The 72,089-nt window shown below is 45.0% G+C and overlaps 1 pseudogene; it reads left to right on the forward strand.

The window, feature by feature from the left end:
- Positions 1-20,049: 20,049 nt before the first annotated feature.
- Positions 20,050-47,189, forward strand: LOC141212586 (translation factor GUF1, mitochondrial-like; annotated as a pseudogene).
- Positions 47,190-72,089: the final 24,900 nt, after the last annotated feature.

The raw sequence follows: 72,089 nt of genomic DNA on the forward strand, positions 1-72,089 counted from the left end.
CATCTCAGCCCCGGGAAACTGAACCATGACTTCCATGGAGCTGCATCAGCTTATTGCTGACAACGAGACTTGGATGAGCCGACCAGAAAATCAGGGTAAGTGAGAGAATATTCCCACCTTATAGGATCTTTTCTGGGAGGAGGTTTCCCTGGGGTAAGCGGTTTCAGTACACTCAGTGCATCCTCCACCTTCCCATTCATAGTCCTTGGGGGCTGTGCTAGTTTCAGTCTGGTTCCACCCCTGCTCTGTGATGTCTGCAGAGAGGGGATCCATTGAGCAGGTTTATTTAGCCCAAACATTAATCAATTTTTTCTCCTCTCCCTAAACCCCAAAGCAACAGCAGGTTCACTCCGTTTGGCTCGAAAGTGTATTTTTATAAACATTTGCATATTTATAGTAAATTGTATTTCTTTATAGGTCAGGCTATGATTGTCCATCAATTGAGATCTTCTCAAAGGGATCAGAGAAGACCAATTACTACTGGTGGACACAGAACAGACGCCACTGCTGTCACTGCGAGAGGCAGAGAAGCCAGAACTCCTCTCCGGCAAAGAGTACAAGAGAGCAGGGAAAGAAGCCGCTCTCCGCTTAGACCAGTCCCTGCAGAGCCCTCCAGAGAAACATCAGAGAGCAGAAGGGATGACAGTGGATCCTCAGACACCGTCACTGAGTTTGAATTCAGACGGCCATTTCCCGTTCTGCCCAGCCGCAGACTCAGGGAGTCTCCAGCTGCAAGTGGATCTCCTGTACAAATACTGCAGGCAAACCGTCTGTTCAACATCATCTTTCAGCAGCAGGGAATGGGAGTGATGACGCCTCCGCCACAGATGCGGCCACCATCACCACCTGCACAATATAATCTGCAGGAAAGGCAGCAGACTTGGCGAGCTCAGCAAATTAGGAACCTCCCAACAAGAGCTGTAACATCTCAGGAGGAGTCGTGTGTCATCTGCATGACGGATTATGAGACCGGAGAGGAAGTCACAGTGCTACCATGCAATCATTGTTTCCATCAGGGTTGCATCTCTACCTGGCTCAACTCCAACCTTCGGTGCCCCCTGTGTCGCAAACACTGCTTCCTTCTAAAATTCAGTGGAACATCTTAAATGTTCAAGGAAGAAGTTAAGAGTTTGGCAGTGACACTAGAAGAGTCCATCTTGTACGTCAGCCCAGGTAAGAGAGAACATATAGATTACATCTGCATTCATTACAATTGGTAAAAAAAATAATTCACCTTTACTTCTGTTCTGTCTTTTCTTTAGTTTACCATCAGCTTTGGGAAACATCGTACCAGTACTGACTTCTCAGATGAGGATCAATGAAATAGCGGTCTTCTTTCTGTGATATTATTGAGACTCTGAAGAAGAAACCTGCTCCTGCACATGACGATTTTCGGATGAACCCCCTTCTCTCTTTTCTGTGAGGGGATTTTGAGGACGCTCTGGAAAGTAGAGATAGAGGAAACCAGGCTCTCCAATATAAGCCGAAAGTTAGAAGTTTATTACAACAATCATCAGCAAACGTCTGTGTGCAATGGGCCAACGTTTAGGTCACATGACCTTGTTCATAATATATATATATATATATATATATATATATATATATATGTATATACATTAAAAAATGTTATACCAATTATATTGATTCTGTGTCTTTCACCTTATTTGCATGGTATGCATACTGGGAACTCCATAACATTGTGCTCAGAGCAGGTGGATTGATGATAAATGTCTATTCTAAAAAAAAAAAGCTGTGCAAACGTCAAAAAGAATGAACATATGTACTGAAAAGTCAAAAGGACTTGCTGTGCATATGATCCGTTGTTGTCACTTCTTTTAACTTCTTCAGGCTTCAAAATCTATGAAGCGGCTAAAAGAAGCGATTGGTCTTTTCTTCTAGAAGCTTCTGCTTGGAAGTCGCCACTATTTTATATATAAACTGTTTTCGCAGTGAAAGCGCCGCAAAGAACGAACACAAAGACATCACAAAAGCCACTTCAGGTAAAACTCGATGGACACCATGATGAGGATATCTGGCTGAGTGTCTACTGATCACTGCTTGTAACCCCTTTTTCTCCATAGGGATAGTGTAGTGATAGACGGGTGGGATATAAGTATTAATGTAAGTATGTTTTTAGCTCAAGTGGGTGGGAAGTATAATTAGGTAATTGGGAATTAATCGTATATTAGTACTGTCTGCTATTGTTATTAGTGTGCACTGTGTTAGTGTCGTGATTAGTAGTATATGAACTGTAGACTTGTGTGTAATAAATATCCTTTATTCATACACGGTTTTGTCTCAGTTAGAATATAGCAATTAACACAAGTGTCCCAGGTAAGTCACTGCATACCACTTCAACAATAAATATAATCCCACAGCTGCAATATTAAAATCAAATTATAGACACAGAATAGAAATATGCGCAGAAATAAAACATCAGAAATTTATTTGATAATGCTTTGATTTGAGAGTCCTCAGTGGTTGATTCCTTTTAATGGCTAACTGAAAAGATAGTAACAAATTGCAAGCTTTTGAGACTACTCAGGTCTCTTCATCAGGCTAATATACCACAAAATCTGAAGAGTCACATATTTATTCACAATAAGACACAGAAATAATGCAATAGATGCAACAGGTGACGGAAAGCAGAGTTATTATGGGAGAGATAAACAGTTCTGGCTACAAATATTTTAGCAGTTAATAGATAAGGAGTGTGAAGGTTTTATTGTCCTGTGACTAGGTCCAGTGTTATGATGGCCTCACAAGTCTGAGGGGCACATTCCTTAGTTGATGTAGAATGACATAAATCCATGTGACACATTCATTCCTGCTCTGAAAGTGTTAAAGGTCACCATTAGTTTATATTCTGAGATTCTTCTTTCTCTTTGAGATTTGAAATGACCTTTTAATACCAGTAATTTCATGTCTTTTATGCTATGATCAGGGGAACAAAAATACTTGGCTACAGGTAGATCTATTCTTTTTTCTTTTATTGTGTGGCGATGATAATTCATTCTTGTCCTAAGTTTTTGCCCTGTCTCCCCTACATAAAGACCCCCAGCTGGACATTTGGTACATATAATTAAGTACACTACGTTAGATGTGATACAGCTGAACGTACCTGGGATCTTATAGTCCTGATGTGAGTTGGGTATCATCATCTTGTCTGTGGTCATTATAAACGGATAGGTTTTACATTTTTTCTGGTTGCAAGGAAAGGTACCTGTAGCTGGAGGAGATGACAGAAAGCTTCTGACAATGATGCTTCTTAGATTTGGGGGCTGTCTGAAACACAGAAGTGGGGGGTCTGGAAATATGGATTGTAATCGGGCATCTTTTTGTAGTAAGGGTTGTAGTTTCCGTGTAGCTCTCCTTAGCGCCTCCAGATTTGAATTGTAGATGACTACTAGAGGCACCCGGTTGCTTTCTTGTTTGGTTTTGTAATGTAGGAGGTGATTCCTTGGTATTCTGGTGGCTCTTGTAATCTGGTTCTCAACTGTTCTTGGATGGTAGCCCTGATTCAAAAAGGTCTGAGACCAAGAAGGTGTTTGTCTCTATCCATAGGGTTGGAACATATCCGATTGTATCTGACGGCTTGTCTGTAAATAATTTAAGGTATGTAGGACGGTCGATTGGTTTCCTGTACAAGGATGTCTCTATTTCATTGTTCTGTAGCTTGATGATGGTCTCCAAAAAGTTAATTTCAGTACAGGAGTAGTTGAGTGTTAGGTTGATGGTGGGATGAAATCGATTAAAGTGTTCATGGAATGTCTTCAGCTGTTGCTCAGACCCCGTCCAGATGATTAAAATATTGGCAATGAAACGATAGTAGGCCAGAGGCCTGATGGGGCATGAGGACAAAAAGTCACTTTCAAGCTTCGCCATGAAAAGATTTGCGTACTGTGGAGCCATTTTACATCCCATCGCTGTACCAGTTTCCTGTAGTTATATGTTGGTATCAAATTCAAAGTAATTGTGGGTGAGGATGAATTCTGTAAGTTTGACCACAGAATCAGCAACAATTCCTGTATTTTCTATGAAGATTTTGCAGGCATTTAATCCATCCTACATAGCTACATAGTTTATAAGGCCGAAAAAAGACAAGCGTCCATCCAGTTCAGCCTATTTCTTGTGCACTGCAGCTATTCCGCAGCGTTTATCCAGGGGAAGGCAAAAAAACAAACAAAAAAAAACAAAAACCATGCGGTATAGACCAATTTACATCATTGAGGAAAAATTCACTTCCCGACTCCAATCTGGCAGTCAGATTAAATCCCTGGATTAATTAACTATCACTAAGCATAAGATATAATTTTATTGTTCTCAAGAAAGGCGTCCAGGCCTCTCTTGAACTCATTAAGTGAGTTGCACATCACCACTTCCTCTCCCAGAGAGTTCCAGAGTCTCACGGCTCTGACCGTAAAGAATCCCCTTCTATGCTGGTGCAGGAACCTCCTTTCCTCCAGACGCATAGTGTGCCCCCTCGTCTTTGTCACCATCCTTGGTATAAACAGGTCATGGGAGAGATCTCTGTACTGCCCCCTGATGTATTTATACATGTTTATGAGGTCTCCCCTAAGCCTTCTCTTTTCCAACGTAAATAGGCCTTATTTTGACAACCTCTCTGTGTATTCTAGGCCCTCCATTCCCTTTATTACCTTAGTCGCCCTCTTTTGTACCCTCTCTAGCTCCAATATGTCTTTCCTGAGCACCGGAGCCCAGAACTGTGCACAATATTCTAAGTGCGGCCTTACCAGCGCTTTATACAGAGGAAGAACAATGTTCTCATCATATGCCCCTATTCCTCTTCTGATGCATGCCATGACTCTATTTGCCTTCGCAGCTGCTGCCTGACACTGGGCACTCCAATTTAATTTGCTGTTAACCAAGACGCCCAGGTCCTTCTCCATGTCAGATTTCCCCAACGGTTTCCCATTTAATATGTATGGGTGACTGCTGTTTTTCTTTCCCATGTGCATGACTTTACATTTATCGGCATTGAACCCCATCTGCCATTTTTTGGCCCAACTCCCCAATTTATCTAAATCTTCCTGTAGCTGTGCCCTATCCTCATCTGTATTAACTACTTTACAAAGTTTAGTATCATCTGCAAATATTGCTATTTTACTATGCAACCCTTCCACTAGATCATTAATAAATATATTAAATAATATAGGGCCCAAGACAGACCCTTGAGGCCCCCCGCTAGTAACCCTGACACACCCTGAGCTTACTCCATTGATAACCACCCTCTGCTTTCTATCACTCAGCCAGCTATTTACCCACTTGCACACATTATCCCTCAGACCAAGCATTCTCATTTTATATACCAACCTTTTGTGTGGCACGGTATCAAACGCTTTGGAGAAGTCAAGGTATACAACATCCACTGACTCTCCCCGGTCCAGCTGCGAGCTCACCTCCTCGTAGAAGGCGATCAGGTTTGTTTGGCAGGAGCGATCCCTCATGAATCCATGTTGATATGGAGTTAGACAGTTATTATCATTAAGATATTCTACAATAGCATCTCTAAGAAATCCTTCAAACAATTTACCCACAACAGACGTTAAGCTGACTGGTCTATAGTTCCCAGGGTCACTTTTAGACCCCTTTTTGAATATTGGTACCACATTTGCTTGGCGCCAGTCTAGTGGGACAGTCCCTGTCCATAAAGAGTGCTTGAATATAAGATACAGCGGCCTGTCTATCACATTACTTAATTCTTTTAGTACCCGGGGGTGTATGTCATCTGGGCCTGGTGACTTGTCTATTTTGATATTATTTAGGCGTTTCTGAACTTCCTCCTGGGTTAGGTGGGTGATATTTAGCGGAGGGTTTACTTTATCACTCTGCATTTCCTCCGATAAATTGTTTTCTTTTGTGAAAACAGTGGAGAAGAAGCTATTGAGTAGGTTTGCTTTACCCTCATCGCCCTCTATGATTTTACTCAGGTTATTTTTCAATGGGCCAACTCCATCAGTTTTAATCCTTTTACTGTTTATATAGTTAAAGAACAGTTTGGGATTCGTTTTACTTTCCTTGGCAATTAGTCTCTCTGTCTCCTCTTTTGCTATTCTTATTTGTTTCTTACAGATTTTGTTTTTTTCCCTATAAGATATTAGTGCTTCCTCGCTGCCTTCTTGTTTAAGTTTACCGAAAGCCCTTTTTTTGTTTTTCATTGCCCTCTTGACTTCCTTATTTAGCCACATTGGCTTCCTCCTATTCCTAGCCCTTTTATTCCCATAAGGTATGTACCTTCTACAGTGACTATGTAGGACTGTTTTGAAAATTTCCCATTTTCTATCTGTGCTCCTATTACTAAAGATACTATCCCAGTCTATAAGGTGAAGGGCATCTCTTAGCTGATCAAACTTTGCCCTCCTGAAGTTCAGTGTTTTTGTGACTCCCTTGCTGGGCACCCTACTGAAGCACATGTGGAATTGTATAATGTTGTGGTCACTATTTCCCAGGTGCCCCCCGACCTGCACCTCGGTTATTCTGTTTGGCCTGTTAGTTAATATTAAGTCTAAAAGGGCCGTCCCTCTAGTTGGTTCCTGCACAAGTTGTGACAAATAATTGTCTTTGATAATTGACAGAAACCTGTTTCCTTTCTGAGATCTACAGCTTTCGGTTTCCCAGTCTATATCGGGGTAGTTGAAGTCCCCCATAATAATCACCTCGTTATTTTTTGGTACTTCATCTATTTGTCTCATTAATAAACTTTCCGTGGCTTCTGCTATATTTGGTGGTTTATAACAGACTCCTATGATAATTTTATTATTGTTTTTTGCCCCATGTATCTCCACCCATAAGGACTCGACCTCCTCATTTCCCTCCCATACATCCTCCCGTATTGTAGGCTTTAGACACGTCTTTACATATAGACAGACTCCACCCCCTTTCCGACTTCTTCGATCCCTTCTAAACAGACTGTAACCCTGTAAGTTAACTGCCCAGTCATAGCTTTCATCTAACCATGTCTCGGTTATTCCCACTATGTCAGAGTTACCTGTAGATATTTCTGCTTCCAGTTCATCCATCTTGTTTGTCAGGCTTCTGGCATTTGCTAGCACGCAGTTTACACGATTTTGTTTTGTTCCAATCTTCTCCCTGTGGATTGCATTAGAAATTTTCTTACCTCCTTTCCAAGTATCTTGTCTTGGACCTTCTTTGTCGCACTTCATATCTTTCATTAGTATGTTCTCTGGTTTCATGTTCGTGTCCGGCGTTTTTCTTCCCATCCCCTCTTCTTCTAGTTTAACTCCCTCCTGATGAGTGTTGCGAGTCTCCTGGCGAATGTGTGTTTCCCGGGTTTGTTGAGGTGTAGTCCGTCTCTGGCAAGGAGTCCGTCATAGAGGTAATTCACACCGTGGTCCAGGAATCCAAATCCTTGTTGTCTGCACCATCGTCTCAGCCAATTGTTCACATCAAGGATCCTGTTCCATCTCCTGACGCCATGCCCGTCTACTGGAAGGATAGAAGAAAAAACTACCTGCGCATCCAGTTCTTTTACTTTCTTCCCCAATGCTTCAAAGTCCTTGCAGATTGTCGGTAGGTCCTTCTTTGCCGTGTCATTGGTGCCAACATGTATCAGAAGAAATGGGTGGACATCCTGGGAACTGATGAGCTTCGGTATCCTATCGGTAACATCCTTGATCTTAGCCCCTGGGAGGCAGCATACTTCTCTTGCGGTTATGTCCGGTCTGCAGATAGCTGCTTCTGTTCCTTTCAGTAGTGAGTCTCCCACCACCACCACTCTTCTTCCCTTCTTGGCTGTCCTTTTTCTTGTCGCTTCTGGGTGTTTCTGGGTGCTCTTTTCTTTTTTGCTTGCTGGTAGTTCCTCATCCTTAGGTGTGCCATCTTCATCTTCATCCTCCACAAGTCCTTAAGCTGCCAGGATCAAGGTTGGCTCCACTGTGGGGAGCTGAGGCAGGAGCAGGACTGTGTTATACAGCCACACTTCTGCCGCAGATCTTGTAAGAGCCCTGACAGGACCTGCCTGATGATAATGTGTCCTATAGAGCAGGTCTTGGTACTGGACTGCCCTGTACATATTTACCACTAGCTGGGAACCAGTTACTTATTGTTACGGGTCTGGGTGGTGGAACCTCTGTGCCGAGGTGCAAGGAGGGACCCAGAGGGGCGTGACTAAGTATCCACCCAAACCGACCCTGGTCGCACGGCAGCAAACGACACCGTGACCAGGGAGGATCCGGGCTGAGGGACCAGGTGCTACTCTGGGGACGACCTTGTAAGAGAGCAGGTGGCTCCCACGGGTCAGATGGCTGGGACTGACCGGTATGGCGGATGGACACGGCAAGCAGGCGGAAGTCTCTGGTAGCAGACAGGTGGTCACAGTTCGAGGAAGCAGGGCAAGTAGCAGTCTTTAGGTTTACCAGGAAGGTGGTCACAGCAAGTGACGGCCGGGTCTCCAGGCAGGCTGGCAGGAAACAGGCAGGTGCTCCCAGGTGAGCGGGCAGACAGACGAGGCGGGTACCTGGCGGGTAACTGGTGGGCGCTCCTAGGTGAGCCGGCAGACAGACGAGGCAGGTAGCTGGCAGGTAACAGGTGGCCACAGCAAGTGACGGCTGAGCGGGTAAGAGTCTCTTGGCTGGCAGGCAGGTGGTCACGGCAAGTGACGGCTGAGCGGGTAAGAGTCTCTTGGCTGGCAGGAAGGTGGTCACAGCAAGTGATGGCAGAGCAGGTAAGAGTCTCTTGGCTGACAGGCAGGTGGTCACGGCAAGTGACGGCGGAGCCTCCAGGTAGGCTAGCAGGCGGGTAGCAGGTGAGCGCTCCCAGGTGAGCGGGCTAGCAAATACGGCAGGTAGCAGGCAGGTAACTGGCAGGTGCTTCCTGGTCCGCAGGTGGACTTGCCCATAAACAGACTGGCGGATGCAGGAGACTGTTAGAACCTTGCTGTTAGGTTTTTTTTCCTTTGCTGGTCACATGACCTTGTTGGCCTATTTAATCCTGCTCCGCCCTTCTGGCTTTGCTGGACTTCATTGTATATCTACTTTCTAGCTAGCCTGTGCTCTGTATCTAACTCTGTTAGTTTGCTTGGTCTACGGACCTCTATGTTCTATCTATTTTGTTTGTTCGTCTGTCTGCTACTATTTCTGTTAGGAGGTGTCCCATATTCCTCCCAGTCCTTAGTACTTGTAGGGATTCCCTCCCCAAATCTATAGGTCTCCGTACAGACTAGATTAGGACTTTAGCAGGTCTGATCGCAGGATCAGGTTCCCTGTTACATCGTAGGGATTCAGCTGAGTCTTATAGTAGGGACAGATCTCCTCTCTTTCCTTAGCTTTGGTAGCAGAACATAACAGTAAGTCCAGCCTGTAAATTCTCTAAGGAAAGATTTTTTTTTTGTTCCATCATGGTGTCGGTTCAGGATTTGGCTAAACACCTGCAGGGACTCTCTCTGGAAGTGGCCGAGCTCCGTCAGCACGTGAGTAACTGTCCTGGAGCATATTTCTTGGAGCCTAAGGTATGTTTGCCGGATTTATTTTTTGGTGAACATCGAGAATTTTTTTCATTTAAAAATGCTTGCTTATTGTATTTTCGTTTGAGACCCAAGTCCTCTGGGGATGAATCCCAGCGCGTAGGGTTCATAATGTCACTTTTGCGCAAAGAGCCTCAGGAGTGGGCCTTTTCTTTGCAACCTAGTGATACATGCTTCAGATCAGTGGATAGTTTTTTTTCTGCTTTAGGACTATTATATGATGATCCTGACCGTGTGGCATCAGCTGAGACTGAGTTGAGACGTTTAAAACAAGGATCAGGTAATATGGAAAAATATTGTACACATTTTCGTCGTTGGTCCACTCAAACAGGGTGGAACGATTCTGCTCTGAAAAGTCTATTTCTTGCTGGGCTCAGTGAAAGGGTTAAAGACCTGCTAATTGCTTATCCTACACCTGAGGATTTGCAACAGGCTATGCAATTAGCTATACGGGTGGATAGAAGACTGCGTGCTAGGGTTAATGAGAGCAAATCCTCTGCTATGTCAGTTTCTGGTTATGATAATGTGTGTACTAACAGTGGTGAACCGATGGAGATTGGATCGGTGGCACCTCGCTCTCAAGAAAAACACCGTCGTTTTTCAGAAGGCTTGTGTTTCTATTGCGGGAAATCTGGTCATTTGATTAAAGGCTGTGAGCTTCGTATGAAGAAAGAAAAAAAAATGGTCAGTCACGCCCGTATTGCCTGTTTAAATTCCAAGGGTATATTTTTAGCTGCTTCCACGATTGCTCAGGAAAAATTAATGGAATTTCGGGTGTTTGTTGATTGCGGGTCTACACTGAATGTTATTGATGGGGGATTCGTGGAAAAACTCAATTTAAAACCTGAACCTTTATAATCCCCCATTGCTGTGGTTTCTGTGGATGGCTCCCCTTTGAAGAATATTACTCTCAAGGTCAGTGAATTTCCTCTCACTATTAATGGTGTTCACCATGAGAAATTGGATTTGGTAGTGTTGAATAACTTGCCTTCTCCAGTAATATTGGGTTTGCCCTGGTTAAAATTGCACAATCCTGTACTGGATTGGTCTACCAGTGAAATTAAATCCTGGAGCCATAAATGTTATGACAAGTGTTGTAACGGGCGTATTGCAGCTTTGGATAGGGGAGAATTGCCTGTTCCTATTCAGGATTTTTGGAGAGTTTTTTCTGAGAAAGAATCGCAGGTTTTGCCTCCCCATAGAGACTATGATTGTTCTATTGAATTTGTCCCTGGAGCGACTCTTCCTAAAAGTCGTTTATTTAACCTTACTATTCCTGAGAGGAAGGCTTTGGAGGAATACATACAGACAAGTTTGGCCGCCGGTCACATTAGGCCCTCTAAGTCTCCTGTGGCGGTTGGATTTTTTTTTGTAAAAAAAAAGGACGGCGGTTTACGTCCTTGTCTGGATTTTCGTGAGATTAACAAAATTACGGTACGCAATCCTTACCCACTGCCATTGATTCCTGATCTGTTTAACCAGTTATTGGGGGCCAAGTGGTTCTCTAAAATTGACCTTAAGGGGGCATACAATCTGTTGCGCATGAAGGAGGGTGATGAATGGAAGACTGCTTTTAACACTCCTGTGGGTCATTTTGAGAATCTGGTTATGCCTTTTGGTCTTACTAATGCTCCTGCATTTTTTCAGAATCTGATTAATGACATCCTTAGACCTTTGATCGGTAAAAATGTGGTTGTGTATTTGGATGACATTTTGATTTATTCGCCAGATCTGGAGTCTCATTGGCGGAGCGTGCGTGAGGTATTACAGTTATTAATGGACAATTCGCTTTTTGCTAAGCTGGAGAAATGTGAGTTCGCTGTACAGAGAATTAGTTTTTTGGGCTACATTATCTCCAGCAAAGGTTTTGAGATGGATCCGGTTAAGGTTCAGGCTGTGCAGGAATGGCCTAGGCCTATTGGTTTGAAATCGATACAGAGGTTTTTGGGTTTCGCCAATTACTATAGAAAATTCATAAAAAAATTTTCTAGTATTGTCAAACCTCTGACTGATCTCACCAGGAAAGGTGCTGATGCGGTTCAGTGGTCTTCTGAGGCCATTGAAGCTTTTGTGTATCTCAAGGAGAGGTTCACCTCTGCTCCCATCCTTATGCAGCCTGATGTTACTAGGCCGTTTTTGGTTGAGGTTGATGCTTCCTCTGTGGGGGTTGGCGCAGTATTGTCTCAGGATAACGGGGATAGATTACATCCCTGTGCATTTTTTTCAAAAAAATTTTCGGAGACTGAATTGAATTACGATATTGGTAATCGGGAATTATTGGCTATTAAACTCGCATTTGAACACTGGCGCCACTTCTTGGAAGGTGCGGAATTTCCCGTTCAGGTTCTTACGGATCATAAAAATCTGATATATCTTGACCCTGCCAAGCGCCTGAATGCCCGTCAGGCTAGGTGGGCACTGTTTTTCTCGCGGTTTAATTTCTCCGTTACTTACATCCCTGGTACTAAGAATGTTAAGGCGGATGCCTTGTCTCGCAGTTTTTCTCCCATAGTCGGTGCTGAGAAAGAGGAAAACATTTTACAAGAAGGTGTTGTGATAGCTGCTTTAGACTCCGTTTTGGAAGATGAGATTCTTAAAGCTCAGGAGAATGCCCCATCTAACACTCCTCATGGGAGGTTGTTTGTGCCTGGGACCTTTAGGAGAGATTTGTTTGTTGAGTGTCACGAATCTCGGTTGGCAGGTCATCCCGGAATCTCTGAGACCAAGAGACTGGTGGGTCGCAGTTTTTGGTGGCCTGGATGGCAGAAGGAAGTCATTAAGTGGGTGCGCCAATGTACTATATGTGCTAGATCTAAGTCCTCACATACTCCTGCTGCGGGGTTGCTTTGTCCTTTGGAGGTCCCCAGTGCTCCTTGGACACATTTGGCTATGGACTTTATAACTGACCTTCCCCCCTCTGAGGGTTTTACTGTCATCTGGGTGGTCGTGGACCGTTTTAGCAAGATGTGTCACTTGGTTCCCTTCGTCAAACTGCCCTGCGCTAAAACTCTCGCTAAGGCCTTTGTCAAGGAAATTGTCAGACTTCATGGCGTTCCTACTGACATTGTTTCTGATAGGGGTCCTCAGTTCGTGGCTCGTTTTTGGCGTGCCTTTTGTGACAGGTTGGGAATTCATTTGTCGTTTTCGTCCGGATATCATCCTGAATCTAATGGCCAGACAGAAAGGAAAAACCAGGATGTTGAGCAGTTCTTGCGTTGTTTTGTGGCAGACAATCAAGAGGGGTGGTCTGAGTTTCTGCCACTTGCCGAATTTGCTCTGAACAATCATACATCTTCTTCTGCTGGTTGTTCGCCTTTTTTTTGTTGTTCTGGGAGACATCCGTCGTTTGGGTCGTTCTCCAAGTTGGGATCTGCCGTGCCTGAGGAGGAGAATTTTTCCGGTGATTTGGAAAGAGTTTGGACGGATGTGCGTGGTAATCTTCAGGAGGCCAACAGAAAATCTAAAGACTACTTTGATAGGAAACGACAGGAGGTTTTGTTCGCTGTTGGTGACATGGTTTGGTTGTCCTCTAGGAATCTGCGGTTGAGGATTCCTTCTAAGAAATTGGGTCCCAAGTTTGTAGGGCCCTTTAAGGTGCTTCAGGTTGTCAACCAATCTGCTGTTAGGTTGGAGGTTCCTACCTCCTGGAGAATTAATCCGGTCTTTCATGTCTCTCTGTTAAAAAAAGCTGTTGTGTCGGATGGTGACGCCTCTGCCTCTGTTCCTCCGGTGGTGGAGGACGGGGAATATGAAATTTCTCGCATCCTTGACTCTAGACGGTATAGAGGTAGTTTGCAGTATCTTGTGGCCTGGAAAGGTTTCGGACCCGAGGATAACTCTTGGGTGAGGTCAGATGATGTTTCCGCGTCCAGACTTATCAGAGCGTTTCACAGGAGATTTCCTGATAAGCCTGGTCCTAGGGGATCCAGAGGATCCTCTTAGAAGGGGGGGTACTGTTAGAACCTTGCTGTTAGGTTTTTTTTCCTTTGCTGGTCACATGACCTTGTTGGCCTATTTAATCCTGCTCCGCCCTTCTGGCTTTGCTGGACTTCATTGTATATCTACTTTCTAGCTAGCCTGTGCTCTGTATCTAACTCTGTTAGTTTGCTTGGTCTACGGACCTCTATGTTCTATCTATTTTGTTTGTTCGTCTGTCTGCTACTATTTCTGTTAGGAGGTGTCCCATATTCCTCCCAGTCCTTAGTACTTGTAGGGATTCCCTCCCCAAATCTATAGGTCTCCGTACAGACTAGATTAGGACTTTAGCAGGTCTGATCGCAGGATCAGGTTCCCTGTTACATCGTAGGGATTCAGCTGAGTCTTATAGTAGGGACAGATCTCCTCTCTTTCCTTAGCTTTGGTAGCAGAACATAACAGAGACAGACTGTCGGGCTGAAGGGAAGACACGCAGGCAGACAGGACTGGTAGTCAGGCTGGAAACGGGACCTTAGGGCTGAAGCAGAGGTGAGTATGCTTTGCAAAAACTTTGCTCGGGCACCTCCATTTTGGAGAAGGTGCCTTATATATGGGAGGTCCTCCGCAAATTGGCCGGGGACTCCTTAGGACGGCGCGCGCGGTCCCTTTAAGAGAGGGGGAGCACGCGCGCGCGCCCTAAGCACACTGCCGGGGAAAGAGCGCACGCCGGCAGCAGTGGGGAGAGAAGCGCTGGAGGACGTCGCGCCAGGAGTGGGGAGGTGAGAGGGAAGGCGTCTCTGCCTAGCAAGGGGCAGAGACACCGATGCTACACTTACAAGGTCTAGTTTCGGATGTGTTTCCAGGATCTGTAGTTATCAGCATTTTATCCTTAAGGCCGAGTTATAATATCACTGTAACACTCTCGCACTGTACCTGTATACCTGCCCTGTGTGCTGCACAAAAGTATATAACAAAATGTGTGTACACAGATATCTATCTCTTGAATGGTATTACTGCTAGATCTCCTGTACATAGAAATATGAGGTTCTTAGCGCACATTTTGAGCAAATTGTGCGAGCCCATCTGCCAACGTCAAGGCGACCTCTTCAGATGGGTCCCTACACTAACATTACACTAACTTACTAACTGGGACTAGTTTTTTGTATTATTATTATTACCACCATTTTTACTATTTATTATTATTGCATTAATGCAATTAATTGTAACTGTTATAAAACTAATTAAAAAAATGTAATTCAAATTTTTTTTTATTATTCTTGTGATTCTAATAATGGTATTACTAAAATCCCTATGCCTAAAGCTGTTGATCCAGAAGAAGGCAAAAACCCCAGGACACCTTCAGCCAATTTGTGTCACAGGGGAAAAATTCCTTCTTGACCCCGGGAAAAGGCGATCAGTCCTAGGACCCTGGATCAAACCTAATAATGTTGTTACAAGTTATATAATATTACACTAATTATTGTACTACTGGAGTTATTTTAATTTGTATTTATAAATCTATTTGATATGGTTATTATTACATTGTGCTATCTTATTACAGTATTATTATTCTTTCCTATCACTACTAATACTGCCCTATACCTACAGTGTTGATCCAGAAGAAGGCAAAAACCCCAGGACACCTTCAGCCAATTTGTGTCACAGGGGAAAAATTCCTTCTTGACCCCGAGAAAAGGCGATCAGTCCTAGGACCCTGGATCACACTGCTATTCTACCTACTACTATTACTACTGTTATTTTATTACTTTCTTACTATTATCACTAGTATTATTACTCATATTACACTAATACGGATATACTACCACTATATTACTACCATCCCTTTCCCCCTAGGGATCTTAAGGTGCAGTTCTGTCCTCCTCTTCCTATTCTGTCCTCCTCCTCTTCCATCCTCCTCCACTTCCGTCCTCCTCCTCTTCCGTCCTCTTCCTCTTACGTCCTCCTCGTCTTCCGTCCTCCTCCTCTTCCGTCCTCCTTCTCTTCCGTCCTCCTCCTCCTCTTCTGTCCTCCGCCTCTTCCGTCCTCCGCCTCTTCCGTCCTCCGCCTTTTCTGTCCTCCGCCTCTTCCGTCCTCCTCCTCTTCCGTCCTCTTCCTCTTACGTCCTCCTCCTCTTCCGTCCTCCTCCTCTTCCATCCTTCCGTCCTCCGCCTCTTCTGTCCTCCGCCTCTTCCATCCTCCGCCTCTTCCGTCCTCCACCTCTTCTGTCCTCCTCCTCTTCCATCCTCCTCCTCTTCCGTCCTCCTCCTTTTCCGTCCTCCTCCTTTTCCGTCCTCCTCCTCTTCTGTCCTCCTCCTCTTCCGTCCTCCGCCTCTTCCGTCCTCCGTCTCTTACGTCCTCCGCCTCTTCCGTCCTCTTCCTCTTCCGTCCTCCTCCTGAGACGTAATAAATAGCATTAAAGCTGCAGTAATTGTTTATAATATATATATATACACTGCTCAAAAAAATAAAGGGAACACTCAAATAACACATCCTAGATCTGAATGAATGACATATTCTCATTGAATACTTTGTTCTGTACAAATGTGTTGACAACAAAATCACACAAAAATCATCAATGGAAATCAAATTTATTAATCAATGGAGGCCTGGATTCGGAGTCACCCCCAAAATTAAAGTGGAAAAACACACTACAGGCTGATCCAACTTTGATGTAATGTCCTTAAAACAAGTCAAAATGAGGCTCAGTATTGTGTGTGGCCTCCACGTGCCTGTATGACCTCCCTACAATGCCTGGACATGCTCCTGATGAGGTTGCGGATGGTCTCCTGTGGGATCTCCTCCCAGACCAGGACTAAAGCATCCGCCAACTCCTGCACAGTCTGTGGTGCAACATGACGTTGGTGGATGGAGTGAGACATGACGTCCCAGATGTGCTCAATGGGATTCAGGTCTGGGGAACGGATGGGCCAGTCCATAGCTTCAATGCCTTCATCTTGCAGGAACTGCTGACACACTCCAGCCACATGAGGTCTGGCATTTGGCACAATCCCCATCTGTGGACGTCTGGCCCTCATCCCACTCTCATGGAGTCGGTTTCTAACCGTTTGTGCTGACACATGCACATTTGTGGCCTGCTGGAGGTCATTTTGCATGGCTCTGGAAGTGCTCCTCCTGTTCCTCCTTGCACAAAGGCGGAGGTAGGGGTCCTGCTGCTGGGTTGTTGCCCTCCTATGGCCCCCTCCACGTCTCCTGGTGTACTGGCATGTCTCCTGGTAGCGCCTCCAGCCTCTGGACACTACGCTGACAGATGCAGCAAACCTTCTTGCCACAGCTCGCATTGATGTGCCATCCTGGATGAGCTGCACTACCTGAGCAACTTCTGTGGGTTGTAGAGTCCGTCTCATGCTACCACGAGTGTGAAAGCACAACCAACATTCAAAAGTGACCAAAACATCAGCCAGAAAGCATTGGTACTGAGATGTGGTCTGTGGTCCCCACCTGCAGAACCACTCCTTTATTGAGTGTGTCTTGATAATTGCCAATAATTTCCATCTATTGTCTTCCATTTGCACAACAGCATGTGAAATTGATTGTCAATCAGTGTTGCTTCCTAAGTGGACAGTTTGATTTCACAGAAGTTTGATTTACTTGGAGTTATATTCTGTTGTTTAAGTCTTCCCTTTATTTTTTTGAGCAGTGTATATTTTCTCATGTTCATGTATTTACTACTAAAAGTAATTTTTTACATTTAGGTTTCATTAAGTGTTTTTCACCGGCTATTACAGACTTATTGTTTCCCTGCACATTCAAGTTTTGTGTTTTCTTTGGGCATAGATCAGCTAAAAGGCACTCAGGAAAAAAAAAACAGATGAAAGATCTACAAACTCTCCCTTAAGACTAAGGAGCTCACTGATAGATTCTCAGTTAGCTAATTTTGCAGCCAGCAATAGACAGTGCAGCACAGATGCTACAGAAGGCAACATTTTTAATGAAACTCAATTACAGAAATCAATTTTAGCCCCAAATACTTGCATTAAAGTAAAAAAAAAGGCCCAAAAGCTGGACAACCGCTTTAACTCCTTACCAACATCTGCCGTACATGTATGGTATAAGTCAGTAGCGGGTGTATGGAGCAGAGTCAGCTCGCCCCGTACATGGCAGATAATGGCTGTGACAAACAACCAGGACCTGCCTCTAAGAGCTGCGAGTGGAGCGAAGATCTGCCCACCACTGTTAACCTGTTCAGTGCTGCTGTCAATCACTAACAGCAGCATTAACAGCGCGACGGCATTGGGACGCATCGTTCCATGCGCCCACCGGCGCTCCTGTGACGCGATCACAGGGCACGCACGGACTGCTATGACATCCGGGGGTCTGCTGAAGCCTCCGTGCCTGTCATCATAAAACTTCATTTGGGCTGTAAAGAAGACCGTGATTTTGCTATATGGAGCATTACTGTGGTATCGCTGTATATAGCACAAGCAATCAGATAATGTATACAAATACAGTGAAATATATATATATATATATATATATATATGTATATTTATTAAAACCCCACACGTTCAACTCACCTCCCACTAAAAATAAAGATAATAAAAATATACACATTTGTGGTATGGTCTCTTTCAGAGAAATACAATCTATCCAAATATAAAAAACAAACGATCAGTGAACACAGAGAAAAATTCAAAAAGACAAAATTGCATTTTTTTCGTTCGCCACAATACTGCAGAAAATCCTGTAAGAAGCGATGACCGTGTCATATGTGTCCCAAAATGTTATCAATAAAGTCCTCTTGCCCTTCAAAAAATAAGCCCCCACACAGCTCCATCAACCCGAAAACTGAATATGTTACGGGTCTCAGAAAAAAAGGTGACACCATCAAAAAAAGTTTTTTCTTTTGCCAAAACTATTGGAGAAGTTTGGTCTTGCTGTAATTACACTGAGGAGTAGGATCCTATTACCAGGTCATTTTTACCACACTATGTACGCCGTTAAAACCCTTCCCAGAAAAACAGGGTCAGGCTTTTTTTTTTCCTCGCACTTTTACTGCACTTGGAATGTTTTTCCCGTTTTCTAGTACTATGTGGTAAATGAATGGTGTGATTTATAAGTACCGCTCATCCTACAAAATAACAAGACCTCACACTATGTGGACAGACATGAAAAAGTTATAGCCCTTGGAAAAAGCCAAGGAAAAAACAGAAAAAAAACATCAATTGGTTCTGTTGGGAAGGGGTAAAGCTGAAGAAACGCATGTAACAGCAGAATATGGAGGAAGGTGAGATATCACAGGCTGGTGGATACTACCTGCTCCATCGCTGGCAGAGTAACCCATCCCCATGGTGGCCGCTGAGATCTTCTCTTGTAGAAACGTCTCCAAACTCTATAAAACATGGGGAACAGTCAGCAGAGGGTTTGGTGATTGGCTCATATTGGCGATATACCCAGGGGCATTACTGGGCACAGGGAAGATTGGGAATGAATAGGATTGGCTGTTAGATATGTGATCTCTTCAATTAAAGGGGATGTCTAGTTGGAACAAGTTATCACTGATCTCTGGATAGGTGATGACCTGTCCCAGTGGGAGCACCCCTTTATTATGTGGTATATATGGAGGATGTGATATCATGCAGAGTTCTAGCAGTATTACACTTCGGTCCGTTCTGCGTGCATCTGGACCATTCCCTATGGAGGAGCGGAGCTGGGGATAAATATCAGGATCTCGTCCCTGGATCCATCCAGATGGGAGATGTAATGAGTGCGGCGCCCCCCACTGGTGTCTCAGCGTATCATGTGTTGGGGAATAATGACTTCTCCTCTGATAAATGTGCTGATTCCGGTCAGTTGTGGTCGCTGAGTGCGTGTGATGGGATGTGGCTCCGTCCGTTATATTATATCACGTCTTATACCTATAATCTCTCGCTGATCGCAGGTGTCTGTCTTCACACTCAGATGAGATGGAACAAACTGACCATATAGGACTTTTTTTTTTTTCCAAATTCAAACCGAGCAATCCTATTGGCTGAGTTTGAATGCAGTTACCATGGTGACAGAAGTAGCTGCAGATTTAAAGGGGAAAAACACTAATATTGTACTAAAGTGTATTTTATTATATACTTCACATAACTGACTGGGTACACCTTGGCGCTGGTGGGATGGCTTTTTTTTTAATCAAACAACATGTTTACTAAGTACCCTATATTATATATATTTCCTATTGCTTTTTACTTACTTATAGCAGGGTATATGTTCATATTGTTTTTATCCTAAGTTTGTCTATTTTCTAATAGAGACATGACCAGTCCTCTTTAGAATTTTATAGTGACCCCATTGAGGTCATGGACTGATATTGGGGATTGCAGAGTTGGGGCAAGGTGACAGGTGACAGTAAGTGACATCAAATGAAGGCTATGGTGCATACATAGTAAATCAGTCGTGTTATTCCACAGAAATGCTGTTCTATAAAACACAAAATATCTTCATATGGTGAGGAGTTGTGTTGTGTTTTTCTCCATTTACATTCTAGCGTGGTGATCACATAAAATGTAAAATTCCTATTCAATAATTACTGAATGACAGTAGCCTGTATCCCTGGAGGACAAGTCATTTACCGCTTCACCAGGTTTGATGTTCTAATCCATTTATATGTTTCAGTATTTGTATATATGTATATATATATTTTTTCCCCCCTTAAGGGTATTCAAGCGCAGACGGTGGCAAACTTCTTCCTGGCCTTTGAAGCACAGCTTTCAATTATTCCTGTCGAAAACAAGGTAAAAAGTTTCGAGCCGAGCACGATCAGACTCCTTCAGTCCCGCAGCAGGTAAATCTGTGAACATCGCCGGCACTCCTGCTGTTCCTAGTACCGATCCCTCTGAGCGGCTGAGCAGTAATGAAGGCTGGATTCACCCCAAACTTGCTCTTCTTTTTTTTCGATTTCCAGTTCTGGTAATTAGTGATACACATGTGTATATCCAGTGGTCAACTCAAAACCTATGTATGGAAAATCAATTGTTTGCTGTATGCATCTCATTTGTAGGATGCACACTATTCATTTCAATATGGAGCGGAGTAGGAGGAGACTTTCATTACTGTTCCCTTTACTTCCTCCCTGCTGATAGGAAATGCCATGCTGTTTGCTTGTGTCCTGTGATTACAGAAGCCTGCAACAGTTTTCAGTGTGCACTCCCCGGCTCAGGCATCAAGCAGTAAATGATAACATTAAAACGCTGCTACCCCTTTGTTAGTCACTTTTTTATCTTCTTCCCCTTCTACGAATGCTATAGTCCGTTATTCTAGAACTGCTCTGAAAATGGTTCTCTCTGGAGTGTTGGGATTTGGGTTTAGGGTGGGTTATGGGAATTGAAGTTCAGATACTTTGTTCATATTTTTACTATGGAATTACTATGTCATGTATGTTATTTGAAACATGGAATATTTGTAGTTGGAGTTTTTCAATAAAAATGATTTGATTAAAAAAAAATATGAAATTAAAATTCCTCTGTTCTTGAGAAAGCGTAGGATTTTACTAAGAGGTAAATTGCACGTTCCTTGTTTTCCAGGCGCTTTACATTTTTGCTAGTTTTGTACGATTACACAATCCCTTTTATAGGCCAGTGCCAGTTGTACATCTCTCCCTAAACTCTTGTTCACACTATATTTTAAGCCAGTTTTCTTATATGGTTTCTAGATGTTGTCCAGCTTTGATAAATAATTAGTATTTATACTTTTGCTTTTAGATAGACTTGAAGAATGCAGATCCGGAAAGGGTGGAGAAACAAATTTAGAAGATGTTTGACGTTCCCGCTAGTGACTGTGACGCACCCCTGGACCTGTGTCGCACAGCGTTGCGCATGCAGGAGCTTACCCGGAGCCGGATCTGTTGAGGGTTGTAGTCTCGTGGCGGTGACCCGGTCCGTGCCCAGGGAGTCAGACTAAGTGGCGTTGTATTAGCAGTAGATGTTGGACGACTACGCCACCCGTTGAATGCAGCGAAGGGGCTGCCGCTGCAGGGCAGACCGCTGAGGCCGGTGGTAGGATTGTGCAGCGTGATAGTATCACCCCCAACGGGAGGGGTATGGCCTCAGGGCAGCCCACGTGGATGATGGGGGTAGCAGGAATCACTCAGAGACGATGCGGTGTAGTTCAGGGTCTTTACTGGTGATAAAGATAGACCCTCCCGGAGTACTGGCTAGCGATCGGAGCCTGGTCAGTCCTTGAGCAGATCAGATCTCCCCTGGCCAGGCGGAGTTGTAGGCCTCCCAAACTGACTGTACTCTTCTGGCTACCTTGCTAGAGGCGGGTATAAGTAGCCCACGTCCCTGAGTGTACCGTGTGGTGCTCACCCGTATGGCCGGTGACTCGGGGCCTTCTAGTGGCGTCCGCTCCACGACGGCGGTGCTGGTCCCATGCGTGTGACCGTGCCTTCGGGTTTCTTGGCCAGAGGACCTGAAATCCCCTGCCGGGCGGTTTCTGCTGTTGGGTAAAGATTAGTCCCCACAGCCTCGGACTCCGGGTCCGGTGATAGCTTCTCAGTCAGGGCGAGCTCTGCAGCTGCCAGCCCCTGACTCCTTATAGCACTGCTCCCACAGAGCTCCTGATGTTCTTTTTCCTATATCTGCTTCTCTTCTCTGTCTCTACTTCTTCTCTACACACTAACCCTGCCTCAGCCCTAGGTTTATATAGGGGAAGTTCTTCCCCTCCCAGGACTGGGCAGGAGGTGTGGCATGCATAGGATCCCTGACCAAGAGACCTCCCACCTGCTCTCAGACATAACATTGCTGTTACTGTGGAAACCAGACCCCTGGGGTGCCACAACTGTATCCGGGTACGATGCGCTCCAGATCAAAATCATTCCTGTAGGCAAATTTAACTCTGCTGTCTGTACCTTGTCTTTTTATTTTTTTCTACAAAATGTAGCTGGAAAAGGGGCAATGTAGCGAGGAATTTACATCAATTTTTGGTGTTAAAAAAAAAAAAAAAAAACTTTTGCGACGCATCATTTTTGCGCAAAAATGTGCAGCTTCCTATTTTACAACACTCTTGCAACTTTTAGAAATTGGGCTTGGTAAGCTACACAGGTCTAAGAACGACGGGTGACGTTAAAAGTGGATAAAGATACACGGTGGCTCAGTGGTTAGCATTGTTGTTTTGCGGCGCTGGGGTCCTGGGTTCAAATCCCACCAAGGACGACATCTGCAAGAAGTTTGTATGTTCTCCCTGTGTTTGCGTGGGTTTCCTCCGGGTTCTCCGGTTTTCTCCCACACTCCAAAGACATACTGATAGGGAATGTAGATTGTGAGCCCCGATGGGGGCAGTGATGATAATGTCTGTAAAGTGCTGTGAAATTAATGGCGCTATATAAGTGAGTAAAATAAATAAAGATAGATGGAAGTGCTACATAAACATTTATCAAACATCGTGCAACACTTTGATACATTTGGCACAAATAATGGTAACACAACCACAAGCAAAACTGACCTGAGAAAGTCGCTTTATGATACATTTTTCGGAAAGAATTTAAAAGATTTAAAGCGTTAGAAATTAACAAGATTATCCAATATCACCGAAAAAGGAAAAGTCTCCAGATGTCTTTATGCCGGATGCCGGTCTGTGCCCATACCTAAAGAAGAGCTGCCAGAAGAATGGGGAAGGAATCCTTTAGTAAACATAAATATCCATTGGGGTTTTAGGTGTTAAAAAAATGATCATATGGAAGATGGAAGATTTTGTGATCTGCGTTTACATGATTGTAATAACAACATTAAAGCCCCATTCAGATGTACAGGTTTTATCCATGAGAAACTGAGCAGAACGATATATAGGTTTGTGGGAGAAGATTCAGTATAAATTGTAATTTATTCATTAGATTTGAGAGTCCTCAGTGGTTGATACCTTTAATGGCTAACGGAAAAGATGGTAACAAATTGCAAGCTTTCCAGACTACTCCGGCTTCTTCATCAGGCAGACCTGAGACCTGAGTAGTCTGGAAAAGCCTGCAATTTGTTACCTTTTAATGGCTAACGGAAAAGATGGTATCAACCACTGAGGACTCTCAAATCTAAATACTCTTCTATCTACTGGCTAATACGGTACAAAGATAGATGTTTTTCCTGTATCAATTTATTCAGTGGAATCCTGCTGTTTGTACAGATGAGTCCAGTGGGCGGTCCTACTAGTGATTGACAGCTATCTTTGCCTGCATGGTCATACAGGGAACTGTCAATCACTTAGTAGGACCGCCCACTGGACTAGTGTACATACGGCAGGACTTTTCACTGCATAAAATGCCAGTTTTGCTGACTCTCTTCCCACAGATATGTCTATCAGTCTGATCAACTTCTCTGCTCTACAACACCCCCCTACAGATCTTATACCATTTCAACATGACAGGTTCCTTTAATCACCTGCAGATGACATAAGTAGCCATGTTCTGTGTGGCTTACGGAGGGGCTTGATTGCTTGTCAGCTTCAAACAGGTTTCATTTCTTCTGATTCGTTGTAGCCGAGTTCTAAACTGTATTAAGAAATTCATTTCTCTGTTTATTTCTATTAGATGTCGGGGAAGCTTGGAACAAATGTGGAAAGTGTTCTTCAAGAAGTTGTCAGGAGGCTTTCACCGTGAGTACGGACTAATGCGGCTCTATCCATCTTCTCTTTATTAAAGGGAACCTGTCACCTTGGAAAATGCTATGTACCTGCAGGTATAGGGTTAATCTGCAGATAAATATTGTTACAATGCTGCCCTGCCGCCTTATTGATAGTGTAGGTACTGGGAGAAAATTAACTTCTTTCCTCCCTGCAGCCTTCACTCATCGTTGTGCACGGAGCGGCTACAGTCTTGGATCACAGCACCGCTCGCTATATCAGGGGCGACGGCTGTAAACCCGGCCCGGATTTTGATTGACAGCTTGCTCTGCACAGATGCGCTGCAGAACCACTTAGAATCTGAGTGAAGGAGTAGTATGTTCACAGATAGAGAATATGGCTCATCCACGTGCAGATCTGCTCCACGTCCGATTACATATTTGTGGGAGAAACCCTAGTGGCAGCCTCATATTTTTGACAAGGATCCTCTAGCGCTATTTGTGAAACTGCGGCTCCCAGCATAACTTGATGAGAGACCGTCAGCCTGCTGGGACCTGTAGTTTCACTACAGCAGGAGTGTCACAAGCTGCGGACCTCCGCTCACTCCAGCACTGGTCGGCATTTTCAGCACGTGAACGTACGCTATGCTTTCTGGAGACACAAGGGTGTAGATAATTTTATCAAACCCTTGACTGTAAGTTTGCTGAACCCTAAGTGGATTATATTGTTCCCACAGTTTCAGTTTTGGACCATTTAAGGGGAATTTAAAGGGTTCTGGCCACTGATTTTCCTTAAAGGGGATCAGTATCCCTGTATGTCTTTGTATATACTTGATAAAGACCTATAACAGGTCGAAACGTTATGTGATGGCGGAATAAACTTTGTCTTTTGGAATTCATCACTCTGGACTGAACGCGGTTTACTTACCTTTATCCCCCTTAACAAGATGTCTTATTTTTGTGTTTTAGTCCCAAGATTGAAAAGGGCAGCCCTCTTAAAGCCCTGCTGTTTGACTCCACGTTTGATCACTACAGAGGCGTCGTAGCAGCATCGCCCTGTGTGGAGGTGACGTGTGTAAAGGCAATAAAATCGTGTCTGCCCACTCTGGCAAGTGCTATGAAGTCAATGAGGTTGGCATACTGACCCCAGAGGAAGCGCCAGCCGAAAAACTAAGTTTTTTTTTAATAATTTTATTAGCCTTTCCCTCTGTCTTCACCAATCAGCCCTCTGTATTGATGATCAGATCAAAGATGTAGACAGGGATTGTCTCACGCTGCATCTCCTTCATGATTGTATCACTGTGAAGACAGAAGCTGCCCCATCCCATTCTCCAAGAAACGCAGAACCCAATGCATCTGCTGTCCGTGATCCGCTTATTGTCAGAGGACATCATTAGGGACTGCATTTTCTCATTGCTTAAGAAATTGTTGGGGGATCCTGCTAATTGCTGAATAATAAAACTGCAGCACCGCTCCATTTAAAGCAGTGTTTCCCAAACTCCAGTCCTCATGACCCCCAACAGGTCAGGTTTTCAGGATTTCCTCAGTATTACACATGTGATGAAAGTATCATCAAGGAATCAGGAATTCTCTCATCTGTGCAATACTATGGAAATCCTGAAGACATGACCTGTGGGGGGCCGTGAGGAGTGGAGTTTGGGAAACACTGATTTTAAAGGGACTGTCAGCACAGAATGACTGTTGAAACCAAGTACAAGCGCTCCGTGGATCACGGCGTGGGCCAATCCTTTATATACTCCTTCCCACCTGCTTGTTTTACCTCTGTCTCCTTCCTTCTCTGGTTCTATGAAGCCAGAGCTGTCAATCAAAGAAGAGGAGGGTGTGGATGGAGGGCAAACAAGCAGGTGGGAAGGTGTATATAAATGATTGGCCCCGTCATGAAGCACCAAGAGTTGGGACTTAGTTTGAACAGTCATTCTGTGCTGACAGTCCCTTTAGGTGGACGAGATCCAGATGCAGCTCATTTCACTGCGTAAGGCTGTGTGCCCACTATGTGTTTTTTAAGCGTTTCCGCAGCGGCAATTCCGCCGCAGGAACGCTTAAACGCTTGGTAGAAGGTCTGCCATGTTCCCCAATGATAATCCGCATGTGCTGTGCACATGCTGCGGAAATTTCTGCTGCGGATTATCATTGCGGAAAAATCCGCAGCACTACCAATTATTTTGCGGAAGTGCGGCGTTTTTGCCGCCATTGACTTGCATTGAATCGCTTAATATCCGCATGACTACATGTACACATGCGGATATTAAGCGATTCTATGTGCGGATGGTACCCGGGTCTGGAGAAGAGGAGACTCTCCTCCAGACTCGGGTACCATAGTACCTGTTAAAAAACAAAGAATTTAAAATAAAAAATAAACCTTATACTCACCTTCTGATGGCCCCCGGTCTCCTTAGTGATGCGTCCTGGCTCCCCGGCGGCTTGCGATGGTCTAAAAGGACCTTTCATGACGTCATTTAGTCATGTGACGGGTCGCATCGGATAAGGAGACCGGGGGCCATTGGAAGGTGAGTATAATGTTTTTTTTAATTTTTTACCATTTTTATTCTTTTTTTTTAACAAACTTGGTCACACTATATAAAATCCATGCCGGTTGCATGGATTTATATAGTGTGACCAAGTTGTCAAGCACTTTTCCAAGTGATGCTAAAATCGTTTGGAAAGCGCATGCGAAATCGCATGTGCAAAACGTGTGACAAACGCTTGTCCCTGGCTGAAAAAAACGCATGTGAAATCCACATGCCAGGGAGATACAGAAACGTTCAGGAAAAAGCCGGAGCATTTCTGCATCGTGGGCACATAGCCTTAGAGTGCCGCTGTGCAGGCAAAGACTGCATCCCCCTCTTTCTGAGAATCAGTGGGGCTTGAAGGGGTACGGCCCCCCATCAGTTATAAAGCCATGTTATATCATCAGTCATATGAGTGTTATGTGGCAATGGCATTGTCTTGACAGCCAAGGATCCTACTGAAGGCCTCCATGTCTTCCATGATTGTACAACTATGAAGCCCGTCCCATAACTGGGATTAATATGAGATTGGTCATTTTACTCTACACTGTAGCGGTAAAGCGATTGGATGTTTTCGGGGACCTGAGCCTGCAAAGTTAAATTCTCCCGTTACATCATTTTTGGCTTCACCACATCTGTTCGTGTTAAAACTAAAAAAAATATCTTCTAGAAATCCTATCGAGTGGATGATGGAATGAAAACGAAGAAAAAAGATGAAGCGGCAGAATCTCTGGAGTTTATTTTGTTCACTTTGCCTCACCAAGAAAAGTAATAAAAAGATCAGAAAATATTTATAAAAACTACAGCTCTAACTGCAAAAAAAGCCCAGATACAACGAATCTACTGGAAAAAAAGCCCAGATACAACGAATCTACTGGGAAAAAAGCCCAGATACAACGAATCTACTGGAAAAAAGCCCAGATACAACGAATCTACTGGGAAAAAGCCCAGATACAACGAATCTACTGGGAAAAAAGCCCAGATACAACGAATCTACTGGAAAAAAGCCCAGATACAACGAATCTACTGAAAAAAAAGCCCAGATACAACGAATCTACTGGAAAAAAAGCCCAGATACAACGAATCTACTGGAAAAAAAGCCCAGATACAACGAATCTACTGGAAAAAAAGCCCAGATACAACGAATCTACTGGAAAAAAGCCCAGATACAACGAATCTACTGGGAAAAAAGCCCAGATACAACGAATCTACTGAAAAAAAAGCCCAGATACAACGAATCTACTGGAAAAAAAGCCCAGATACAACGAATCTACTGGAAAAAAAGCCCAGATACAACGAATCTACTGGAAAAAAAGCCCAGATACAACGAATCTACTGGAAAAAAGCCCAGATACAACGAATCTACTGGGAAAAAAGCCCAGATACAACGAATCTACTGGGAAAAAAGCCCAGATACAACGAATCTACTGGAAAAAAGCCCAGATACAACGAATCTACTGGGAAAAAAGCCCAGATACAACGAATCTACTGGAAAAAAGCCCAGATACAACGAATCTACTGAAAAAAAAGCCCAGATACAACGAATCTACTGGAAAAAAAGCCCAGATACAACGAATCTACTGGAAAAAAAGCCCAGATACAACGAATCTACTGGGAAAAAAGCCCAGATACAACGAATCTACTGGAAAAAAGCCCAGATACAACGAATCTACTGGGAAAAAAGCCCAGATACAACGAATCTACTGGGAAAAAAGCCCAGATACAACGAATCTACTGGAAAAAAAGCCCAGATACAACGAATCTACTGGGAAAAAGCCCAGATACAACGAATCTACTGGGAAAAAGCCCAGATACAACGAATCTACTGGAAAAAAAGCCCAGAAACAACGAATCTACTGGAAAAAAGCCCAGATACAACGAATCTACTGGAAAAAAAGCCCAGATACAACGAATCTACTGGAAAAAAAGCCCAGATACAACGAATCTACTGGGAAAAAAGCCCAGATACAACGAATCTACTGGGAAAAAAGCCCAGATACAACGAATCTACTGGAAAAAAAAGCCCAGATACAACGAATCTACTGGAAAAAAAGCCCAGATACAACGAATCTACTGGAAAAAAAAGCCCAGATACAACGAATCTACTGGGAAAAAAGCCCAGATACAACGAATCTACTGAAAAAAAAGCCCAGATACAACGAATCTACTGGAAAAAAAGCCCAGATACAACGAATCTACTGGAAAAAAAGCCCAGATACAACGAATCTACTGGAAAAAAAGCCCAGATACAACGAATCTACTGGAAAAAAGCCCAGATACAACGAATCTACTGGGAAAAAAGCCCAGATACAACGAATCTACTGAAAAAAAAGCCCAGATACAACGAATCTACTGGAAAAAAAGCCCAGATACAACGAATCTACTGGAAAAAAAGCCCAGATACAACGAATCTACTGGAAAAAAAGCCCAGATACAACGAATCTACTGGAAAAAAGCCCAGATACAACGAATCTACTGGGAAAAAAGCCCAGATACAACGAATCTACTGAAAAAAAAGCCCAGATACAACGAATCTACTGGAAAAAAAGCCCAGATACAACGAATCTACTGGAAAAAAAGCCCAGATACAACGAATCTACTGGAAAAAAAGCCCAGATACAACGAATCTACTGGAAAAAAGCCCAGATACAACGAATCTACTGGGAAAAAAGCCCAGATACAACGAATCTACTGGGAAAAAAGCCCAGATACAACGAATCTACTGGAAAAAAGCCCAGATACAACGAATCTACTGGGAAAAAAGCCCAGATACAACGAATCTACTGGAAAAAAGCCCAGATACAACGAATCTACTGAAAAAAAAGCCCAGATACAACGAATCTACTGGAAAAAAAGCCCAGATACAACGAATCTACTGGAAAAAAAGCCCAGATACAACGAATCTACTGGGAAAAAAGCCCAGATACAACGAATCTACTGGAAAAAAGCCCAGATACAACGAATCTACTGGGAAAAAAGCCCAGATACAACGAATCTACTGGGAAAAAAGCCCAGATACAACGAATCTACTGGAAAAAAAGCCCAGATACAACGAATCTACTGGGAAAAAGCCCAGATACAACGAATCTACTGGGAAAAAGCCCAGATACAACGAATCTACTGGAAAAAAAGCCCAGAAACAACGAATCTACTGGAAAAAAGCCCAGATACAACGAATCTACTGGAAAAAAAGCCCAGATACAACGAATCTACTGGAAAAAAAGCCCAGATACAACGAATCTACTGGGAAAAAAGCCCAGATACAACGAATCTACTGGGAAAAAAGCCCAGATACAACGAATCTACTGGAAAAAAAAGCCCAGATACAACGAATCTACTGGAAAAAAAGCCCAGATACAACGAATCTACTGGAAAAAAAAGCCCAGATACAACGAATCTACTGGGAAAAAAGCCCAGATACAACGAATCTACTGGAAAAAAAAGCCCAGATACAACGAATCTACTGGAAAAAAAGCCCAGATACAACGAATCTACTGGGAAAAAAGCCCAGATACAACGAATCTACTGGAAAAAAAAGCCCAGATACAACGAATCTACTGGAAAAAAAGCCCAGATACAACGAATCTACTGGAAAAAAAAGCCCAGATACAACGAATCTACTGGAAAAAAAGCCCAGATACAACGAATCTACTGGAAAAAAAGCCCAGATACAACGAATCTACTGGAAAAAAAGCCCAGATACAACGAATCTACTGGAAAAAAAAGCCCAGATACAACGAATCTACTGGAAAAAAGCCCAGATACAACGAATCTACTGGAAAAAAAAGTTTTATAGCTTTTAGAAGGCAAGGATAAAAAAAAATTGTAAAAGTGAAGATTATCCCACATGCACTTTGTCACCCAAGGATCTGCATAAACTGCAGCCGGCCCATCTCAGCACCACTTCTTTTGTTTGTGCTTTTTCCTTATTGCTTTCTGTGTCTTTTTAAAAGGGTTTTTCCATCATTTTTTTAAAGTAATTTTTTCCGATATCCAAAGCATTTAAAATTGTGTACGACCCTGTGCAGGATATAATAGAGCGACACTTTAGCACACTAGGAATATTCTTATAGTGCCACTAGATGGCGCTCTAATCCTGCATGCAGTAGTGATGCTCCTGTCGGTGCTGCTTTCTATGAATATACATGGATGTTTGGTGCCCAGGAGAGTGCAGAGCTGAAAGGGGATTCTGTTATTAAAGCAAATAAAATGTCAATATTGTGTTATGGAAAGTTCTGCAAATTAAAATACAATTTTGTGTTTTTATTGCCATTCAATACAAATCTGTTGTGGCCGTATGATGGTTCTCAGCTTGTTACAGTGCGATTAGCAGAGCTCTCTGATGTGGTATTTAGGCTCTGGGAAGTTATAACATATATGTTGATAGATCCAAAATAGTTTTACATCCAAAATTCAGTGCTGACTAATGTCACAGCATTTCTGACTTAAATGAATGTAACTAGATGAAATACTATTTTTGCTGCATGCAGCCACCACCAGGGGGAGCTGTTGACATGTGATTATGTACAGCTAGTATTGGACCCAACCGCAGCAGTAGAAGTCTGTCTCCAGTGAGCGCCCTCTAGTGCCAGCTGTGTATAGCTGTAGTGAACTCATGCAGTGCTGGGTCTCAGAGCCGTTGCTACCTTCTTTTATAGCTGATTTGTACCCGATATTCAATGTAGAATTTGATGAATCTGCACTAATTGTGAATATATATTACTCTCATTGTTTCCTAGATATGCTGGGCAAGTAGGTTATCTAATGGCTGGGATGAAGGACGCACAGGAAGCACAAATAGGAGACACTCTGCATTTACTGAAGCAGCCAGTGGCTCTGCCCGGCTTTAAGCCTGCGAAACCCATGGTGTTTGCAGGTGAGTTGAACCCTAATACAAATTAAATGGTCCCTGTACTTGATCTCATTCGATGGATAATGTGCAAAATCCCTTTATAAAGTTCAATTAAGTTGGAGTTACTTTTCAGGGGTTAGATAACCTAAAAGTGTCGGCCGGTAGGGTCTCCCTTCTGTCTAAGTGTAATTTGTCTCTAGCAGCAGAAACCCCCCTATATGGATTACCGGAAGAGGGGCTTGGCCTTTGTCTCTTTGCTCCTGCCTGTCAAACTGTATATGCAGGCATAACAGAGATGCAGCCTTTCAGTTAATTGCAGGCATCTCATTAAGCAATGGCGGAAGCAATACGTGCTGAGTAATGAGAGAAGGGATGTCCCAGGACCTATAGTGCTGACAGAATGCTGATAAAGAGGAATCGTCCACTCCAAAAGAGTGGATGGCAAGTTACAGAGCATGTGTATTGGTACTGTTCCAGGACATACTGTTTTATCTACAGTCCATTTAGAATCAACACTCTGTTCTACATAATATTGTACATGGAACAGAGTATTATGCCAGTGTAACTGCAACACGCATCGAAGTCAAAATCTAGGCAGAATTACACCTATAGCCCCCTCAGACTATGCAAAACACCAATTGAGCTTTAACAACTTCAGCTCAAGTGCTCAAAAACTGTGTAACGGGGTCAGAAAGCTATTGTACAGTATACAGTATATATTTTATTAGCGTAATATTAAAACCTGTATTACAAGAGCACTTAGTTCAAGATTCAGCCTCCAGATGGCGTGACATCAGAGATTAGACACATCTGCAAGAGCGTCCTCAACAATGAATATATAGTCAATCACAGGGACTAGACGTGTAATGTATTAGTACAACAGTATAACGAGTGTTGTGTAGAGATGAGCGAACCCGAACTGTAAAGTTTGGAGTTCATACCGGACACCTAGTGTCCAATGCTGAACTCCGAACACTGACAAGTCTGTTTTAAGAGTGAGAGACCTCCTAGCCCTTACTACGACCATTTTACAGCATCAAAGTTTGTGTCTCTGTGGCACCCCAGGGGTCTGGTTTCCACAGTAACAGCTATGTTATGTCTGAGAGCAGGTGGGAGGTCTCTTGGTCAGGGATCCTATGCATGCCACACCTCCTGCCCAGTCCTGGGAGGGGAAGGACTTCCCCTATATAAACCTAGGGCTGAGGCAGGGTTAGTGAGTAGAGAAGAAGTAGAGACAGAGAAGAGAAGCAGATATAGGAAAAGAACATCAGGAGCTCTGTGGGAGCAGTGCTATAAGGAGTCAGGGGCTGGCAGCTGCAGAGCTCGCCCTGACTGAGAAGCTATCACCGGACCCGGAGTCCGAGGCTGTGGGGACTAATCTTTACCCAGCAGCAGAAACCGCCCGGCAGGGGATTTCAGGTCCTCTGGCCAAGAAACCCGAAGGCACGGTCACACGCGTGGGACCAGCACCGCCGTCGTGGAGCGGACGCCACTAGAAGGCCCCGAGTCACCGGCCATACGGGTGAGCACCACACGGTACACTCAGGGACGTGGGCTACTTATACCCGCCTCTAGCAAGGTAGCCAAAAGAGTACAGTCAGTTTGGGAGGCCTACAACTCCGCCTGGCCAGGGGAGATCCCATCTGCTCAAGGACTGACCAGGCCCCGATCGCTAGCCAGTACTCCGGGAGGGTCTATCTTTATCACCAGTAAAGACCCTGAACTACACCGCATCGTCTCTGAGTGATTCCTGCTACCCCCATCATCCACGTCGGCTGCCCTGAGGCCATACCCCTCCCGTTGGGGGTGATACTACCACGCTGCACAATCCTACCACCGGCCTCAGCGGTCTGCCCTGCAGCGGCAGCTCCTTCGCTGCATTCAACGGGTGGCGTAGTCGTCCAACATCTACCGCTAATACAACGCCACTTAGTCTGACTCCCTGGGCACGGACCGGGTCACCGCCACGAGACTACAACCCTCAACAGATCCGGCTCCGGGTAAGCTCCTGCATGCGCAACGCTGTGCGACACAGGCCCAGGGGTGCGTCAACTTTTGGCGTAGTCGGCAGGATTTCGTGCCCGCAACCACCGGGTACTGCGTGCCTGAAAAAGACTGTTCAAACTTACCTGTGGTGAAGATTCCCGCCATCCGGCGCCATTTTCAGCCTTCTTCCCGCCTTCCGTGGAGTTTTCCCGCCGTTGGACGCCATCTTGAAGACGTCGCGCGGGAAGAAGAGGGGCGTGGACTCCGAAAGCGAGCGAGAACTGAAGCCCCGCCTCACGTCCGGACGTCGCGTAAGGTCCTGGAAGGAGCCCAGCAGACGCCGACGTCACAGGAGCGCGACGGAAGGTCCTCAACCCTGACGATCTACTGCGGAGCCGCGGCCTACGGAAGAGGATCATCGCAAGGTAGGCCACGGTCCACTAGGGGGGAGGAGGATGTCGGATACGGAGGAGAGCTTCACTGCCTCAACCCCCGCCAGCGCCACCGCTGCTGCAGTCATGCCTTTCACCATGCCCTATATCCCGGGAGCGGCCTGGCTACCCCAGTACTCAGGGGAGTCACATACCCTGCATGACTTTAGAGAAAAGCTGGATAGCCTCTTCCAGGTGTACCCCCTCACAGAAGAGCAAAAAGTGAGCATCCTGGTGGCCCAATTAACTGGGGCAGCCCGAAGGGAGGTAAAGTCCTGGCCACCTGGGGGGAGGACTGTCGCAGGGATACTAACCCGGCTGAGGGACACCTTTGATACCCGCACCTCAGCCGAGATCAAGCTTAGATTCTACGGGTGCAAACAGCGGGCACATGAGAGTATAAGGGACTATGCCCTGAACCTACAAGAGGCCCTGAGAGCCATTAAGCAGACCGACCCTGACGGCGTGGGAGACGAGGACAGGCTGTTGACTGAACAATTTATAGAGGGTTTATATTGCAATGCCCACCGAACCCAGTTGCGGGCAATGGCCTTACAGGACCCTCATCTGGGATTTGCACAGTTCAAGGACAGAGCCATCCGGGTGCTTCGAGAACCGGCACCAGGTGGCGTTGTGACCCCCAGACGCCCCACTACCACTTACCACCAGGAGGCGGCGCCCTTGTCGGCAGGGCCTGTGGGAGCTGATGCGCAGGCTTTGAACAATGACCCGGCTCCAGACCTGCACCATCAGGTCCAAGAGCTAGCTAAAAGCGTTGCTGCGCTAACCCGAACTGTGCAGTCTTTACAGGTTTCCACTCCAGGGAAGATCCAGCTGGCATCCGGACCGGAGGACGTCCCGTGGCGTCGACCAAGGAGGACCCCACCGGCCAGAGGAAGACCCAGCGACCGATACAACGAGGACGGACGACCCATCTGCCGCCGCTGCAATCAACCCGGACATATGGCAAGGTACTGTCCTTTAAACTGGCACAACCTGGGGTAGAGGGCCAACCCCCAGGAAAAAGATCACCAGGCCCATCAAACTGGCGCGACAAATATGTGGGAGGACGTCCAGTCTTACCCGTGGTACTGGATGGCATTCCTATGAGTGCCCTACTGGACACCGGGTCACAGGTCACCACCATCCCGTACGTGCTCTTCAAGCAGTACTGGAATGACTCGGATATCACCCGCTACCCTGACGACGACTTGAGTATCATCGCCAGCAATGGTCAGCCCGTGCCACAGATTGGATTTAAAGAGGTGACCATTAAAATCGGTAGAGTCGAACTGGCAGCACAGGGACTGATCATTGTAGACATTGACAAACACGAGAGTCACCCAAAGATAACTCTAGGAACTAATGTAATTGAAAATTGTCTTGCAGAGGTGATTTTCCTTTTACAGCAGGTTGCCAAGAACGCCAGCTCCGGCCAGCAGCGAGTGCTCCAGAAAGAGATCCGGGCACTGATGCGACGGCAACAGCTAGAACTCTCCGGTGGTGAGATTGGTAGCGTGCGAATGTGTGACCCTTTCCCTATTGCCATGCCCCCGAAAAGTGAAATGATGATTTGGTGCCGGGCAGCTATTGGTCTGAGAGGTAGAGATTACCAGGCAATGGTAGAACCAGTTTACTCAGACAGTAGGCCCACCATTTTGACAGCATGGGGGGTGGTCAATGTACGCCATGGGAGGGTGCCCGTTCGCATAATAAATATCGGGAAGAGGGAAGTGTACCTGCCCCGGTATGCCACGCTAGCCAAATTGTATACCATCAATCAAGATTCCATACAGTCCGTAGAACCCTTGCCTCCATCTTCCCCGGAGGAAGGTAACGGCTCTCAGAAAACAATGGAGGACTGGTGTCAGCAACTACATTTGGGTACTGACTCCACTCCCTCACACCAGAAACAGGGAGTCTATCGGGTGGTTCAAGAGTACGAGAGAGTGTTTAGTAAACACCCGTTAGACTTCGGGCGAGTCAAGGGGGTAGAACACCACATCCCCACGGGAGACCATCCTCCCATAAAAGAGAGGTATCGACCCGTACCCCCTGCACACTACCAACACGCCAAGGGGATGCTTAGAGACATGAAGGAGGCTGGGGTGATCAGGGATAGCTGTAGCCCCTGGGCAGCTCCACTAGTCTTAGTCAAAAAGAAAGACAACACCATGAGGATGTGTGTAGATTACCGGAAAATCAACCGTATCACACACAAGGATGCGTACCCCTTACCAAGGATAGAGGAGTCTTTGGCTGCTTTAAGATCTGCTAACTTCTTCTCTACCTTGGATCTCACTAGTGGGTACTGGCAGGTTCCTGTAGCAGAGGCGGACCGGGAGAAGACCGCATTCACCACCCCGATGGGACTTAGCGAGTTTACCTGCATGCCGTTCGGACTCTGCAATGCACCAGGAACCTTCCAACGATTAATGGAGTGCTGTCTGGGCCACAGAAACTTCGAGACGGTCCTGTTGTACCTGGACGATGTCATCGTATATTCCAAGACGTATGAGGACCACCTGAAACACCTGGCGGAAGTGTTCGAAGCTCTGGCAAGCTACGGCCTAAAGGTGAAACCCTCCAAGTGTCACCTCCTGAAACCAAAGGTGCAGTACCTGGGACACGTGGTGAGCGCTGATGGAGTGGCTCCCGACCCTGATAAGATCACCGCAATTAAGGAATGGCCAAGTCCCTCCAGTGTAAAGGAAGTGCGGCAGTTCCTCGGGTTGGTAGGCTATTACCGCAGATTCATCCCCGGTTTCACCAAAAAGGCAGCTCCTATGCAGGACCTCCTGATAGGCCAGTCCCGGAAGGCCAAGAACCAGAAGCCACCCTTCAGATGGGAGAAGTTAGAAGAAGAGTCCTTCCGCCAGCTGAAGATGGCCCTCACGGGGGATGAAATCCTGGCGTACCCTGATTACAGCCAGCCCTTTATCCTCTACACCGACGCAAGTAACATCGGGCTAGGAGCCGTGATGTCCCAGATCCAGCAGGGGAAAGAACGAGTAATCGCTTACGCCAGCCGAAAACTGCGACCCACCGAAAGAAACCCTGAGAATTACAGCTCATTTAAGCTAGAGTTCCTGGCAGTGGTGTGGGCAGTCACCGAACGCTTTAAGCACTACCTCGCTTCTTCCCGGTTCACCGTGTACACGGATAACAACCCGTTGACACACCTGGACACGGCAAGACTCGGTGCCCTAGAGCAGAGATGGATGGCCCGTCTGTCCAACTACGAGTTCACAATCAAATACCGGGCAGGACGCTCCAATACCAACGCGGACGCCCTGTCCAGGATGCCAAACCTACCGGACGTAGGAGAGGATCCAGAGGGACTGGAAGAAGTCGAACTCCCCGCGTTCCACCGTCATGGGACTATCCAGTATTCCCATCGGGTAAGGAGTAAGCAAGCCGCTACGTTTAACCCCTTGCCTCACTACAACTGGGAGGAAACGCAAGACAGTGACCCTGCCGTCCGGCTGGTGAAGGAGATGCTGACTCGGCCAGAGGCTCGCCTTGACCCAGACGCTCCGGAGGAAGCCAAGCAACTGTGGGCTGAGAAGAGTCGACTGTTCCTTTACAAGGGGAAGTTGTGCCGCAGAATGGTTAACTCCCGGACGCATGAACTAATCTGGCAAGTAGTGGTGCCACGGAGAGACGCAGCCATGGTGATGGAAGCATACCACGACGGGGCAGGACACTTCGGATGGAAGAAGCTGGAGTTCCTGCTGCGTGGGCGGTTCCACTGGGTAGGCATGAGGGGAACCATCGAGAGGTGGTGCAGAGACTGTGGCCGTGCAACCTACGAAGAAAGGACCGTGCCAGCCAGAAGACTCCCCTGCAGTCCATCGTCACCCGGCAGCCATTGGAACTGGTAGCCTTGGATCATGTAAAACTGACCCCAAGCAGAAGTGGCTACGTCTACGCGTTAACCATTGTGGATCATTACTCCCGGTTCTTGGTTGTCGTCCCCGTTAAGGACTTAACGGCTCAAACAGCAGCTAGAGCCTTCCAGCAGCACTTCTGCCGTCCACACGGGTACCCGGACCAAGTGCTGATGGACCAGGGACCTGCCTTTGAAGCGGAGGTCTTCCAGGAATTCTGCAATCTGTATGGCTGCCGGAAGATAAGGACGACACCCTATCATCCGCAAACTAATGGACTTTGTGAGAAAATGAACCAGGTGGTAATGGATCTCCTGAAAACGTTGCCCCTGGAAGAACGCAGTCTGTGGCCTGAGAAGCTGCCCGATCTGGTGGACCTATACAACCACATCCCGGTAGGTTCCACCAACTGTACCCCGGCTTACCTAATGAGGGCGAGACCTGGTAAGTTACCTGTTGACCTGGAAATGGGAGTCCTGACACCCGAGGACACCTCACCAGAAGCAGACTGGGACACAGAGAGGCAGCAGCAGTACCGGAAAGTACAGGAGAGCGTGGAGCGAAGTCTCTGTCAGGCTAGGGAAAGACAAGAGAAAACTTACAACCAGTATGCTCCCGCTGTTCCCCTGGTACCCGGAGAGCAGGTCTTGAAGAGGAAACGACGGCTCCACAAGTTGGACGACCAGTGGGAGAAGGACCCGTACACCGTACTGCCCTCAAGCCACGAGAACCCGAAAGTCTGTACCATCAGTAAAGACGGAGGGGAGACCATAGCCATTGTATCCCAGGATCACCTGAAGAAGTGTCCTGAACAGCTACGGAACCCTGAAGAGGAACAAGAAGACCATCGACCCGTAGAGGAAAGGGAAGATATGGTTAGTACTGTGCTCGGAGACTTCCCTCGGTCCTGGACTCAAGTCAATGGTGCAGTTGTGGTACCCGTCCTCACGTTCCTCCAACCAGCATCCCAAGTGCCTACGGAGCAACAGGTAGAGCTGGAAGAGCAGCCGGTCCAGGAGGCAGCAGACTCCACACAAGCAGAACAGGAGGATCAACCCTCTGCTCATAGTGAGCCTGCCGTACCCCTAGTGAGCCAAAGAGCCCGTAAACAGCTGCCCAGTTTACCCTTGACAGCTCCTACACCCTGTAGTTCAGGGCCAGACAGTCAGCTCCGTAGGTCCACTAGGGCCACTAGAGGCCAGTTACCCGCACGTTGGAGGATTTGAAGCGTTTAAATTGTTTTATTTGTGGTCACCTGTCTGTTACTTGTAAATAATTATGTGTTTCTAGTTATTTTTAGGAGTCCTTGGTGGATTTACCGGGAATCCTTTTTGCATATAGTTGGAGCGTAACCCAGGATGGACTAAAAGACTGATAAGGACTCGGGGCAGGACAGACCCCTACCTGGTTACGTCTCCCTGTTTTGGTGAAATGGACACCTTGCTTTTCTTCAAAACTGCACCCGGTTGCGGACACGCCGTAACCATCTTTATGTGTTTTTCTTATTGTATTATTATTGTTATACCTTGTTATGTTTTTCTAAAAATATGTTTAGTCCCGGAGTACTAAATTTCACTAGGGGGGAATGTGGCACCCCAGGGGTCTGGTTTCCACAGTAACAGCTATGTTATGTCTGAGAGCAGGTGGGAGGTCTCTTGGTCAGGGATCCTATGCATGCCACACCTCCTGCCCAGTCCTGGGAGGGGAAGGACTTCCCCTATATAAACCTAGGGCTCAGGCAGGGTTAGTGAGTAGAGAAGAAGTAGAGACAGAGAAGAGAAGCAGATATAGGAAAAGAACATCAGGAGCTCTGTGGGAGCAGTGCTATAAGGAGTCAGGGGCTGGCAGCTGCAGAGCTCGCCCTGACTGAGAAGCTATCACCAGACCCGGAGTCCGAGGCTGTGGGGACTAATCTTTACCCAGCAGCAGAAACCGCCCGGCAGGGGATTTCAGGTCCTCTGGCCAAGAAACCCGAAGGCACGGTCACACGCGTGGGACCAGCACCGCCGTCGTGGAGCGGACGCCACTAGAAGGCCCCGAGTCACCGGCCATACGGGTGAGCACCACACGGTACACTCAGGGACGTGGGCTACTTATACCCGCCTCTAGCAAGGTAGCCAAAAGAGTACAGTCAGTTTGGGAGGCCTACAACTCCGCCTGGCCAGGGGAGACCCCATCTGCTCAAGGACTGACCAGGCCCCGATCGCTAGCCAGTACTCCGGGAGGGTCTATCTTTATCACCAGTAAAGACCCTGAACTACACCGCATCGTCTCTGAGTGATTCCTGCTACCCCCATCATCCACGTCGGCTGCCCTGAGGCCATACCCCTCCCGTTGGGGGTGATACTACCACGCTGCACAATCCTACCACCGGCCTCAGCGGTCTGCCCTGCAGCGGCAGCTCCTTCGCTGCATTCAACGGGTGGCGTAGTCGTCCAACATCTACCGCTAATACAACGCCACTTAGTCTGACTCCCTGGGCACGGACCGGGTCACCGCCACGAGACTACAACCCTCAACAGATCCGGCTCCGGGTAAGCTCCTGCATGCGAAACGCTGTGCGACACAGGCCCAGGGGTGCGTCATCTCCATTGACTTCTATGGGGTTTGGGTTCAAGTTCTGGTACCCGAACCGAAGTTTGGTCGAAACCGAACATCCACGGGGTTCGCTCATCCCTAGTGTAGTGTAAATTCTACGTATTTTGCGCCTGAGTACCAGTAATGAGGAGATCCTTACCCATTATGTGCCTGCCACTCTCCTAAACACGTGGTTCACTTTTTAGCTTCTTCAGAGGGACACAGAGTATACCAAACACTGCCCCCCAGGCACCAGATGTACCCCACTGTATCCATTCCTTTAAGGCTAAAGTTCAGCTATAGAATAGATTGACCTTGACAATTCAAGTGCTTTCTTGTGGGAAGTATGTGCACCTCCCGATCATTTCAGTGGAGAGCAACCATTCCCAGCCACCTCTATTGAGAATCCATGACAGGCACAGGCGCTGTACCCTCGCCTGTCACACTTTAGTAATCCTACTAATTCCTTGTAACAGCCAGGAACGCCTCCACGATTGGATTAGGAACGGTGATCACAGAGTAGATAAATGCCAGAGAACCTTTATTCTGCAGCCGCATTTTTCATCCCATTAGACTCGGCCTATTTTACAGAAGCCGAGATAATTGAGGAGAGATGTAAGGAAGGAACCTCACGATCCTCCAGGACTAGTCAGCTCAGAGCCGTGACGTGTGGACAAGGTTTTTCTACATTGTCGGGAATTTAGGGAGCGCTGCAGCAAGGGGGTTGGTAATGACACGCCACCGTGACACATAATGCATGGACTGTCTCCTCTCATTTGTTCTTTGAAGCTTGTTTTCCTCGTGAGTGATGCTCGGTGCATGAGAAAAGCCCAAACAATTAACATCAAATGGGTTTTCTGTGATTTGTAAAAAATATATAGCAGAGAGATGGGAATCTAGGAATGATTACATATGAAATAAAAAAATAAAAGAAAAGACCTTCTCAAACTCTGCCCTTTCAGAATCGCGGCTCTCACGGTCCCTGCTCACTTTTGGCAGTGACCAAATCCAGTATATCATTCATGTGGACACTTAAAGTGTATCCGTCATTTTAATTTTTATTTCATAAATCAATAGTTTACGTGAAAATAGGAAACTTTGGAATATATCTTATCAAAGAAATTTGCTTCTTTATTTACTAAAATTGATCAGTCATCATCAAGTCTCAATTCTGAGGTAAAAATTTGTATTCAGTGAAGACAGACTTTACCATTACTGAGATAGGAGATGGCAGCTGCTACTGATAAGGGGGAGGAGCTGTCTCTAGCTCCTCCCTCTTCCTGCCCACATAGAATTGTATCAGTAGCAGCTGCCATCTCCTATCTCAGTAATGGGAAAGTGTCTTCACTGAATACAGATTTTACCTCAGAATTTCATAGTGAATGATAAATTTTGGCAGAGAATGAAGAAAATGTCTTTCATAAGATATATTACAAAGTTGTTTAATTTCATGTGTACTCTTGATTTATGAAATAACAATTAAAAGAGGGTTACTCTCTAAGATAATCGGGTGCCTTAAAGGTCATGTGCTGGAGATGTCGGCTTCACTGCTGAGGTCAGTACTAGTGTTGAGCGAGTATGTTCTATTAACCCTTTCGCCGAGTATGCTCGGGCCGAGCTCCGAGTATTTACAGCTCCTCGGTGATATGGTTGAATCGCTCCCGTGTGCATGATTTGCAACTGTTTGACTGTTTTATTACATGAGAGGAATGTCTATTTCTTACACATTCCTCACATGTAATAAAACTGTTTCAACCATATCACCGAGCAGCTGTAAATACTCGGAGCTCGGCCCGAGCATACTCGGACAGAACATACTCGCTCAACACTAGTCAGTACCTTAGTCACATGAATGATGTACGGAAAGCCTGCAGGAAGTAAGCGGAGACCAGTGCGGACTACCGGAGCAATAGTGATGGAGCCATGGGGGGAACAAAGAGGTGAGAATCGGGATTTTGAATTGAACCCATTCCCTGCTGCTTCCTGAGTTTTTGGAAAACCATTTTAAGATATGTGCACACGGCGTCTCTTAGATTTCGGTACCGCCACTGAGATTTCCCAGACAAGGCCGCTTGAGGAAGACCGCAACGGTCGATTCCTGAGGTGTCTTCTCCGGCGGCTTTGCAGCGGCTTTCACTTTACGCTGGTAACTATAGAGAGCAGGCGGCTTCCTAGCGGAAGACACTCAAAGAATGAACCTGTTCCTTATTTTAACCACTTCAGTTTCCGAATCCTAAAGTGGCTAAAAGACATAAGACAGAAGATGTGCACAGCAATGTTGCTTTGACATTGCTGTGCATTATGTTCATATTATGGGGCGCTTTATCTGGCAGATTCCAGGCTGAAAAAGCAGCCTGGAAGGAATCCACTTGAAAAAGACGCCATGTGCGCACACCCTTGGGGTAAGTTCACACACAGTATTTTAATGTGGATTTTTTTATGTGCATTTATTGAGTGGCCATACCCACTCCCAGTTGAGTTCTGACCACCGTTCAAAAACTTGGCAAAGTGTTCCCAGACGGGCAAAAAAAAAAACCACAAAATTTTAAGCAATTTTACACTAGAAAACGGACCTAAACTGCTGGATGAATCGGCCCCTTCGTTTTCTGAAGCAGTCAAAAAACTCAGTGTGAACATACCCTAAATGTGGTTTTTGGAGCAGAATCCACTTCAGAATATTGTGTGAACATACCCTAATGGTTTCTTTTAACTTTCTGTTCCAGGAATGTTTCCAGTTGACCAATCCGAATACAGCAATATGAAGAGTGCGCTGGAAAAGCTGACCTTGAACGATTCAAGTGTCTGTTAGTCGGGACAGCAGTGCAGCTCTGGGTGCTGGCTGGAGGTGCGTCTTCTACTGCCATTATCTGAATTATTTTATATCACTATATATTTTATTTCAGTCATTTCCTATACTTATGATGAAAATATACCGTGCGGGCATTAATGTGTCCTACAGTGATCATAAGGGCACAGTTATCACCTACGGACCGATTAATTGAGCATTAGATAGACATTTCAATAACTTTAATTTCTGAAAAGGGGTCATTTGTGCAAGTTTAATTATTGATTTAGTGTGTAAGGCTGAAAAAAAAAAACGTCTTCAGCTCAGAAAATTCTTCTGTAACAATGATCAGGAGGAAAGCAAAAACACATTACAAGGTAAAGTCCAATTTTTGGCAGAGCAAACCACTGGGTCAACAATTCATCTTGGTAATGTGTTAACCACTTGCATATTACACTCACGAATGGTATCTAGTCCCCTAGTGCAGGGTTCCCCAACTCCAGTCCTCAAGGCCCACCAATAGGTCATGTTTTCAGGATTTCCTTAGTATTACACAGGTGATAATTGCATCACCTGCACAGGCAATAATTCCATCACCTGTGCAATACTAAGGAAATCCTGAAAACATGACCTGTTGGTGGGCCTTGAGGACTGGAGTTGGGGAACCCTGCCCTAGTGAATTCAGCAGAGAGTTGCACAGTCTCACGCTCTTACAGTAAAGAATCCTGGTCTTGGCCCTTTTGTTATAGATACGGTACTGAATATATTACAGTATGTCACTCCTTAGCATTTTTTTTAACTAATAATTTAATAATAATAACTAATAATTTTAACTAATTGTATTACTCTTTCCTTGTATTGCAGTCCACCTATTCCATCTTTGCTTTAATCTCCCACCTTGAACTTGCTAGACCTCGGCTTTGCCTTTCTTGCACACTGGTGGCCAAATCTGTGCACCATGTTCCATATGGAGTCTGACTAGTGAAAATGTATTTTTCATTGTTAATTCACATTTGTCCCTTCTCGGCCCAAACCTCCAGCTTATCCAGATATGTTTGTGACATATTATCCTGCATTTCCATAGCCAGGATTGTCACCGGTACAGTATTGTGTAGATCTGAATCCTCATATCCTCATCAATACACATGTACATGTACACATGAGCCTGCTGGACTTCCCATAGAGAAGTCAGAAATGGTTTATTACCACCTCTGCCTTCCTGATTGTTTCCTAAACAAGTGCTGTGCGTATAGTTTAGGAAGCAATGGCGGTGATCATGTGAGTACCGGTTGCTGGCAGCATGTGTTGCTAGGTTAGCCCCAGATTGATTCAGCAGTTTTCAGGAAGTTGAATTTTGTCATGTTTTGTTATTACTGAATTTCCCTGTAACTGTGCCTGGCATATAAGCCCCAGTTACAGGGGAATTCAATACTGACAAAATGGAGGCAAACGTTATTTGGATGACTGAACCTGAGACATTTTTAGAGATCTTAAAATCCCATGTACGGAAAAAAAAAAAATGCCTGGTGATGATCAGAAATGATCTGGTCTTGAACTGGTTTGTAGTTCAGTCTACGACCTGCCTTGTGTATAGTAGGCAGTGCAAATAGCGTGGTGTTTCTCTATTATGATGGACACCGCGTTACTGGTACTTTCCAGACCAATTTCTATTAGAGTGGTGGATACCTATCGAGCACTAAGTAGTTGCTCATTTTATTAACACTTTCGGTATACTTGCCTCTCTATAAATTATAACTAACGTTCATGTCCTGCACAGGTTGGGCTTCCTGGGGCTTTTACACATGGAGGTGTTTAACCAAAGACTGGAGCAGGAATACAATGCATCTGTCATAATGACGTCCTCTACAGTCCCATACAAGGCTGTGCTGTCCTCTCCAAAGCTGATTAAGGTACTTTCTGTCTATGGCTTCCATGAAGCAGTAATGCCTTATATGTAACCACTCTGCGCTGTATTGTGGGCCACTCTGATTTGTTGTGCCATACCCCAAAACTAACTATCAGGGTGTTTCATTATTTCTGGGGGAAACAAAATCAGTAAAATTGGACTTTGATTTTGAGATGTTGACATTTTTTGTTCAGTATTTGCAGTTGAAGTGGTTTTCTGCTACTGTAACATTAATGACCTAATTCCAGCACTGGTCATCAATGTCAGATCGGTGGAAGTCCCAACAACTGGCATCACCAACAATCTGCTGTGTGCAGCGGTGGCCAGATGGTGTTCGGAGCGGATCCACACCACTCTAGCACGCTGGTCACTGGTCACTGCCGGGTTCTGCAGATCACCTACAATTGTATGATCCCATCTAATTTTCCACATTATTTCTTTAGGAATATGGAGAATCGGAGGTTACTATTGTAAATCCATCTGAATTTCCTGACAAATCTGTAGTAAAGGAATATCTTGAACCTATTATTTTGGGCACAATTATCTCACCAGATGACTATCTTGGAAAGATCATGTCGCTGTGTCAGGTCAGTGACCATTGGATCACAAAATTTGAGGTGATGACATTGGGAAATTATATCATAAACATTAATTTTTCAAACACATTATATATGTTATCTTACACTCTCCATATGTTAAAGGGGTTGTCCAAGACTTAGATATTGATGACTTATCTTTTGGATGGGTGGAGGTCCGCAGCAGCTCCCCCGGCAGCTGGGTGTACACAGTATATGGAGGTGGAAGACCTGAGCTCTGTACACTGTGTAGAGACTGTTATCAGGTTCTGCAGCTCTGCTCTTATTTACTTCAGTGGGAGCTGAGCTGTAGTACCTGAGAATGGCCACTATGTGGTGTCCTGACTCCATACACTGTTCACTTTTGGGTGCCATGTGAGCTGCAAACAGTGGATCACCGAGTGTAAGAAGCCCCCTGATCTATCAAAGTCCTAGATAACCCCGTATAATACAAGGACGGCAGATTATAGGAAATGTCACCCTATTTTGGGGTAGATGTAGCAAAACTAATGTAGGAGCCAAGTGGAGCAGAGACACGTAGCAGGCAATTTGGTTTCTGCCACCCTCCATTACATCAGGTTTCCACTCCCTTTTAATGTAGTGGTAATGTATGTAGAAATAACGAAGACCGGATATACCAATTGTAAGTCAATGGGACTCACAAGGATTCATTTTGTTTCATTAGAAGACGGATCTCTTGGTCCATGGCTCCATGAGGAATGGCAGCTGTGATGCCAATGTGAACTACGTTCCAATAAAGCCAATTGCTTATTTCCGCAGACCCGGCGAGCAGAGCAGAAGAGCTTTCTTTACATAGACGAACACTGGATCATGATGAAGTATTTGTTACCTTTGAATGAAGTTGTGGTTGATTTTTATGACAACTTAAAATCCTTATCTTCAGGATATGCAAGATGAGACCTACAAAACCATGCAAAACCTTCACCCCTTCCGCCCGGCCTTTGCTGTTCCCAAACAAGATATATCTATATAGTCAAAAGATGGTACGATTGTTCTACATTTTCTTCTTACTCAACTCCAAGAGACTGACAGTCTATTTGGTCCAGTTTGAGGCACATTATCACAAGAAGATCAGATGCCCCATAAGGGAATCTCCTAGGGCTTTCTCTAGGGGTCTAGGACTCTTCGATGAATAAGGGGCTTATGAGGTTTACCTTCTCCAGCAGCAATAAGTGAGAGTACATAAAACCGTACACCATAGCAGGGTGTACATAATCGGGAAAGGAGAGCAAAAAAACAAATCCGTTCCAAGGTCTCAATCTTGACAGCGTTTAGCAACCTAAACCTTGTGAATCTCAGTGGTGCTAGGCCAGGAGTATCGAGCCAAGAAGCCCATAGGTCTTCACGTTTTTGCAGAGAGCCTGGAAGCTTTTGTTGATACGGAGATCACATCCACTGTGTTCATCATAAAACATTAAACTTTACAATTTACAAGATTTAAAAGGAAATTGTATTTTCAACCAGCTTTACATAACTCAATAGAACAGGAGATTACTAAAAAACAAAAAAAAACACCTTGTAATATATCTGATCAGAGAAATCTGCTTACTTCTCCACTCCCCTTACCTCCTGAACTTGTCATAAAAAAAACCCAAAACTCAAATCTAACTTGCTGGGAGAAGACGGACAGCAGGCTCACTGTGGTGTCGTGACGCTGCCCATTATAATCTATGGAGAGTGGAAGGAGTGAGACGCAGACTGAGGAAAATGAGGGCTGAGCTTCCTCTTAAGTGCTTTACCTTACATAAGAGCTGGATGCACAGCTACACAGCTCCGTACTGCTGTATAATGTTCTTCTCTCTACTTCTCCATTACCCTGTATTCTATAAGCCCTTGAGGGCAGGGTCCTCTTCTCTGTACCAGTCTATTTGTTATATGTATATAAACCTGTTCACATGTCCAGCACCCTCGAATTAATGGCGCTTTAAATAAATAATAATAATGTCCTCCATGCTTCTGCTTTGTCATCTGTGTGCTAACTAAGGAATAAAGAGCAGGAATCCCTCTGTAGCTGCCAGGATTCTCCTCCCACCAGCTCAGCATCTGTTGAAAATTAAGAGATAAAGCCTGCAGAGGGGAAAACTGGTGAAAATGCAGGAAAACAAGTCCTATAATGGCCAGAAAGTGTCATTCCTTATGCACAAACACAAGACTGGTTATTCGGAAACATTACTTGAAAGCACAACTAAAAAAAAAAACTAAAAAAAAAGTGAAGTTAAGTATTGCACCACCTAGTGTTCAAAGTGTGTATCAAATTGCATGTCCATCTAATAAGCTTAATGCTAATGGACCTATGTCCCCCCATCCTGTCCTCTGCACAGTTATCCTCTGTTCACTGTAAAGGACCAATGGGAATAGTTTCCTGTGCACGGACACAGAGATCTGGCTGTGGAGACTGAGCATGTGTGTCCTCTAGCACTTTTTTTTATACTTATGCTATAAAATCCTATTCTACTGGAAAGTGAAAGGGGTATCCCAACAAGAGACGCAGGCTATAGATTTGTCATGTATGACACTTTATGGGATATTCCTATCAAAGGAAACCTGTGATGTCTTCCAAGTCTCCCAAACTGCTATTATCCTTCATTATGATGCAGGAACCAAAAGTTGATTGCTACCTGCAGTAAAAACATTTCTTACATCGCTGCTAGCAGTATGCAAATTGGCTGGAACTAGTCCAGAGGGGGGGGTCTATTGGCTGGGACTAGTCTGGAGGGGGGGGGCAGCGGCATCTATTGTCTGGGACTAGTCCAGAGGGGGAAGTGGGGATGCGCAATCTATTGGCCGCCAATACTAGTCCAGAGGGGGGTGGGCATCTATTGGCCGGGACTAGCCCGGCCTCATGTGCTATAATCATGCCCCCTCTTTGTGACTGAAGAAGAGTTCAATGTCCCTGTCATAGCTTTAGTGTAAGACGTCACTTGCTTCCCAAAATCTCCTGCACCGAGGCTGTGATGGGGACAATAAAGAAACATCCAATTCTAGTCACCTGAGCGCTGCTGCCAATCACAGGCTTTAGCAGTCTTGGGTCCTCCAAGCACCGACCTCAGAGCGAACTGCGTTGGATTTATTTTTTAAATATATATTTTTTAGGAGCATCCATGCCTTACAAGAAATTCTCAAATCTGCTGAGATATTTTTCCTTTCTAAACACAAATTCTGTACTGAGCTTTATTGCAGATTTGGATGGTGAATCCTCAATAATTACGCCCCATGTAAACATATTGTAGCCTTACAATAGTGAGAGCATTAAAAGGCGTTGGAGCGAGTAACTGTTCTTCTTGTGCTTATTGCCCTTAAGATCATTCAATACAGAATAGAATATTAAGTCTTTACAGCAGACGGCGACTCGGGGCTCATATTTCCAGGTCATAACCTCATTCATTGGGTTACACTGTAACAGCATGCTTATTTCTGCCTGTGCTGCTATATTATACCTCTTCTTTTTCAGAATTAAAGCCTACAGAAAGAACGTCTTGGCAAAATGTGTATGTATTTTATAGCTCTTATATTTATATATGCTTTTGCTGCTTTGATTTAAAAAAAAAAAAAAAAAGTATATTAACGCCCATTCAAAGATTATGATTTTCTCCATTTACAGCTGAGCCGGAAGATGAAGCAATGTCTCTAGGGCTATACAGTATTGAAGCCTTGTGTGGCCGGGATGAACAATACATTGACTTGTCAAACACTTTCTCTATTTAAAAAAAAAAAAATCCAACCTCCTCCACCCCTTAATAGCCGGCCATCACGCACCTCAGTATTTCATCATTGCCCAAGACAGCACCAAAAAATGCAGCTAAAATGAGCAGGAGGAAATCCTATTACCGGTCAGTGAAAAATATTTGGCACATGCCTATGATTGGAATAAAGCGCAGATATTAGTAACATTGTAACGTAGGTTGAAGAAAGACCTTGGTCCATCAAGTTCAACTTTCCTCCCCCAATTGTACTCCCTACACTAACACTACACTAACTTACTAACTAACTGGCACTAGGCCTCACAAATGTATTATTAATATTATTATTATTATTATTATTACCATTTTTATCATTGCTGCACTATAACAATTAAGAATGTACCCGTTTATAATTTAATTTTTTAATTAGTTTTATATTTTGTATTACTCTTGTGATTCTAATAATGGTATTACTAAAATCCCTATGCCTAAATCTGTTGATCCAGAAGAAGGCAAAAACCCCAGGACACATTCAGCCAATTTTCATCACGGGGAAAAATTCCTTCTTGACCCCGAGAAAAAGCGATCAGTCCTAGAACCCTGGATCAAACCTAATTATGTTATTACTAGTTATATATTTAATATTACACTACTTATTGTACTACTGCAGTTATTAATTAATTTGTTTTTATTTTTATAAATGTGACTATTTGATATCGTTACTATTATTAACATCCTGCTATCTTATTACAGTATTATTCTTCTTTCCTATCACTACTAATACTACCCTATGCCTACATTGTTGATCCAGAAGAAGGCAAAAACCCCAGGACACCTTCAGCCAATTTGTGTCACAGGGGAAAAATTACTTCTTGACCCCGAGAAAAGGCGATCAGTCCTGGAACCCTGGATCAAACCTAATTATGATACTAATTATGTAATTACCATACTATTACCGTACTACATGTACTACTATAGTTGTAACATTTTGTCTAATTTAACTGTAACCCTGAATGTTATGTGTATCGAGGAAATCGTCCAGCCCTTTTTTGAAAGCTGTTATAGTGTCTGCCATCACTACCTCTTGTTGTAGGGAATTCCACAGTCTGACTGCTCTGACTGTAAAGAACCCTTTCCTGTTTAGGTGCCTTAAAAATGGAAATATTCAAATTACACGTTTAACCCACTTCATTATGTTGTTATTTACAGATACAACTAAAAACTCTTACATTTTTCTTATATTAAAAAGCTTTGCAGGTTTTTTTTGTTTTAACTATATAGATGTTCCATGAGAAGGCTCAATGGCTTCTGGAATGGTACCCCTGGCATGGACTGGAATGACATTGGCATGGGTGTCTTCACAGGACTTTGATGAAATAGTCCTGCATTCTTACCCCCAGTTCATAGGTGGATCTGCTGGCTCTGCCATCCTCAGGGTCTTAACAAAATGTACTTTTTAGGACTGCGGCTCTCATTTTACACTTACATCTGGAGGATGTGCAAGTCCACTAGCTGTAAGCTCTTGTGTTCTCCATAGGCCAAATTTTCCCTATTTAGAAAAAAAAATCCGGCCTCCTGCCACCCCTTAATAGCCGGCCATCTCTCACCTTTTTCCCCACTCCTATGACAACACTGTCATAAGTATGAGGAAATCCAACTGCCGGTAATGGTAGATTTATCATAGGCAAGTGCAAGATGTTGTTACAAAAAAAAAATCCGGCCTCCTGCCACCCCTTAATAGCCGGCCATCACGCACCTCAGTATTTCATCATTGCCCAAGACAGCACCAAAAAATGCAGCTAAAATGAGCAGGAGGAAATCCTATTACCGGTCAGTGAAAAATATTTGGCACATGCCTATGATTGGAATAAAGCGCAGATATTAGTAACATTGTAACGTAGGTTGAAGAAAGACCTCGGTCCATCAAGTTCAACTTTCCTCCCCCAATTGTACTCCCTACACTAACACTACACTAACTTACTAACTAACTGGCACTAGGCCTCACAAATGTATTATTATTATTATTATTATTATTATTACCTTTTTTATTATTGCTGCACTATAACAATTAAGAATGTACCCGTTTATAATTTAATTTTTTTAATTAATTTTATGTTTTGAATTACTCTTGTGATTCTAATAATGGTATTACCAGAATGCCTATGCCTAAATCTGTTGATCCAGAAGAAGGCAAAAACCCCAGGACACCTAACGCCAATTTTCATCACGGGGAAAAATTCCTTATTGACCCCAAGAAAAGGCGATCAGTCCTAGAACCCTGGATCAAACCTAATTATGTTATTACTAGTTATATATTTAATATTACACTACTTATTGTACTACTGCAGTTATTATTTAATTTGTTTTTATTTTTATAAATGTGACTATTTGATATCGTTACTATTATTAACATCCTGCTATCTTATTACAGTATTATTCTAACTTTCCTATCACTAATAATACTACCCTATGCCTACATTGTTGATCCAGAAGAAGGCAAAAACCCCAGGACACCTTCAGCCAATTTGTGTCACAGGGGAAAAATTCCTTCTTGACCCCGAAAATAGGCGATCAGTCCTGGAACCCTGGATCAAACCTAATTATGATACTAATTATGTAATTACTATTATGGTATTAAATGTACTTCTATAGGTGTAACATTTTGTCTAATTTTACTGTAACCCTCAATGTTATGTGTATCGAGGAAATCGTCCAGCCCTTTTTTGAAAGCTGTTATAGTGTCTGCCATCACTACTTCTTGTGGTAGGGAGTTCCACAGTCCCACTGCTCTGACTGTAAAGAACCCTTTCCTGTTTAGGTGCCTTAAAAAATGGGAATATTCAAAATACACTTTTAACCCACTTCATTCTGTTGTTATTTACAGATGTAAGAAAAATGTAAGAGGTTTTAGTTGCATTAAAAAGCTTTGCATGTTTTTTTTGTTTTGTTTAACTATATAGATGTTCCATGAGAAGGCTCAATGGCTTCTGGAATGGGTACCCCTGGCATGGACTGGAATGACATTGGCATGGGTGTCTTCACAGGACTTTGATGAAATAGTCCTCCATTCTTACCCCCAGCTCATAGGTGGATCTGCCGGCTCTGCCATCCTCAGGGTCTTAACAAAATGTACTTTTTAGGACTGCGGCTCTCATTTTACACTTACATCTGGAGGATGTGCAAGTCCACTAGCTGTAAGCTCTTGTGTTCTCCATAGGCCAAATTTTCCCTATTTAAAAAAAAAAAAAAAATCCGGCCTCCTGCCACCCCTTAATAGCCGGCCATCTCTCACCTTTTTCCCCACTCCTATGACAACACTGTCATAAGTATGAGGAAATCCAACTGCCGGTAATGGTAGATTTATCATAGGCAAGTGCAAGATGTTGTTAAAAAAAAAAAAAATCCGGCCTCCTGCCACCCCTTAATAGCCGGCCATCACGCACCTCAGTATTTCATCATTGCCCAAGACAGCACCAAAAAATGGAGCTAAAATGAGCAGGAGGAAATCCTATTACCGGTCAGTGAAAAATGTTTGGCACATGCCTATGATTGGAATAAAGCGCAGATATTATGGCGCTTATTCTTACCGCCAGCCCATAGGTGGATCTGCTGGCTCCGTCATTCTCTGTGTCTTCATTCGGGGTCCCTCGACGTCTCCATGGTCACCTTCATTCTTGCAGCGTTTGTTCCAGTGATGTCCAGTCTTCTGATTTTCAGTCTTCCGGAGGCTCAGGTGGGCCGCTCGCTCTGATGACTATAGAGCTGGGGTCTGCTCAAGGGTTTCCAAGTTGACAAATGAAAATCCCTCAAACAATGCCTGGTCCTTTGTTGATATAGGTGCTGTGGCCTCTGCTGCTTCTAGTTTCTCCAGATGGAATGGTTTATGACGACGGGGAGGCTCAGATGGCTAAAAAGGAAAAAAGGAATTATAACATTAAAATTATGACTTTATATCAGAGTCTCCGTTAAAAACAAGTTGTGTTGATTGAAAACTAGTAAAAGAATAGACACAAAGATTTTAATACTAAGAAACCATATCTGCTCATATACTTACTACAGGGACGTATGGTGGAGGCAGTTTCAGGGCTTCCACAGAGACCCAGTCGATACGCTGAAAAAACCTGTGCTTTCTGATGTTACCGTTGGCTCCTAAGCGACTGGCAGGATCTTTCTGAAGGAGCTAATAAAGATAAAACCAAAATCCATGAATGTAAACTGGAGAGAAAATGATGACTACTATGCAGAGATGAGCAAATCCACTTGATGCAAACTGAATTTGTGTTGAATTTTTGTGAATCTGCTGAACCCGGTGAATTTCAACAATTTGTGATTTGCTTCTTAGGAATCACCTAAAATAATTGCAGCCAATTTTCATACAGTATTTCTAAAAATTACATCAGCCAGAGAAGACTTATAGGACCTCTGATGTAAGCCGTCCAGGCTTCACCATAATGCTTTAAGGTGTCACATCACATGTTATAGCACAATCAGGAGGGACTATCATAGCCTGTATGAAAGCCAAAGCAATGAATGTAGGAGTCATTTTGTGGTGAATCTGGATAGGGAGAGCACATCACAGCTTAGCAGTAGAGATTGAGAGAGAAATACATAAAACAGTAAAAGACTGCACAGATAGTATGTGACAGCACAGCAGTAAAGAACGGTTACCACAAGTTTACCCATTTATGTTGAGTACTTGCGATTTTAACATTTTTGGGAAAAAATTGGAACAAGCTGGTTAATTTGAATTTCAAAAGGTTTGCTCATCTCTACAACTATAACATTGTATACATCATAGTACTAATGACTGTTAAGACAACTGACCTGTTTAATGATGTTCCTGATGCCGGAGGATTTATCGTTGAGTGTCTGATGGTAGGCGCACTCATCGGTAACCATTTCTTTTAAGATGACACCAAAAGAATACCAGTCTACTCCGGCGTTATACTCCTTCCCAGCCAAAATCTACATAAAGAAGAAGAAAATAGATAAAGAGTTGGTCAAAAAGTTCCATATCTTCAGTGTAACAAAGTTCTCAGTATAATAATTGTAAGACTATGTAATATAGTGAGAGTGGATGATTCCTCTGGTTGTGGCATCACTTGAATATTATGATTACCACACTAATGACTGAAAGGAGCCATGCTGCTCTTCTGAGCTCCAGAACCTTTGTGGGCTGACTTGTAACTCTTTGGGTCTCTAATGCTGGCAAAACATATAGCATGATCATGTATTGTGGCCGGACTCACAGATTCCGGAGAGATCATCTAATGTGTATGGAGACATCCCAATTCAGCTCAAACACTGAATGCTGAATTTCAGTGCCCGATCCTTTGTGTCTGGCATGGTCATACTCCCCCCTCCCATTCAGAACGCATGTACACTCAGCTGAGGCAAGCTGCCTATCTAATGTGTATGGCATGCCAGATGTCAATGTCAGAATGTCCCATTTACTGTAATGGACATTTGTTGGATTATGTGTGTGATCCAGACAGACATACAATTATAGTATGAAAAAAAGAGAAAATCCTTGTTCTTCTCACCTCAGGAGCCATGTAACCGGCAGTTCCAGCGTATCCAGTGGCTGTTCGGTCTCCATGCATGTTGTCAATTGAGAGACCGAAATCTGTGATCTTAATATGGCCCGTTTCAGCCACCAAGATGTTCTCGGGCTTGAGGTCTCTGTGGATGACGCCCTTTGAGTGGAGATGTTGGATTCCACAGACGAGTTCAGCGGCATAGAATCTGACAGAGAGAGAAGAAATTAATGAGTGTCTACAGAAATACAAGAAATCCTGCCCTATCCATAGTGTAATAAAGTGGCCGGTCAGGATTCTGTCCAGGTTCTGATGACTAATATATTGCTTTAGTCTAATCCATATTGCCATCAAAGAGCAATCAATACTGATGACGGAACTGCTGTTTATATATACTGTATATTTCTATTCGTGTATAATTACATAAAAATAAAACTTTACCTTGCACTGGGGATGTCAAGCTGCCCCTTCATCAGTAAGTAGCTGTAAAAGTCCCCGCAGCTCACGTATTCCAGACCAAGGAGCAAATGCAGCTGTTGTACAGAGCAGAGATATAGGTGAATTGCCAGATTATTACAGTACCTACACATCTACTACAGAATAACTATAGGCTACATGGTAAATGTCTGTCTGATTGTCCAGATACAAACATAGAGACATAACTATAGTAGGTACATGTGTTGCAGTCGCACTTAGCCCTGGAGCCTATGGGGCCAAAATATCCTTTTGGCCCATAAGAGAACACCAGTACTATTAAAGATCTGTAATGGTTGGGGGCCATGTTGGAAATTTTTCATTGGGGCTGTAATGCAGCGGCTTGCGGCATTACTGTAATGGTCCAGGGTGTGTTTTGGCCGACCATGTACCTCCCGAGGTGACTGATCACATGACTGTGACATCGCACAGGTCCTGTGCATACAGAAGGTCTGATCACATGACTGTGACATCAGCACAGGTCCTGTGTGTGCACTAGAGGATATATAAACCCTGGTAGATTTGAGACAGGTGTGAAAGGCGTGAGGCCTGTTCCCGTGTGTGGGACACCGTTAGCCTGGAGAGGCTTAGTGAGGCCTAGTGAAGCCTGAAAGGCAGAGGCTGGATCCTTACGTGTAAGCGATACCAGTAGCCTTGGAGGGCCAGAAGCTTGGAAGGCAAGAGTCCTGGAAGGCAGAGGCTGGATGTTAGGTGAGAAAACATACCAGTAGCCTTTGAAGGAACGAGGGCTGGAGACCCCCATCTGGGAAGCCCTAAAGCCACAGTGGTGGCAGAACAAATCTGACTGAAGCAGCTAAAACCGGGCAAAGGTAAAGCACTGCATTATATGGACGCTGATATAAGTGACTTTGCTGATGGCTGTAACTGGAGCCAAGTGGGCCTGTCTGCCACTTGAAAGGCTCCTGGACATTATATGTGTATGTCGGCGAGCCACTGAGTTGGACTCGGTGATAAGCAGTAGTGAAGTGTAATAAACTGCTGGATTGTGAAATACTGGAAAACGTGGCTGGTGTGCTTTAATTGACCCGATGCAGCGAGTGGCCCCCAGCATGATGACTAGCGCTGCCTTACAGGGCCTATAAACTTCAAGCAACGCCACTATACACATACTGTATATACTCACACACATGCACATGTACTGTATGTACACACCAATGTGTAAGTGTGTCTATATACAGGGTCGGACTGGGGCACCGGGACACCGGAGAATTCTCCGGTGGGCCCGGGTCCTCAGCGGGCCCCCGAGCAGGACACACGGGTGCCCCTGGTTAACATGGCCGCCGGTGCTCCGCACTGCAAGGGCCTGGAGGGTCAGGGGGGCCCTTTCAGTGCGGCTGATGAAGGCAATCTGGCCTGCTTCTCGGTCCCATGGGCAGATTGCCCTCATCCTGTGCGGCAGGCAAGGAGCGATCCCTCCAGCTCCACTGCCGACAGGAGGAAAATGGCAGCATAGCTGCAGGGATCCGTCCTCACCTCTGCTTTCTGCCCGGCGTTTCCTCCCTCACACAGGCTCGCGCTGCTTGATGACGTCATCATACAGCATGGGCCTGTCAGGGAGAAAGATGCCGGGCAGGAAGCAGAGGACAGTGCTGCGGGGGAGCGCGATGAGAGATAAGTTTTGGGGTTTTTTGAGGGAGAGCAATGGTGATTGAGGAGGTGGGGGGAGATATGACATGGTGGGGGATATATGGCATGGCAATGGGGGAGGTGGGGGGAGATATGTATGGCATGGTGATGGAGGAGGTAGGGGGAGATATGACATGGCATTAGTGATAGAGGAGGTGGGGGAGATATGGCAATGATGGTGGAGCAGGTGGGGGGAGAAATGGCAATGATGATGGAGTAGGAGGGGGGAGATATGGCAATGATGACGGAGCCGGTTGGGGGAGATATGGCAATGATGACAGAGCAAGTGGGGGAGATATGGCAATTATGACGGAGCAGGTGGGGGGAGATATGGCAATGATGGAGGTGGTGGGGGGAGATATGGCAATGATGATGGAGGTGGTGGGGGGAGATATGGCAATGATGGAGAAGGTGGGGGAGATATGACAATGTTGGAGAAGGTGGGGTAGAGCAATGATTGGGATGGGGAAGAGCAATTATGGAGGTAGGAGAGAGAAATGATGGGGAATTATTTGGACGCTATTTGCTGTTAATATCTGGTCTGGTCATGGCATGGTGGTATTTCTCCCTTGTATGTAGTAATATTCGGTCACTATGGGGTGGTAATATCTGGTCTGATCAAGGTGTGGTGATATTTCTACCTTGTATGTAGTATTATTCGGTCACTATGTGGTGGTAATATGCGGTCTGGTCATGGTTTAGTGGTATTTCTCCCTTGTATGTGGTATTATTCGGTCACTATGTGGTGGTAATATGTGGTCTGGTCATGGTGTGGTGGTATTTCTCCCTTGTATGTAGTATTATTTGGTCACTATGTGGTGGTAATATGTAGTCCAGTCATGGTGTGGCAGTATTTCTCCCTTGTATGTGGTACTGTTTGTGTTGGTACAGTGGATTGTGTTGTGTATGGCAGTCATCTGTTCTCTCTGATATTAATTAGGAGAAGATTCTTTGTTTCCATTAGTGATTAATTAAATACTTGGAACAAGATGCACTTACAGGGGTTCTCCGATGAAAACAAGTAATCACCTCTCCACAGGATAAGTGATAAGTTATTGATTAGTGGGGGTCTAAATGCTGGAACCTGCACCGATTGGTAGAATGTGGAGCTTTTATCCCCATTAGACTGGAGCTCATGTGCGACTTGACCACTGATCCATTCATTCCCTCAGTGGCTGTTCTTGTTTTTTTTCTGGAAACCCCAAAGAGAATGAAGGGAGCTGCAGTCAGACGTCCCACCTGCGCTGCATTTTAAAATGGGGATAAGTGTCCTGACAGGGATAAAACTTCCCCATTCTTCTGATCGGTGCGGTTTCCAATGTTCGGACCCAAACGATCAGTCAGTTATCACCTATCCCGTGGAGCCCTTGGATCGGTGATAACTTGTTTTAACCAAAGAACATTGTACATCCTAGTTATAGCATGTGCACAGTAGATGTGCAGGAGCCGCCTGTGATTTACAGCAGACGCTCCACTATAACGGGGATATCGGCTATCAGGTATTTACATATAGCTGTAGGGTGGGCCCTGAGGATCAATTCCACCTGTGGGCCCCAGACACCCCAGTCCGACACTATATATATATATATATATATATATATATATATGTATATATATATATATATATATATGTATATATATACTGTATATATATATATATATATATATATATATATACGAGAGTTGCCATTAAAATGGTATTGGTTGTATATCTCATACTTATGTTCAAAGATATATTGACCTCTAGAACCATGCCACTACTACAAGCCCAACAGGCACATGCTCACTGGGCTGCAGCCCTCACCTACATTGTGGGCCATCGGCCGTGGTTTTGCAGCTGCTGGCCTTTTAATATTTTTTCATGTCCATGTCGTGTGTACCCGCCCATGCGCGCCCATGCACGACGCACATGCACAGCGTTCAGTACACCGCAGTGGCGTACTCTTTGCCAGGCCTAGTGCCAGATAGTGTTATCAGGATGTTCTTGGTAGGAGGGGCTACCGCTCTCTGCGCGCCGGCTCCTTACTTTCCTGCAGGCTCATCTTCAAGCTCTGGGAGGGCTGCATGCTACACTGATTCATCTCCAGGCTATGAATGAGTTAACAAGCAGAGGCCATGTAATGTATGTACATCAGCCCCAGTGTATCCTATGTGATGTATATACATCAGCCCCAGTGTATCCTATACGATGTATATACTGTACATTAGCTCCAGTATCTCTTATATGATATATATACATCAGCCCTAGTGTATCCTATATGATGTTTGTACATCAGCCCCAGTGTATCCTATATGATGTATATACTCTACATTAGCACCCGTATATCCTTTAAGATGTACTATATATACATCAGCCCCAGTGTATCCTATATGATGTTTGTACATCAGCCCCAGTGTATCCTATATGATATATATACATCAGCATGTCACAAGGAGGTTTTCTCTAACATCACAAATTGTGATGGCGGCGTCCAAGTCTGTGGATTCCACAGATTCATATACTGCTCCTTGTAACTCCATTGATAGCTATGGTCAGTGCAGGGTGACTAGGGCATCGACTCTTAGAGCTGCAGCTCCTTGGCAGGTGAGCAAAAGTTAGTCTTTGCTGGGCTGAGGTTGTTGACTGCCTTTGATCACATGCTAGAGGAGAACCAGTCGTGTCTGCTGTTTCTCCATTTAAGCCGGCTGTGCTTTGCTGGCAATGCCAGTATAGTTTTTCTCTATCCTGTTCTGGAAAGGTGAACACATACTGGTTTAGTGGTTATTGCTAAAGTTGTTGTAAGCGTTGTTTGGTAACCCTTTCCTTTTTCCCTAGGTGTCTTTATATTACTTTGTTGCCTCTCAGGTTTTAGACTTTATATTCCTTTGTGTATTTCCCTGAGAGCGTGTTGTGTGACTGTGCTTCAGTTCTGTCCTATCTTGTTTTGTATTCCCCCCATACACTGTACAAACTAGTGCTGCTTAGGAGCATAGTAAGGAACGAGGCTCGGGCATCTCCACATTCAGGAGTAATCCTGGGAACAGAAATAGCTAGGGACCCCTAGCCTGAGGGTCAGAATAGGAGCACACTTGCTATCCCACAGTCACACCATGACACAGCCCCAGTGTATTCTATATGATGTATATATATCGGCCCCAGCGTATCCTATATGATCTATGTACATTGCTCCCAAGGTATCCTATAGAGATGCATATACACTGGCACAAGCGTATCCTATATGATGTATATACATAGTCTCCAGCATATCCTATGTAATGTATGTACATCATCACCAGTGTATCCTACATGACGTATATACATCAGCCCCAGTGTATCTTATATTATGTATACTGATCAGCCCCAGCATCCTATATGATGTACAGGTGCATCTCACTAAATTAGAATATCATCAAAAGTTAATTTATTTCAGTTCTTCAATGCAAAAAGTGAAACTCATATATTATATAGAGTCATTACACACAGAGTGATCTATTTCAAGTGTTTATTTCTGTTAATGTTGATGATTATAGCTTACAGCCAATGAACAAAAGTCATTATCTCAGTAAATTAGAATACTTTACAGCAACAACAGCTTGAAAAATGTTTTTACAATCCGAAATGTTGGCCTACTGAAATGTATGGTCAGTAAATGCACTCAATACTTGGTCGGGGCTCCTTTTGCATCAATTACTGCATCAATGCGGCGTGGCATGGAGGCGATCAGCCTGTGGCCCTGCTGAGGTGTTATGGAAGCGCAGGTTGCTTTGATAGCAGCCATCAGCTCGTCCGCATTGTTGGGTCTGGTGTCTCTCATCTTCCTCTTGACAATACCCGATAGATTCTCTGGCCAATCAAGCTCAGTGATACTGTTGTTTTTAAACCAGGTATTGGTATTTTTGGCAGTGTGGACAGGTGCCAAGTAGGGTTGAGTGAGTATGTTCTGACCGAGTATGCTCGGGCCGATCTCCGAGTATTTCCAGCTGCTCGGTGATGAGGTTAAATCGCTCCCGTGTGCATGATTTGCAACTGTTTGACTGCTTTATTACATGTGAGGAATGTGTAAGAAATAGACATTCCTCACATGTAATAAAGCTGTCAAACAGTTGCAAATCATGCACACAGGAGCGATTTAACCTTATCACCGAGCAGCTGTAAATACTCGGAGCTCGGCCCGAGCATAGTCGGCGAAAGGGTTAATAGAACATACTCGCTCAACACTAGTGTCAAGTCCTGCTGGAGAATGAAATTTCCATCTCCAAAAAGCTTGTCGGCAGAGGGAAGCATGAAGTGCTCTAAAATGTCCTGGTAGATGGCTGCGCTGACTTTGGTCTTGATAAAACACAGTGGACCTACACCAGCAGATGACATGGCTCCCCAAACCATCACCGATTGTGGAGACTTCACACTAGACCTCAAGCAGCTTGGATTGTGGCCTCTCCACTCTTCCTCCAGACTCTGGGACCTTGATTTCCAAATGAAAATTGGAACTCTGGGACCTTGTGGAGTGTGTCAATGACTGCCTTCTGGACATCTGTCATGTCAGCAGTCTTCCCTATGATTGTGGAGCCTTCTGAAACAGACTAAGGGACCTTTTAAATGCTTAGGAAGCCTTTACATGTGTTTTTTTGTTAATTATTTTAATTCACTGAGATAATGGCTTTTGTGTTTTCATTGGCTGTAAGCCATAATCATCAACATTAACAGAAATAAACATGTGAAATAGATCACTCTGTTTGTAATGACTCTATATAATATACTAGATGGTGGCCCGATTCTAACGCATCGGGTATTCTAGAATATGTCTCCCGACGGGAGACGTACTTATTTTAAATCTGCCGCCAATTGGCCGGAGACCGTGTTTAAATTTGGCGCCACAATCGCAGATTGGTCGCCGCGGGCGGCCGCGAGCAATCAGCAGAGCGGTGTTTAAATTTGGCGCTGAAATAGCTGATTGGTCGCGGCCGGTGGCTGCGACCAATCAGCGAACCGTGTTAGTGAGGACCGGGGAGCATCCACCTGCCTTATAATGCCCCATGCAGGTTGTCACTTCCCCCTCCCCCATATAATGCCCCATGCAGGATGTCACATCGCCCCCTCCCTTATAAAGCCCCATGCAGGATGTCACCCCCCTCCCTTATAATGCCCCATGCAGGATGTCACATGGCCCCCTCCCTTATAATGCCCCATGCAGGATGTCACCCCCCCTCCCTTATAATGCCCCATGCAGGATGTCACTCCCCCCCATATAATGCCCCATGCAGGATGTCACATCCCCCCTCCCTTATAATGCCCCAAGAAGGATGTCACATCCCCCCCATATAATGGCCCATGCAGGATAATGCCCCATGCAGGATGTCACATCCCCCCTCCCTTATAATGCCCCTTGCAGGATGTCACATCCCCCCTGTATAATGCCCCATGCAGGATGTCACATCCCCCCCTTCTTTATAATGCCCCATGCAGGAAGTCACATCCCCCCCTTCTTTATAATGCCCCATGCAGGAAGTCACATCCCTCCTATAGAATGCCCCATGCAGGAAGTCACATCCACCCTATATAATACCCCATGCAGGAAGTCACATCCCCCCTATATAATGCCCCATGGAGGAAGTCACATCCCCTCCATAGTGCCCCATGCAGGATGTCACATTCCCCCCACCCTTATAATGCCCCATGCAGGATGTCACTCCCCCCCCACCATATAAATGCCCCATGCAGGATGTCACCACCCCCCTTATAATGCCCCATGGAGGAAGTCTCATCCCCCCTCCCTTATAATGCACCATGCAGGAAGTGACATCCCCCCTATATAATGCCCCATGGAGGAAGTCACATCCCCCCCATAGTGCCCCATGCAGGATGTCACATCCCCCCCTCCCTTATAATGCCCCATGCAGGAAGTCACATCCCCCCTATATAATACCCCATGCAGGATGTCACATCCCCCCATAGTGGCCCATGCAGGATGTCACACCCCCCCTCGCTTTTAATGGCCCCTCCACGATGTCACACACCCCCACCCCACCATTTAATGCCCTATGCCCCCATACAATAAAAAAAAATCCAATACTCACCTCAATTCTCAGCTGCTGCTCCGGACTCCAGAGTAGCCGGCATCTTCCCGCTGCGCTCTGTGACCGCTCAGGAGAGAGTGCAGTGTAAAGACGTCACCGAGCCCTCTGACCTGAGACGTCACAGAGCGGCAGTGGAAGACACAGGAGCTGCTGCGGAGGCACAGGGAGGGGTAAGTATGGCGCCGGGTGCTGGGGCCCTGAGCAAGCAGGGGGAGGGGAGGGGGGGGAGGGGAGAGGAGCGGAGAGGGGAGGGGAGAGGAGCGGAGAGGGGAGGGGAGAGGAGCGGAGAGGGGAGGGGAGGAGAGGAGAGGGGAGGGGGGGGTGTCACACTTGCCGTCGGGAGATAAGAGGCCGTAGTCGCTGATCTCCTGACGGTAGCTGCATGGAGGTCAGCGGCGCCTCCGGTCGGGGGACTTATGCTGCGAGCAGCCGGCTGCATCTCCTGGCTGCATCGCCGCTGACCTCCGTGCGGCAGATGAGCCGCTAACGGCCGCCATCTTTTTCTGAAATGCCGCATTGCTGATTGGCCGCGCCGGACCAATCAGCGACGCGGGATTTCCTGAACAGAAGGACAGACAGATTGACAGACGGGATAAGACAATTATATTAATGACTCTATATAATATATGAGCTTCACTTTTTGTATTGAAGAACTGAAATAAATTAACTTCTTGATGATATTATAATTTAGTGAGATGCACCTATATATACATCGGCCCCAGTGTATCCCATGTGATGTATATACATCGTCCCCAACGTATCCTATGTGATGTATATACATTGTCCCCAACGTATCCTATATGATGTATATACACAGGGGTGGATTAAGAGTAGCCAGGGCCCCGGGCAGTTTAAAAGGTGTGCCCCCCAGGTACCGGATGTATCACGTGAGTGACATGTCACATGATCCCCTTTGATAGATCATGTGATTGGACATGTGATCAACACACAGATGTTCTGATCACATCTATAGACAGAGAATGAGGAAAAAAAATTTCCAGAACCTAGCACTATATATAGTAGATCAGGGTGGCAGATTAATTTTCCCGAGGGGCCACATGAGAGATCGTGACTGTTATGGAGGCCGATCCAATAGGCTGAAATTAATTCTGCTCCATATTAATATTAACAAAATAATTTAAAAAAATTATATTAATTGTATGACTTAATATTGAGCAGAATTAAGTATGCTGACATCCCTCTATATACAGTATGAGCCCCCGCATAGCTCCCTAGATACAGTATGAGCACCCGCATAGCTCCCTAGATACAGTATGAGCCCCCGCATAGCCCCTCTATATACAGTATGAGCCCCCACATAGCCTCCTATATACAGTATGAGCCCCGCATAGCTCCCTAGATACAGTATGAGCCCCTGCAGAGCCCTGTACATAAAGTATGAGCCCCCACACAGCCCCCTACATACAGTGTGAGCCCCCACATAGCCCTGTACATAAAGTATGAGCCCACACACTGCCACCTACATACAGTATGAGCCCCTACATAGTTATTTAGATACAAAATGAGTCTGCACATAGCCCCTATATACAGTGTGAGCCCGCACATAGCTCCTTATATACAATATGAGCCCGCACATAGCTTCCTATATAAAATATGAGTCCGCACATAGCTCCCTATATAAAGTATGAGCCCGCACATAGCTCCCTATATACAGTATGAGCCCGCACATAGCTCCCTATATACAATATGAGCCCGCACATAGCTCCCTATATAAAGTATGAGCCCGCACATAGCTCCCTATATACAGTATGAGCCCGCACATAGCTCCCTATATACAGTATGAGCCCGCACATAGCTCCCTTCTCTGATCGACTGTCGGTTTCACAGCAAGCTCAGAGAATGGTCGACTCCCACTCTGGGGGCGGCAAATTGCAGCTGCCTGGGAGACACCTCTGACCACCGCATGAGGTGGCCCGAAGGCACCCCCCTGACGGCTGTACCCAGGTCACATGCCCCTCCTCTTCCCCTAGGTACAGCCTTGTAGAGTCTATATGAGAATACATGACTATCTATAATATAATCAGGGATGTGTCCGTCAGTCCGAAGCCTCTATAGACTGTGCACGCAATGCACCTGCACAGTCTGGCCGGAGACAGAAGAACACATCAGATGTTACAGGTGACAGGGAGGAGGACGAGGATAAAGGATTGTAATGACGGAGATCACGTCATACTGCCATCTTCGGCGCCATTAGGACACATACCTTGATGTCCGGCGAGGTTGGAGGAGTGTGGCGTTGTGGTTCATGCATGCGCAGGTGCGAACTCTGGCGCCACACTCCTCCAGCCTTGCCGGTGTTCGAGGATGCACTGAAAGCGAGAGGGGAAAAGGCGAGTAGGAGTGTTGTTTTTTTTTTTGTATGGATGGAAGAACATCAGAGCAGGCAAGATGGGGGAACATATACCAGGATGGGGGATAAGGATGGGGAGGGAGCATATACCAGGATGGGGAGGGAGCATATACCAGGATGGGGGAGCATTTGGTTTTAGTAATGGGGTCTGGCCCGGCACCGGTTCAGTCATTACTTTGAGTATACAGAGCAACCCCTGTAATCCTGGCCCTGACTGACAGCCGGTCTCAATGTAGAGTCAGTGTCAGTCAGGGCCGGGGGCTCGGTTGCAGAGGACGCTCTGTATACTCAGAGTGGTGACCGAACCGGCACTGCCCTCATGACTGAAACCGAATGCTGGCGAGGAGAATAAAGATCATTTTCTCCCCACTGCATTCAGCTACTGGGCAGTATAAAAACGCTGTTTACCTGAACGCAGGTTAATAGCGTTATTTCTGATGAAAGGAACCCTTTAATTTTGTAGCACATTACTTCAATGAAATGGTGCCGGAGTCAGTGCATGCGCTTACCACGCTATCCAGCGCCATTTTATTGAAGTGTTTATGAGAATTCGCAGACACAGTGTCTTAAAAAAAATGGCGCCAGAAATGTACCACTAAAAATGCTTGTGACCCGGGTGTAAAACGGGTTCAATAGCTAGTATAATATACTGTGATACAGACATTAGATGTTATACTATACACATTGTTATATCCCATCTGATGTCTGTACCACAGTATACCATACACTAATCTGTTTACTGGATGTGACATTTTGTACAGGGATATACACTGTACTGATCACACCTGCCTACAGGACCTCACATATCATATATGGATCAGTACAGTATGTGATGTCCTGCAGGTTCAGGGTTGATCAGTCAGTGCAGGATCCTCTATGCAATGTCTGTGGTCGCTCTGCTGGGGCTCAGTGGGATTTATTACAGGACTCTGAATTTTCCTGCAGATCTGGTGATGCTGGAGCCGATGACCCAGAGTGACCTGATCTGCAGCAATGATGAAAGTCCTGCAATAACTTATACAGAGCCCTATCAGAGCGGCCGCTGAACTGACACTATGGAATCTTATGCAAACTCATCAGGAGGGGAGCAGCATCCTGCAGCCCCCTCCTCACTCCAGACATCCTCTCCAGACCTCATATTTACCGCCATTCACTGACCTGATCCACCAGCTCCTCTCCCGCAGGATAAAGAAGCTCCAGGCGCTGCTGTGTGATGTCAGTCCTGGAGACGCAGCACACAGCGCGCAGGGTGCGTGTCTGCCTCCCTGTGATGTGGCCGGCGTCTAAAAGGTACAGTGCGGTCCCCCTGCCAAACCTGCCCCTGCCTCTGCACAAAACATTATAATGAGGGCAATCTGGCCATGGGTCCCCCTGAAGCCTCGGGCCCCGGGCGGTAGCCCAAATTGCCCTCATTATAATCCGTATATACATCAGCCCCAGTGTATCCCATGTGATGTATATACATCGTTCCCAGCGTATCCCATCTGATGTATATACATCGGCCCCAGTGTATCCTATGTGATGTATATAGATCGCCCCCAGCACATCCCCTCAGAAGTATATACATCGGCCCCATTGTATCCTATGTAATGTATACATATCATCCCCAGTGTATCCTATGTAATGTATATGCATCGGCCCCAGATTATACTATCTGATGTAAACAGCATAATTAAGTACTGTATATAGTGTGGACCTGTGTATATAGCATGTAGTGAGGTGCTGTGTGTAATATATAGTGTAGATGTGATGTGAATATAATATGTGTGTATAGCATATAGTGTGGGCTGCACATTTTATATAAAAGGCACATCTCTACACTATATAGTATACACACAGCTCCATACCATGTTTTATAACCCAGTATATAGTGTGGAGCTCTGTATATGGTGTGGACCTCCCACTAAAAGTTATGTACTCAGGCACAGCACCACACTAAATAACTATATACACAGCTCCATAGTTCATACTATAATATATATACTATAATATTTACTACATGTATATACAATGGTCCCAGTGTTTGTGTGGGTATATATATATATATATATATATATTTAGATGTTTGTAGCATATATTTTGGAGCTATGTATGCTGTGTATTATTCTCCCTATGGCCACGGCCCCACTATCAGTATTTGGTCAGTATTCGGTCAGAATTTTTTCTCAGGAGTTGGAGACAAAACCAGGAGTGGGTGATAAATCCAGAATTGGTGACTTGTTTCTATTATACCTTTTCTCTGATTGTTCCTCACCTGGTTTTGGCTCCCACTCCTAAGAAAAAATACTGACCAAATACTGATAGTGGGGCCGTGGCCTTACACACAGTATATATAGGACATGAGAAGTGGTACTTTGCAGTGTACTGTATATATACAGAATAATACGGATACTGACAATTGCAATCAGCATACAGACAGAAGTGGTACTGTGCAGTGTATACTGTATGTACAGAATAATACAGATACTGCGGAAATAATACTGACCAAATACTGATAGTGAGGCTGTGGCCTAAGTCTCAGTATCTGTATTATTCTGCATATTTACACTGCACAGTACCACTTCTCCTGCCCTGTATACTGGGTGTAATTCTCAGTATCTTTATTATTCTGTATATATACACTGCACAGTACCACTTCTCCTGCCCTGTATACTGATGTAAATCTCAGTATCTGTATTATTCTGTGTATATAAATTGACTGCAATATTCTCAGTATCTGTAGTAATCTGTATATATACACTGCACAGTACTACTTCTCCCGTCTTGTATACTGGTTTTAATTCTCAGTATCTGTATTATTCTGTGTATATACTGTATATAGACTGTATATAGACTGCACAGTACCACTTCTCCTGCCCTGTATACTGATGTAAATCTCAGTATCTGTATTATTCTGTGTATATAAATTGACTGCAATATTCTCAGTATCTGTAGTAATCTGTATATATAAACTGCACAGTACTACTTCTCCCGTCTTGTATACTGGTTTTAATTCTCAGTATCTGTATTATTCTGTGTATATACTGTATATAGACTGTATATAGACTGCACAGTACCACTTCTCCTGTCCTGTATACGAAGTGTAATTTTCAGTATTTGGATTATTCTGTATACATATAGACTGCACAGTGCCATTTCCTCGGTCCTATTCTTGGAGAGGCTGTATTACAGTTAGGTAGAGTCATTATTGGTTTATAATTTTCTACATTCCTATGGGCAAATAAAAATACATTTTGAAATCCTGTTTAAATGGGTTATCCCAAGTTTGGAAGTTATCCCCCTTCTTATGGATAGGGGATGACTTTCTGATCACTGCGGACCTAACCACTGGGACCACCATGATCCAGAGAAACGGAACAGTGAAAAGATAAATGGAGCTGTGGTTGATGATGCGCACTGCTGCGCCATTCACGTGGGGCTCGTCAAATAACTCCTTTAAGAGAGTGCTGAGGGCATGACCAAGAAAAGTAACACATAGGTGCGCTTGTACACATCTGTAGATGGACAAAGCCAGCGGTGCACACAGCGCGCAGCGCAAAGTTTACCCTTATGTACAGCACCATACATAAAATGGCACTATATAAAATAGAGCAGGGGTGGGAGATTAATTTTCCCAAGGGGCCACATGAGAGACCATGATTGTTGTGGAGACCAAACCAATAGGCTGAAATTAATTCTGCTCAATGTTAATATTAACATATTAATTATAATTATTTTTTATAATATAATATTTAATAATAATAAATAATAATAACTTAATATTGAGCACAATTAAGTATGCTGACATCCCCCTATATACAGTATGAGCCCTCCCACATCACCCCCTACATACAGTATGAGCCACCACATAGCCCCCTACATACAGTAAGAGCCCCACATAGCTCCTTATATACAGTGTGAGCCCCCAGATAGCGCCTTAGATACAGTATGAGCCTCCATATAGCCTCCTATATACAGTATGAGCCTCCACATAGCCTCCCATATACAGTATGAGCCTTGCGCATAGCTCCCTAGATACAGTATGAGCCCCCATATAGCTCTCTAGATACAGTATGAACCCTCGCATAGCTCCCTAGATACAGTAGATACAGTATGAACCCTCGCATAGCTCCCAGGATACAGTAGATACAGTATGAACCCTCGCATAGCTCCCTAGACACAGTAGATACAGTATGAACCCTCGCATAGCTCCCTAGACACAGTAGATACAGTATGAACCCTCGCATAGATCCCTAGACACAGTAGATACAGTATGAACCCTCGCATAGCTCCCTAGACACAGTAGATACAGTATGAACCCTCGCATAGCTCCCTAGACACAGTAGATACAGTATGAACCCTCGCATAGCTCCCTAGACACAGTAGATACAGTATGAACCCTCGCATAGATCCCTAGACACAGTAGATACAGTATGAACCCTCGCATAGCTCCCAGGATACAGTAGATACAGTATGAACCCTCGCATAGCTCCCTAGACACAGTAGATACAGTATGAACCCTCGCATAGCTCCCAGGATACAGTAGATACAGTATGAACCCTCGCATAGCTCCCTAGACACAGTAGATACAGTATGAACCCTCGCATAGCTCCCTAGATACAGTAGATACAGTATGAGCCCCCGCATAGCTCCATAGATACAGTATGAGCCCCGTGCATAGCTCCCAAGATACAGTATGAGACCCCGCATAGACTCCTAGATACAGTATGAGACCCCGCATAGCCTCCTAGATACAGTATGAGCCCCGTGCATAGCTCCCAAGATACAGTATGAGCCCCCGCATAGACTCCTAGATACAGTATGACACCCCGCATAGCCTCCTAGATACAGTATGAGACCCCACATAGCCTCCTAGATACAGTATGAGACCCCACATAGCCTCCTAGATACAGTATGAGACCCCGCATAGCCTCCTAGATACAGTATGAGACCCCACATAGCCTCCTAGATACAGTATGAGCCCCTGCATAGCCTCCTAGATACAGTATGAGCCCCGTGCATAGCTCCCAAGATACAGTATGAGACCCCACATAGCCTCCTAGATACAGTATGAGCCCCTGCATAGCTTTTTGGTAATAATCTAAATTGCATACATTTTTAATTTTTAAATGGATAAATTTGTTAGCTAGTTATTACTAATCCTCAGATATACATCAGTTTTTTGTACACTGGTCCACACGCACATGTAGACACACACACAGGCAGTCATGCACAAACACACACGCAGTCACGCACATACACACACACATGCAGTCACGCACATATACACACATGCAGTCACGCACATACACACACATGCAGTCACGCACATGTAGACACACACACAGGCAGTCATGCACAAACACACACGCAGTCACGCACATACACACACACATGCAGTCACGCACATATACACACATGCAGTCACGCACATACACACATGCAGTCATGCACATACACACACATACGCAGTCACACACATACACACACATGCAGTCACGCACATACACACATGCAGTCACGCACATACACACACATACGCAGTCACACACATACACACACATGCAGTCACGCACATACACACACATGCAGTCACACACATACACACACACGCAGTCACGCACATACACACAAACGCAGTCACGCACATACACACACATGCAGTCACACACATACACACACATGCAGTCACACACATACACACGCATGCAGTCACGCACATACACACGCATGCAGTCACGCACATACACACGCATGCAGTCACGCACATACACACGCATGCAGTCAGGCACATACACACACATGCAGTCACACACATACACACACAGGCAGTCACACACATACACACACACGCAGTCACACACATACACACACATGCAGTCACGCACATACACACACATGCAGTCACACACATACACACACATGCAGTCACGCACATACACACACATGCAGTCACACACATACACACACATGCAGTCACACACATACACACACATGCAGTCACGCACATACACACACATGCAGTCACGCACATACACACACATGCAGTCACACACATACACACACACGCAGTCACACACATACACACACATGCAGTCAGGCACATACACACACATGCAGTCACACACATACACACACATGCAGTCACACACATACACACACATGCAGTCACGCACATACACACACACGGTCACACACATACACATGGTCACACACATACACACACATGCAGTCACACACATACACACACATGCAGTCACGCACATACACACACACGCAGTCACGCACATACACACGGTCACACACATACACATGGTCACGCACATACACACACATGCAGTCACGCACATACACACACATGCAGTCACACACATACACACACATATGCAGTCACACACATACACACACACGCAGTCACGCACATACACACATGCAGTCACACACAGACACACACGCGCAGTCATGCACATACACACACATGCAGTCACGCACATACACACACATGCAGTCACGCACATACACACACATGCAGTCACACACAGACACATGCGCAGTCATGCACATACACACACATGCAGTCACGCACATACACACACACGCAGTCACGCACACATGCAGTAACGCACATACACACACATGCAGTCACGCACATACACACACATGCAGTCACGCACATACACACACATGCAGTCACGCACATACACACACACGCAGTCACACACATACACACACATGCAGTCAGGCACATACACACACATGCAGTCACACACATACACACACATGCAGTCACACACATACACACACATGCAGTCACGCACATACACAC

This window comes from Phyllobates terribilis, unplaced genomic scaffold (genome assembly GCF_046119375.1).
Source record: "Phyllobates terribilis strain yellow unplaced genomic scaffold, ASM4611937v1 Scaffold_176__1_contigs__length_3987557, whole genome shotgun sequence".
In the NCBI taxonomy this organism is placed as follows: Eukaryota; Metazoa; Chordata; class Amphibia; order Anura; family Dendrobatidae; genus Phyllobates; species Phyllobates terribilis.